The 72089-nt window shown below is 38.1% G+C and overlaps 1 protein-coding gene, 1 non-coding gene and 1 pseudogene across 5 annotated transcripts; 2 read left to right on the top strand and 1 right to left on the bottom strand.

Annotated features, from left to right (window-relative positions):
• Positions 1-7011: 7011 nt before the first annotated feature.
• On the bottom strand, positions 7012-37307 carry BTBD3 (BTB domain containing 3). 4 transcript variants are annotated; one of them, XM_039874477.1, is made up of 6 exons: positions 37145-37307; positions 28016-28126; positions 15676-15964; positions 15098-15188; positions 14410-14528; positions 7012-10929 (listed from the first exon to the last, which is right to left on the bottom strand). In XM_039874477.1, exons 2-6 carry the CDS (start codon positions 28056-28058, stop codon positions 9897-9899), a joined length of 1575 nt encoding a protein of 524 aa, XP_039730411.1. In that variant the 5' UTR covers positions 28059-28126; positions 37145-37307; the 3' UTR covers positions 7012-9896. The 4 variants fall into 4 exon arrangements, with proteins under 4 accessions (XP_039730411.1, XP_039730412.1, XP_039730410.1 ...); XM_039874478.1 differs by lacking the exon at positions 28016-28126; XM_039874476.1 differs by lacking the exons at positions 28016-28126; positions 37145-37307 and having other exon boundaries at positions 15676-17691.
• Positions 37308-47402: 10095 nt separating this feature from the next.
• Positions 47403-56828, top strand: LOC120611970 (crk-like protein; annotated as a pseudogene).
• A 273-nt stretch (positions 56829-57101) lies between these two features.
• LOC120612124 (5S ribosomal RNA) lies at positions 57102-57220 on the top strand. The gene has a single exon (XR_005655356.1). It is a non-coding gene; the product is annotated as a 5S ribosomal RNA (ribosomal RNA).
• The last annotated feature ends 14869 nt before the right edge of the window (positions 57221-72089 follow it).

The following is a 72089-nucleotide window of genomic DNA, read 5'->3' on the forward strand; positions in this document are numbered from 1 at the left end:
ATTTATAGGGAGGTGCCTTCCTCCAGACTGCAGTGGGAGGTGGGGGAAAGGGGAATGAGAAGCTTTAACATTTTGCAGCTGATAAGAAGTTTGGCCTGGGAGATACTTACATTCAACCCCGGTTTTCTGATTGGGGTGGATGACAGAGCCAATATCTGGAAAGTCACCATGTCACATGGCTCCCATTCACCCTGGATGTTACCTCCAACCCAAACTATATTTACCATCATGGAATTTTTCTAAGGGGTAACAACACTAATTGGTGAATATGGAAATATTTAAAGTATATCACAGTTGTTCTATTTTGGAATTTCTTTACTTAAGGAAAATAAATTTGGGAAGCCTAAACATATGAAATGGCTTGAACTGCTTCTCTCTTGATTTCTCATAAACCCATGTGGCAAATAAACTTGAAATTTGGGGAAGGAATGGAGTGATTAAGCAACTCTTTCAGCAGTCAGGATCCTGGCTGGTTACTAACTGGAAGCAAGTATGATTCCTCAGTAAGGAATTCAGGAATTTGGGACACTTCACCCATTAAAACTTTCTGTACTGTGGGAGAGGGACAGAGAGAAATCGGGATCAAGGGGATTGTCATATTTCCCAAAAGACCAGAAGGTAAAGAGCCGACTTACAAATGCATGTGAGAGGTGACAAAGCCGTGCTGGAAAGGCCACGTGAGAAACCTGTTCTGTTAATGCAGCCTTGGTGACGTGGTCACAAAATATAGAGCAGATGAAGCACGTCCTTGCCAAGTGGACCTTAGGAGTGCAGCTGATGTGCCTGGGCCACCAGCTGGTGGACTCACCCTAAAGTTTTCCACCTGCTGAGCTTCCTCAAGTCAAGGGGTAACAACACTAATTGGCAGGTCCCAGGTTAGGAATTCCTGAAGAGATGAAAACATGGGAGGGAAGCTCCCAATAGAGCAGCTGTGTGAGGTTTCCTGCTAACCTGAGACCCCATCGTTTCTCACTGCTTCGGCCATTTCTTCAGTTCCCTCTGGCTTCAAAGGCTGGCTGAGCGGTTACATCGAAGTCCAATTGTCTTTTTCCCTCCTGATGTTCTGAGGGCCAACACTTATTCTCTCCCTACTTTCCTTACCTGGAAGAAGCTCGTGAACCACCTTAGGTTTCCTAGGACTGTTGCCTTTAATGATGATGAAGAAAAACAGAGGAGAAAGGCTCCTTTCTATCCACATCCACAATCTTTTCTTGCTTAACTAGGGCCTAGTTTCCTGAGTAAAACTGTACAGCAATGCTAACACGTACACAAGAATGAAAGTGATGTAAATAACAAGACAAATACTACACTAACAAGGTATTTACTAACTGCAGGTGAAGGCTCCAGTTTGAGGAGCTGGAGCTAAGGGATAATACGTGGTCTTTTCAGAAGATAAACCCCCCTGTGCCTGGGGGTTTGGGGCCAAAAAGCAACTCTTGTTAGCAGAACCAACTACTTACGTGGGGAGGAGACCCACCTAAAGGATATTTGAGTAGTTAATGCTCTTGAGTATGAGATTCCTCCTCCTCTCCCCATAAAATCTTCAGTAAAATTTTCATGCTCACTGTGCTTTTGGGGCAAGTAGATCCCTGTGGGGAACTTGAGTCTGGGGTCCAGGTTTGGAAGGAGCACAGTGTCTATATGTAGATGCCTCCAAACTCAGGTTAAACGCTGTGGCCCAGTACGACAACCCTATCCACAGCCCTTGCCATGTGGCTTTGCAGTACTTCTCAGTAAAGAGGCTGAGTCTAATTCCTGATTCCTTGCATCTGGGTGGCTTCTGTTTTGGCCAACAGAACACAGCATGAGTGGTAGTGTGTAACTTCTAAGCCCAAACCTCAGGACTTACTTATTTCTTCCCGTTCCAGGTGATTTTCTTATGTCTTGGTCATCACCATGACACCATGCCCAGGCTAGCTTGGTGGAGATTGAGAGACCATCAGAGCAGTCACCCCAGCTGAAAGCAACCAACCCCCATGCAAGTGAGCTCAGTCAAGTTCACAGAGCTGCCAAGACAACCCATAGCTTGAGAGCTTAAATGTACTGCTGTGTGCTACTGATGTTTATGTGTTTGTTATGTGTTATTTGAGCTTCATGTGAAGGCGACAGGTCCCTGAATGAGAATCTATGGGGGACAAGGCTTCTGAAAGCTTATTTTGCAAAATAGAAATTAACTTCCAGGAAATCAGGGCCCTCCTCAAAGGAGGCCCCAGCACTGGCTCAGGACCTCAGGATAAGGTAGGTCTGCAGATGGAGGACAGTTGAGGGGAGGTGAAGTGCCAAAAAGAGTGGGGGCACACGAACTCACAGAGTTGCCACACTTTTGGCACACCTGTGTTTACCTGAATAAAAAAAATTAGCTATTCAAATATTTTCCGTAATAATCAAATCACTTGTAATAAAGGTCAAACTTACTTTTCATTCCCAAACTGATTTTAAACTCTAAATGTTTTGGAGAGAGGGTTATATTCAAAATAGTCCAAGACCATAGGCTGGGAAAAAGTTTATTTTGACACCAGCAGAACTAGTAGACTCTTCTTAGAAAATGTCTTCAAAATGTCTCTCAAACACTTAGGTGCTTTCTTGGTCAGCTTTTACAGAGTAATTTTCTAAGGAATTCTAGATCGGTAGTTGCCATCCTTTTTTGGCACTAGGGACCCAGGCTCCTATGAGAATCTAAAGCCTGATGATCTGAGGTGGAGCTGAGGCAGCGATGCTAGCTAGCGCTGGGGAGAGGCTGCAAATGCTAATGAAGATGAAGCTTGCTCTGTGGCTTGCTGCTCTTCACCTCCTGCTATGCGGCCCAGTTCCTAATGGGCCACAGACAGGTATTGGTCAGTGGCCCGGACATTGGGGACCCCTGTTCTAGATTAATTTCCTGGCATAGAAGGCACTGATATGCTAGACTCCATTTACATCATTTGTCTCTCATTAACATGACAGCATTGAATACTTCCTAGAAATTTGTTTAAAATATGAGAATTTCTCAACAATACAGCTTAGTAGCTTTATATACTCCCTAGCTATCAACCATAGTGATTTAAAATAGCAACAAAACGCCTCTTTAATTGTCCGCATTAACAACTTGTTAAAAGTATGTGTAAACTAAAAGTAAACTGGTTTTCCATGAGGACAGATATGAGGAAAGTGCATTTAATTTGTGGCCTTTCATATTTTGTTTCATTTAATCAACACTTATATGACACTTCCTGTTTGTCAGGTACTGAGACGAGTGCTTTAGAAATATTAATTCATTGAATTGTCATAATAGCCCTGTGAAGAAGGCAGTTATTACTGCTTTCTTGAGGGAACTGAGGCTCTGAGATTAAGTAACTTGCCTGAAGTCACTGTAGCTACGCTGAGCTTCAAAGAGCAGTCTTGCTCCAGAGTCTGTTATTAACCAGTACACTATGTCAACTCTCACTTTTCCTTCTTCCTGAAAGAATCTTGGAATCAAGGGTGGATACCTCTAAACCAATAATAATCTGTAGAGAAATGTAGAGTAAAAACTGTTTCTTTCCCTCTCTATAAGGATAAATGTAAGGCAAGAGGCTTCATTCCAACTTTAGCAAGCCCCCTTTTAACTGGATGCTACAGCCATTGCACCCTGGGTATCTCTCCTCCTTGTTTCTAGAATCATTCTCCATTCCCTGGTCCCTTTGGTCTTTGCATTACTCACAGCCCTAACCTCTCCCCTCCTGCCTCTAGTCTGATCTAGTCTATCCTTCTCGGAGTTTGGAAAGATAATTCGAATACATGAAACTGTTGTCTTGTCTATCTCAAATCTCTTTAATGTCACTGTTTTATTCTATGGATAAAAGCCAGATAATTTAGCCTAACAGATGAAGCACTTCATGTTCCTGTCCAGTTCATTATCTCACTCCATACCTGGCACACAGTAGATGGCCTTGTTCTTCCACATTTACCTTTTATTTGAGCCATATCAAGCTGTTTGCCATTCTATCTCCACTGCTCTCTCCTCTGGAACTCCCTTCATCCCTGCCCCCTCCCTCCAACTTGCATTACCAATCTTCACTCAATAATTCCAATGCATCCTTCGAAACCCAGCTCAAGACTTCCACCCCAAGACTGATCTAGAAGTCCCTTATCCGAGCTCCTGTAGTAGCCAAGGCATTTCTTATTATCCCTTAGCAATACTGACCTATTTCTGTACAGGCTCCTCCCCTACACACCACTCAGATCGGCGCTACTCAAAGTACAATCTGTGGATGGCAGCATCAGCATCACGTGGAAGCTCATATGGTAGATAATTTCTCAGGCATCATCCAAGACCTACCAAATCAGAATTTCTGGGGGTGGAGGCTAGAAATCCATAACCCTGTATGCTAAAAGCAGAGCAGCACTGCACTGAACCCGAAGCTTCTGGAAGCGCACACCATGTCTTATTGGTCTGACTCCCTGGAGCATGTCTCTTATGACCTGGATGAAGCAAAGATCAATAAGTGATCAATGAATAAACATTAGGTTAAGCCTTTGAATGATTCAGTAGACCACTTTTTTTTTCCCCCTTTCTGGGGAGCTAAATTATTCAAAAAACAATTAAATATTCTTTAGCTTATTAATGCCTCCAAATATTCTCAGAACTGGAATTTTTATTTTGAATTGGTTAAGACGCAGGTATACTGTTTGTTTCAGTGCTATTACAAGGAATGCTGGAATAAAGTTTAGATATATTTATAAGACAAGCACAAATATGAACATTCCGTTAAGATACACAGAATGTCTCTCGAAAGTACATTTTTATGTATTCTACTATACAGAAAAAAGTGATACCTTTGCTTCAGGCTTTGAAAGATTATTTAGTTTCTTTAAAATAGTCATTTTCTTTTGACTATATTTTGAATAGTTTATGGAGGAAAATGCAAATTGTATAGCCACAGTAAAGACTGCTACATATCAAAATATTATCTCAAAGACTTTCCTGGTTTCTCACGTAAGTCTTTATGCTATATGCTGCTCATAAAAATTTTTTGTAGCACTTCAAGTTAAAATTAACCAGGCCACTAGTATGGCCTATTTAAATTTTTCTTCAGGTATTTCACTCCTCTAAAACAAACTAATATAAGAGATAGTCTGTAAAACTAGTCACCAAAGTCATAAAAACAAAAAAAAAAGTATGCCTTAATTCTGAAGTAAAAAAGGACATCATCCTTGGAGGTCTAACACACACTTTCCTCCGTTATCACTTAGGCTGGTTATTACCAAGAACAAGAACAGCTTAAGGAGAAGGCAGTAGGAATAAACTAATGTTTAAGTACTAGTAGTCTAATAGGTAACTTTAATTACATCCTGTACACAGATTCAAGTACAGATTTGACAAAGTCAAGAGTGGGTGTTTTGTTGAAGTATGTATCTTGAGGTTAGGAATTTTTTAGATCTCAGAATATGAAATGTCATCATCTCCTAGTGAAATTGCTGGCCAATGGACATTCAAGTAAACAGGCAAATAGAAAATGATGGTTTTAAGTATAGCTAAGGTCTGCATAAATAGAATTATACCGTCCCCGCCGCCCTCCCTCAAAAAAAAGGTTCAGAAGATACAATAGAGATGCTATGCCCAAGTTGGGAAAATGTGCCCAAAGATTCTTCAGAGATGGGTCTGCAGTTGCTAGTGACTTACATTGACTGCTTGGTATATGACGGGGTCAACCATTATATTTATCTCTTCCTCACAAATATTTTCATCTCATTGACCTGACAATGTCTTGGTTGTAAAAAGTTGTTTTGCTTATGTTGGTTATGGTTAAATGAGAAAATTCGATTTTTGAAAGTTTGCCCGTTTTAGTTTTGTGAAAAAATATATTCTAAAAAAGAAGTGTTGAGCAAAGGTCAATAAATATAAATGACTCCGAAAAATGTTGAAGTGTATTAATTAGAAATCCAAAGTGTAGTCATCTTCTACTGAAGCATTTCAAAGTCAGACAAGGGCCTACTCTAACAGACACTCACAACCATAGGACTTCAGGGCTACTTGCTTGTTTCAGCCTTTGGGTTTCTTAACTGTTTAGTTCCCCAGGAATACCTTTCCTCCTTTGATTTTTTTTCCCCAAGTTTAAGTCCACAGCTTTTGTAGGTTAGCCATAGAGTCAACTGGGAAGAAAGTGTTATTTCAATGACAGGTTGACCCTAAGTGCCAAAAAAGAGAAAGAGAATTTCTAATTGTCTTGGGATTTTGAAAACAAATATATGTGGATTTAATTTAAACAGCAACATTAAAGAAAGAATGGCTAAGACTTTCCTGGATTAAAGATTTTTGCAATTCGGGTTGTATCTGTAATTAAGCTGATGAGAATGTGAACCTCCAGTTGCCTTACTCTTTGGAAAAATTCCAAAGATCTTTTGAAATATACTATAAAATAAATCCTGAGTAGATGAAATGGTTAAGCATTTATACAGGATTTCATAATAAACTCTACCACAAAAGCAACAGAGAGCTGCAGAGAAATACATGTTTGTGTGTATATATCGTGTATAAATGTGTGTATATATATGTACTTGATATAGGGAAATATAATGGGAAACTAGTTGAGCGCATTAACGATTATACTGAAAATCCTCATATGACATTTATTTTTTATTCCTAGACTTAGACTATTATAACCCAGCAGGAACAAGCAGCTCTGGTTACATCTAAAGCTAGAAGTGATTCACTATTACCTCGCCTTAGTATAGCCAGATTCAGACATTTGAGAAACTATAGCATCAGAATGCCAGCCAATTACAAATTCCATAAAGGGAATATCAATGCATCTATTCATTCCCTCTCATTAACTTAACAGTCGGGTTTTGAACAATGCAATTGATTAACATATTCATTGTTCTCTTATGCTTCTGCCTCAAATTTTTATTTCTTTAGGGATCAGAGATATCTGAATACTTAGCAAACAAATGCTCCTGCAAAACCATCTCTAAAATGTGTGGCACCAAAAGTGCCAGAATGAGTTTCTTACTATTTCAAGGACCTACGGAAAATGCTAAGGAAAACAAATCTATGAATCAATTTTCTTTTTATTGGCATTTAACATGATTATACACATTCATGTGTCTAACAAGATCTGCACTGTTACATTAAAAATACAGTACAATAACATTCAACATGAGGTACTTCATATTTATATATTTTTCCTTCATAAATAATGCTGTAAGCTACTAAATTCAAGCACTCTGATGCACAAGTGGCTAGTGTCTTGAATTAGCTGGACTTATTTCAACACCTTAAAGAACAAAAAAGACAGTTCAGTGCAATAATTATATAGAAATTAGATCATTTAAATACTATATTAAGATATGCTTAAAGAATGTAACATTAGGACTGCTAGCCTAGTTCCAGTATGAATGGTGACAAAGACTGCCAGCTACATTGGGAAAAGCATCTACAGAGTATTGTTTAATAAAGTTGTGTTTATACACTAGTTACCTGCCTTGTCAGAACAGTAGTTTCTAGTTTTAAAAGCTATAAAATTTGAGATTACCAAAGAAAATAAAGCAAGCACATTAGCCTTTATTCCATGTTGAAAATACAGAAGGGAGAATAGGATTTAAAATCCAAAATTTCTTATTCTAAGTACAATTTCAAATTTAACCCACAGCTCTTGGCACCAGCCAATCAGGTGGTAGATGTCTTTTTTTTTTTTTTTTAAGTAATAGTAATTAACATAAAATTGAGTTCTTCTACACCAGGGCACAAGATCTCATGCAGTTTTCACCCAGCAGGTCCCTGGCCACATGGAGGGCAGCTGGCTAACAGAAGCACACTAAAGTTTCTTCTCCTCTGGCTTAAAAATGAGTGCCTTCTAATCAGGTATATAGTCTACCAATTTGTATGGTAGCTATGAATTACTGAAATGCTTAACCATAATTTAAAAACAAAACCCTTTGTTGAAATTTTTAAATTGAAATGTATTTTTATTTTACAGATGCTTTGCCAAAACTACTATCTGTCATCTCCCTAATAAATAAATGTGAGATAATTTTGGAAAGTTGTCCTGGGAGTAGTCATTTATAATCACCAGTAACAGCTTTTGATCATCTATGCTAACAGACATAGGTAATGGCAAAGATGATTAAAACATTTCCCATAATCCAGTGTTCTCCTCTATCAAGGACGCCAGCCAAAAGCAACAAGCCCTTGTCTCCAGGGAAGAAGTGGCCCAGAAGCACAGCGAACATGATTAAGGGCAGTCACTCATGGGGCCTTACTGGGGCCAGTGGGGGATACATTTCTGTCCCACATCTCACTGGCCAGGCAGGGAGGAGACAATTCCTGAGTCGGCAAACACACCTGTGTGCACATGGGTGCCCACATACACACACCCACCCCAGGACTAACCCCTGGCTCCAGACAAGCCAGCTTCAGGCTTGCAGAGCAGGAGAAGGAGGCGGCCAGGGACCACACTCTGGGTGGCAAGGAAAGCCATCTCAGGATCACACTGAGCAGAAAAGCTGCCCAGAAACACATGGATACTTCAACTGGAAGTGAATACACTCGACACTACCAGGGTCACAGGCACTAAACCATCACCAGCCATCAGTGAAGGAGAATTTTTTGATGAGCTTTTCCCTCCTTTGTTTATATTATCCATGGACAAATTAATAAGAGAGCTGGATGTGCTGATGCAATAAATATTAGGTATAATGAGGTGTATATCACTTCAGATCATTTTTTAAAAAACCCTGCAGGCATATGTTGGCACTTTAAGATAGCCAGAGGCCAGATTCTAGCAGCCCAGGAAAAAGAATTATAAATAACTAAGAAAATAGTATGTGATCAAGGTAGAACAGGTAAAGTATTTTTCAGATTAAAAAAGAAATCAATGAATAAAAGTATATTACATTAACATGTAGTGCTAAAAAACTATTTTTCCATTCATCTAAAGAACTGTTTGGTCCTCTTTTCATAGGAAAAAGGGCATAGAAATTCTATACAACATGACTAATGAAAACAAGCAAATGGTGGGGATCAGAAGCTAAGTGAGGAGAAAAAGACTTGGGCTTTTTCAAACTGTGCATTCTATTGTGCCATCAATTAACCCATTTGTAGTATAGGACTTTTTTCAGTTTTCTTTTTAAAATTGTTTTAGTTTGAATAATAGGCCTAAACTTTTTTCTAATGACAATAAAATTTTTAAATTTAGTTACTTCTAAAAGAAGTGTCTGTACTGTAATATTTTGTCTCCTAAACTAAAATATAAATCTGCTTGTAGCAGAAGTCATGGCCTAAACCAACATCCAATTTCTTATTTTCCCGTTTTACACTGATACTTTGCAGTGTTCGATATTTAACAATCTTATGAATTGAGGATTTAAGAAAAAGCAATGCCCAGAAGAAAATATTTAAAAGGAAATAAGAGCTAAACATGACTACTGCCTACTTTCTAAATTATTACTTATTATGAAGCAAAACTTCTTTCAAAATTGTACACTGAGATTTATCTGTTATTTTTTTGGGGGGGGAGGGAAGGTTCTGTTTAAAAATAACTCGTCATTATTCTTTTAAATTATTTATTTCTATTTGTCAAAATAAAGCCCTAAAAGAAATGTGAGGTGATCCAAAAATTTTCTTAAGAGGGACAAAACTGAGAAGTCAATGGGGCAGTTGGAAAAGAACACAAATCCTCCCCAGCTGTATAGATAGACGCAATTCTAAAAACCACAAAGCCCTAATAAGAAATTGGCTCTTTTAAGCATATAGTTAAAAGCGGAATGCTGCGTTTTTGCCTGTACATAATTAAAAGGTTGAAAGAAATTAGAAACTGCCTACAGCTTCGTTCATTACAAATTACCTGCGCTGATCACATATCTGCAGATGAGCTAAGCATCAAGCAAGTAGGAACCAGATGTGCATCTGAGAGCTCACACTGCTTCAGGAAATGTTTTCAAGCATAGAATATAAGTTCAGGGATCTGCCCTCCCTGTACCCCAGTGCCATTGGTGCTATCTGAGGAGCACTGAAACTGGACGGTCACTTTGCCACACTGAACCTCTGTCATGCCTTCCTGTCCAAAGTAACTGAGTTCATTGCCGTCCAGGATCACGCTGGCTGTGTAGAAGGTATCTGGCTCAATCTGCACTGGGTACTCAAACCACACAGGAAAGGTATTGCTGGAACCATCTGAGAAGTATTTGCTCAAGTTCTGCCCCAGGACAACGCCCTGCCGCTTGAGTTCAATCTTGGCACTGTACTCCGCAGAGCCACAGCTGGAGCCATACAGCCCAAAGCCAGCAATGAACACTCTTTTATCCACTGCAAACTGGATGCTGTCACAGCGGCCCCGATAGCGCCACTGGTTGCTCCGATAGGCACACGACTGGAAACGGTGACAGCGCTGGGGGACAAGGCCCTTGCGGGCTTTACTCACAAACTGCAGCTCAGGCTTTTTGGCCGCAGTGTACCAGAGGAAGATGTCGTTGGTCTCATTGAGAGTTAGAACTCCGGACTGTGCAGCACCATTTGCAAAATCATCCAGGGCCATTGTAGGTATGCGGATCAAGTAAAGTGCCTTTCCGAGGACCTTGCGTTTATTTTCAATGCTCAGAGCTAAATCTTGTCGCTGGCATTCTACTTCAGCCCAGTTGAGAGCTGCCTCAAAAACCACAATTTCTTTGGCATTCAGAGTTTCCCTGCGGAGGATACTTTCTAGTGTCTGGAAGTCGATATCGCAGAATCCCTCAGACTTGAGAGCTAACTCAGCCTGGGCATCGATCACCTCCCAGCAACGCTGGGTCAGGTCTGGCTCCTCAAACAGGCAGCTCTGGGAGAGGAGCACACAGGCGTTCTTGGCACTCAAGCTGGTCTCCAGGAAATTAACACAGGCTCTAGCGAGGTGAGGGACAATGTACTTTTTGGCAGCATAAAGAGTAGCCAGCACTGTGTCAGCAGCCAAGTCAATTTCATCACAATAGATATATCTGAAAGAAAGTACACAGCATGTAAAAGGAATTTTCACGAAACGAAAAATAAGTGTGTTCAGCAAGATGCAACTACTTTTCAAGTTAGTTCCAAGAAAAGCATCTTAGGTGACACTTATTACAAAAATGATTGGAGATTAAAGAAACATCTGAAATATGATCATAAATTAATATTTCAACTCAGCAGTGAGTTTGTATAATTAAAGACATTAACTTTGTGTTACCATTGTAGCCTCTACAAGGGGCATAATGCCTTCTCAAAAGAAAAAAGATACTAGAACTCTTTAAGAACTACATATCAGAATTCTATCACATGTACTATTTTACATTTAATGAAAAAATAACTCCCCTGTGTTTTAGATGCAATATATGTACAGATGTGTTACTTTAAAATTTTTCCATACAGTTAGAAACAAATGTCTTTAATACTACAATGTTAGCAATAATTGCATCTTCATACTTTTAACTAAGTAGGATTTAAATTTCTCCTAAACACAGAATAAAATCTGAAACTGAATAAGATATTTTTCAAGTACTTCCAAGTTTAATGGGTTATCAAAAATGGACTAGAATGCTACCTTCCAGTTACCTTTACATAGAATCCAATATTGGCTTTGTGTCTGGTTTTAAAAAAACTCTAAACTCTCTCTTCTCCTTCACACATTTTTTCCATTTCAGAATTGAAGAATATATTGTTTTCAGGTTTATTTAATTAAATGACAAAATAAGAAAGCCTAAATATGCATTATTTCTACGATTCTATAAAACAACCCTTTGTCAGGAGATAAAACACTTCTTGGTGTTTTGGGGGACGCTGGCAGTCTTTCAGAATGATATGTAAATGTAGCAATCATCTGCTTCTTTTATGGTTCACTCTATGGTTCACCAAGAGTCAGTGAGAACTACATATAGTGAAAAATACATGCTGATAACATTTAATTTTTTAATCTTTCTAGCTAAGGTGTTTGGCTACTTGGGTGAAACTTTAGTTATTAAATTTCAACTTAGTGAAGTACACATAAGAAGAAATTAGTAATGGCTTCTGTAAGAAAGTAAAAATTTTAAAAAACTCACAATGATGGCAGTAGGAAAGTGTCCACAATCACAATGGAACTTGCATTTTTGCTCCCAGGAAGCCCTTTCTCTTCTCTAAGCCATCTACTAGTGGGGCAAGACTGCTTGACAAAACATTTGCAGCTTAGTGATGCTCTAACCAGAGAACCAGGACTGTGGGGAGGATTCTGAAGCACAGTCAGCACTCTAGCTCTTACTCTGGAACTGTCAAATGAGCAGTCTTTCCTTTTTCTTGACAACTCCCTTTCCAGAATACTGGCTACTCACACACAATGCAGGTGTGAGGAAAACCTGGCCTATCCCTGGCTATAACAAGGTACTGATCAACTGTAGCATGACAGCAAATGGCACTTTAATACGTTTTTGATTCTTACCACTTTACATAGATGACACGTCTAATTTGCTGTACCAATATATATTCTAGGCAATACATTTGAGAGAAAAGATGGTTGTCAAATGACCAATCAAATGACTCAGGTGAATGTAACTCTGTGACTCTTAAATAATATCTGGAATGACACAATATTCTACTCGACTGCAGTGAAGTCAAAATGCTGAACTAGGGTTAGCATTCTCCTCCTCAATAGATAATGTGAAATATACAAAGCTGGCTTGACTGGGATTAAAAAAAAAAAAAAAGCCTTGCCATTATATTGGTTCCTAAAAGATGACAAAGGTCATGACGTATTGGTTGGTTAAAAAGTGGTGGATTAGTTGACATCTTGGTACTTCACATGCTCACTTGCCTTTAATTTCTCTATTTTCCACTGTGAAAGTTTAATTCAGCAGCAATTAGATTTCAAAATTGTAATGCAAGCAAAGAATCATATACTTTTAAGTTCTAGAATTATAACAGTGAAATGCTCAGCCTCTCTGACTCCATCTTGTTCAAGCTTGCTTTATTCCCATTACTTTTAGGTTAATAGCTTCTGCTTAGTCTTGCATATGGACAGGCTAATCAGTAGAGGAATTCTGCTTGCAACTTGAGTTTTACAAAAACAGCCCCTTACTAGAAACTACCTCATCTGAGGAGATAAAGAGCACGTACAAAATAACGATTGTTTATTACAGATTTACGGGAACCCTGTGACTGGACTCACACCAACTGGAGTCAACCAAGAATAAAAAAGTTTCACAATCTTCCTCCAACCCCTGCTGGTGCCCAGATGTCTGTAGTCATCAATCACCTCTTGGCCCTCCCGTTTCCCTCTTCCCTTGACATAAAAGAAGCCTGAGCTCCAAACTTTAAGATGGTTCTTTAAGACACTAGTCCACCATCTTCTCGGCTTGCTGGCTTTCCTTGCCTCAATACCTTGTCACTCAACTCATTGGCCATTGTGTAGTGAGTGGTACGAGCTTAGACCTGGTTACAGAACTAACCATACCACCTATTTTTCATTAGGCAGCAGACAATATATAGCAACACATTACCCATTTGTGGGATTATTGTACAACTTACTGGCCCAATGAATGATTTTTTTCAACAAACATCGTATTTATTATAGCGAACCAAAATTCTTACAGCAGCAGATAACCCTGAACTCTGATAGACGCGGTGTGCTAGAATAAGGATTTAACAAAAATTACATAAATGATTTGGAATAATCATCGGATTTTAACCACATGGTAAACTATCACTGTCTAGCACTAGTACATGTCAAATAAATAGGTTATATTTACCTTGTTAACATGTATTAATTCTGGAAGAACCATGAGATAGAAAATATTTTTTGATAAATATGTATCTTACAGCTTTACATTTCTATATTACCAAAGTTTTTCTGTATAAATCCATATAAAGTTATAGGAAACTTCACAGCTCTCAAAAATTTCTCCTCTACTATCAAATGCAAATGCTTCTTATTCTTGAGTGACGGTTTCTAATTAATTATGTGTATGCGTGGGTACACAAAAATCAGATTATTTCAACAGATAATAAGTTTTATATTTGCTGACAGGAAACAAAACAACTCCTAGAAAACTTAGAAATCTCCTAACTGGTGGTACTTAAACAAGGTATATAATTTCCAGAACTGTGAAGCAAAAATATAACATGTCTTTAAAGACTCCTTCCCACACAACGCTTTCAGAAAGAACATCCTCTATTAGCTATGCCTACACCAGAAAGTTATTTTTCTTTAATTCTAAGTTGTTAAAAATCAAGTCACTATATATACCACTTGCCCCCAAAATCCCATGTCAAGGTATGATTATAAATGCCTGCATCATTCCATATGCTTTCCACTGAAAGACGGTTTTCTCCAAAAACATTTCCAAGGTAAGCAGCACTCTCTTTCTTCATCAGTCTCCCTTTTCTGTTACACAGAACTTATACTTAACTGTGAAACCAGCAGAGTAAAAATACAGCATAAACAAACTCTTTCCAAACATACGAATGATGCTTACTTCAGCATAGCGAGAAAAGCAGCAGGTTCGACATCTGGTATACGGATTTCATCTTTGTCCTCGGCAAGTTCTCCGTAAAACATTGCATGGAACACAGAGCTCCCAACAGCTAAAACATACTGTGGAGAAAGAGAAATCTTATTTCATGCTCTAAATTGAAGCATTTTTTAGCAAAACAATCCAGAGAAACAACTCTAAACAATAAGCTTTAGTGGACACAGAGCACCTATACCAGCTTTTTTGTCAAAGCCAGAGTACAATGTATCTTGCTGTGAAAGCATAAAATAGATGTTCATGCAAATCAATCTCTATGCTGCCAATTATCTAAAGGATTTAACGGAATAACACTCAAGTTTCCTCATTATGAAATAAATCAACAAAAAAGCTTATCTACTTGATTTCTAGGAGAAAAGTAAACATTATGACTTTCCCAACCAGTCACAACAACTTCCCATGACTGGAGAGTTAAGAGGGCATGTTTTTGTGCGGGATATAAAGCAGGGCAGAAGGAACAAAGAAAAAAATTAAGCGTGGCCAAAGCCCTTTGGAGAGGCTACGCCTTCTTCGTGACTGGGTGAAACATGCACTGTCTGCCATCAGCAAGCTGCCCACCCAAAGTTCCAGGCTTATGGAGAGGGTCCCTCTTTGTAAACCTCAGGACTAAAACAGTATTGCAGCTGTTGCTTACTTTGTGTCCTGGCAACCGCTGAGTCCCACCTGGTGGCCCAACCACAAAATGTACATCTGCCATCAAATCATTATTGAACATCACCGCATTTCTATAAACAGAGGCAATTCATTAATTCACATCAGCTAGCGTTTTTAATACGCACCCCCACCAACATATAAAATCCACAAAAGATTCTCAAGCTAAGCAACAGTTTAATAACTTCAGTGTAAAACTACAAATAAAGGTTCCAACTAAACAACTGTGTGTAATCATTACAAACACATGAGAAGTAATTAAAGTTAAAAAAAGTTATCCAAACTTTTCATAAGACTAAGGACAAATAAAAGGTTTCTATCTTCTATGGCCCATAGACACACCCCTGTCACTTAAATGTTACAGCTTGCAAAAACATTTTTATCTAAGAGGAAAACAGCTGTACTGTTTTGGAAAAGGTACAAGGCAGTTTTCCATTACCAATAAAGCTGCTGGGAAAAGAGGAAACACAGATTTATGTTCAAATACAGTATGGATTTTATAAAAGCAGAAACTTCAACACAGGAAAACTTTTAAAGTAAATATGCTGGCTGGGCACTTACCTTTCTCTGATGGTAGGATAAAGACCCTGCCAATTCGGGGCCGGAATAAGGTTGTTGTTGCTGAGGTTCTGCTGGTGGTACTGCTGGACAGTGGTGCTGCTGGAGTTGGCTGGTTTTTTGCGGGGGAATATATCAGCAGCCATCTTCTTCTTCTTTTTAGTTTTCAAGGTAATTATTTCATAACAAACTGGGGGCAACTTGCTGCTGTTGCTGCTGCTGCTGCTGCTGCTGCTGCTACTGCTGGTATTTGTTTTCTTCGAGTTTTTCTTGGACCTGTTCTTTACTGTCTCTGGAAGCATCAAGAAGAAGGTGAGACATTTCATGTTCTTTTCCTTGTCATCTACCATGAGTACAGTATGTCTCTCTTTAGAGCTAGATATTGCTCCCAAATTGATACAAACATCAAAGAAAAGACGCTAGCACGAGCTAAGATGTTAACAGAAATGAACAAGCTGATATTTTGCTTCTTTTCTCAGTCAGGCAAGGTGACCTTTTCACTATATTGAATAGAAACTGGCTTTAAGTTTTATCCAGTACTGGGTCTGTTAAATACATCCCCATCATGATTCCTGTTTCTCTGACGTGCTCGTAAAAATAACCCAGTTTCCTAGATCACCTGAAAATGCTACAGTGAGCAAAGATGACAGGCAGAGAGTCGCAGCACTTGTTTTCTGAATTAGGTTAGCAAGATGTGCTGGAGCCGCGCGAGTCTGTTCAGCCGGCTGAAGTTGTGTGTGGTGAATGGATCGGAGGAGAGTAGGTATTACAGCCCTGCAGATGGAGTCAGACAGCCAGTGCTCAGAGCCAATAGCTGAAGTCACCAATCATGATTGGACCAAGCAAAACAGTGACACCTATTGTAACGTGCACAGTTCTCATATTAAAGGAACAGCAGTTGCATTCTGTCTACTGTATTATTGTATATTTAAATAAGATAAACGACCTATGAAATACGTTTGAAAACAGGAAGAAAAGAATTTATGCCCACAAATTTCTCTTCAGTAGATGTACATTTTTTATTCCTCTGGTTAAACAAGCAAGATCAAATAACAAAGGGTAGAAACTGGTCTCTACTCTATATTTCTAGTGAAATCTTTATCCTGGCAGCATTTAGTTTTAGAAACTTCAAACAAAATCCTCCATTCTAACAGCTAAGAAGAATTAATAGCAAAAGCATACTAAATGCATTTATCACAGCTTAATGGGAAAAAAAATGTTCTTTTTCTTTTTTCAGTCTCCTTGAATGCAAGTTATAGTCTAGTGCAAAATAAGAGATGAGGTCATGTACTCATTTTACCTCCCAGTGTTTTCTAGCTCCTATAATGATTTTTGACAGGAGTCCCAGATCACAAAATACTGTTTAATTTAACTAAGATTATACCAGTAGGCTGAGATGCACTGAAACATAAGACAAATTCTAAATGTAAAAATAAGATTTAAATGAGACAAATCTAAACCTGGTAATTAGTGTTTAAAGGTTGTTAATTCCCTAAAAATACGTCAGATGGGGCCTTGTTTAGGATCAAAATCCAACCTAAAAATTAGGGCTACATTTACCCTTGTCATAATTTTAAAGAATATAATCCACAACTTCTAACACAAAACCAATAATAATGCTATCTAAAATGATAAATGTTCTTATGCTACCTAATTAAAATGCAAACAGGTTCCCTCTGCTTTGAATCAGAATATAAACCTCTATATGGTTTTTATAGATGTGAATCCTCTAACAAATTCTAGCTTTAGTAAGAAAAAAATAAAAAAAAAACACCTGCTGAAGGTTTCCACACTTGCTTTTTTTTCTTCTAAAGAGGGACTAATGAGGACATTTAATTTCACCCCCATTTGGATTACTCTATTTGTTCCCAGTGCAGCAGCCAATTGCTACTCCCAAGCTAATGCACCCTTCATGACCACAACCCTGCTTGTTGTACAACATTCATCTGAATAACGAGTGCACAGCGGAGTGTGGGCTCAAAAAACATGAGCTTGTTTTCTGTTCCTACACCTCCTGAAATTTTTTTCCCTCTTTAATCCCTCCGCCCCCCTGCTCCCACCCCTGACCTATGGATGCCGCCATTTCACCTTAAGAACTGGATCTCTGAAGGGGGGGCATCTCCTCCCACACGCTCAGGCATTCATCCCCGGGCCTGCCGCCCTCCCTCTCCCTGCGCACTCAGGGGGCCTGGCGCACCTGGGGTATGGTCTGTGGCTCCAGCTGGGGCGCAAACCCAGGACCTTCCGCGTGTAAAGCAGATGAGCTAACCACTACACTATAGAGCCACTCCCACCTCCTGAATTTTAAAGTTGTTATGAGACATGGTTAATCTGCCCTAATGAACTAAATAGGTCAAGAAGCCCATCAATGTTTTATGAAAGTATTCTCAAAATACAGCATGCTGATCATGCGGTGTATTCAGTGTTGGGCATACAATGGTGAGCAAAACTAGGAACAAGCTTAAAAGGTTATTAGCTAATAAGAGTGGGTTTCAGATGACTTTTATAATTGTCAGAAAATTTAATCGCCTTTACCTCTTTTCATTCGATTCCCAATAATAACAAAATTATCAACAGAATTTAAGCTTAGATCATCCTCTTCACCACTGGAAGCTTTACCAGATATCCTACCTTTATCCAGAATCTTTTATGTTCAGTTTGGGAACTTGAATGAGGTTTGGAACTAAAAGGGACTCTAGAAATCATTTAATCCAACTCTGCCCCACAGATAAGGTAAGTAGGTGTCCAAATGATTAAAAGATTTGTGAAAAGTCCACAGTTAAGTAATGGGGCAATGTCTGGACTAGAATGCAGATTTCCTGACTGCTTGCCTAATTTTATCCATTCCACTCATTCTAATGTTCACTAACAATAATTACTCTACTTCTTTATATAATGCTTTATCTTTAGAAGAAAAATATATGTGCAAAATCTACAGACATGAAAACCATGAACATACATATCCATACCCTGCGGGAGGCATACCATGGGAAGAATTCTAGAAAGACATTTTCTGTAAAGAAATGGAGAACTATGACAAGAAGGAACATAAAGGCATATGAGGAAGCTGCCCCAAAACAGAAGGGGCTCTCTAGGTACAAATGAAAGTTAAAAACCCAGCCATTCATGGTTGACACCAACAAATGCTATGTCAACAAGTAACAATGCTGGCAACTCTTGTTTAAACTGCTTTAATTTGGGACTCCTTGTCTGGACTTGTATTTGGTTTAGTACAAGACACCTACACAGCTACAGCAGTGTCATTAACTGAGATTTAAACAAAATAAGGTAGACTGAAGAAATGAGTAGCCACAAATTATTAACAGAACATAACAGAGGAAAGTAATTTAACCTAAGTCATGATAGAATCATGTTTTGTTTTTGCTTATTTTGCCCTTCAGTACTGAGTGAAAGTTATGCCTGTGACTTGGGAAATAAAAAAGATAAGCGACGAAATGTTGGCAGCCCCTAAAGATAGCAGCAGCTGCTGGAAAACAGACTATATGCTTTCTAAATTTGGAAATAAACATGGAGTTAAGTACTGGCAGCATAGTAAGTATAGTGAAAAAAAGCAAGAACCAATAACAAGAGACCTTAAGGTTAGTTACTTAATATCTGTGAGCCTCATTTTCCTCATCTGCCAAATGGGGTAACTGTACCCAGTTCATTCCTCTCAGGTTTACTGTGAAAGCAAGATTACATGTCTGTGAAAACACTTTGATAAAGTTGAAAACACTCTACAAAGGTAATCATTCACTATTAGTAACAATTGTACTCACAGCAGGAAACATTTGTGATACAATCTTCCAAAACACAAAAACCCAAAGATTAATCTGGCTCCCTGCCCTTGTAATCTTTCCAAGCTTCACAGCTACTGACATTTCATCCCATTTGCAGGCTTGTTCCAGCCCTACCCACGGGCCAAGTAGGTCCCAGGTTGCTAGGATTTTGCAGGTGAGGCTCAATAATCAAGATTCGTGTTGTACATAATCAAGTCTCCACCCAATGCCCGAATCTGCACCTGAACTCACACTCTAGAGGCTGGGTGACCACTGGACTTCAAACCTCCATGAGATCACCTGTTGGCAGATGCTCTGCTGTACCTGTACCCAACTCCTCAGGGAACTCCAAGCTCTGAGTAGTTGATCTAGCCACCCAGCAATGTCTACACTAGCAACTCAATTTGGTCTCTCTCAACGATGAACCAGTTTGAATTTTAGCACCAAGACTGATAACTAAGAAGCATTTGGCCAAAGCATACCCCAGTGCTGGCTGGCTGGATGACGCTCATGACAGTTCCACTAGGTCATTTCCTTTTTACCATACAGAGCTCCAGTTAACCTTCAACTGTAATTTAAATCTGGGGGGCAGAAATGCCCAAAGGTAGAATGTGACAATTTTTTGAGAGCAGGAACAATTCTTTTTAAAATTCTATATGCTATTTAAGGTGATATTTGATTATCACAGCTGTGTGTGTACCTTGTTTAGAATACCAAGCAACTCATCTAAATCCCAAATCATTCTCTATCATATGTTAAATGAGGTAATCTTGAAAAAGAATATATAAAATTTATCAGAGAAACTCTAAAGATATCGATTTAAAGGAATGCTACTATGAATTCTTTTGTAAAGTTTAATATACACTCATAAACAAGGTAATTAATTGCAAACTTTTATATACTCTAGAGCAGGGGTCCCTAATCCCGGGTCTCAGACCAGTATCGGTCTCTGGCCTGTTAAGAACTGGGCCACATAGTAGGAGGTGAGCAGTAAGCTAGCAAGTGAAGCTTCATCTGTATTTGCAGCCACCCTCCAGCGCTAGCATGACCACCTCAGCTCCACCTCAGATCATCGGGCATTAGATTCTCATAGGAGCATTGGTCTTTGGTGCCAAAAAGGTTGGGGACCACTGTTCTAGAGGCTCTCATAGTAAATTCCCTCATATGTAAAAGAACTGACTACATAATCCCTGATATTTTCCAACTTTAGATCTCTAGGATTAATGAAGCTGTATAATGTTTGACAGAAATAACTAATAGTTTTCTTTACACTTCAATATTATGATTATGACCAATACCCAACTAAAATTCTTATATGTATATATGTGCCATATTTTATTGATTTTAAGACTCGCCACCCCCCTCACCCCCTATTTTAACATCTCTGAAATTAGGTTGTACCTTACAATTGATGGCATCTTATAACTAGTAGGCCTTTTTTCCTTTCCTGTTGGTACATAAAATAATGGCATGTCTTACAACCGATGACTCCTCACAGTCAGTTGTCAATGAAATAAAGTAAAATATATATAATCCAACAGATAGATTGGTTAATTATTCCTCTAACCAGGCAAAATGATGGCTCAGAATTCTGAATGAACTCCATTAAAATAATTGTGCTTTCATCAAGTAGTCATTTGATAAAGTATATAATCACAATTCTCAATTGAGACTGCTACTATGACAACAGATGATACGGTAGAAAATCTAGGTGGAAATTCCAAAATGAGAATTTCCATTGCCAGGACTGGTAAAGAGTTCTAGCAAAAATACAATACACACGTAGTAAAACTGATTAATGGAAGCCTATTAACTCTGTAGGTAATATTTGCTAAAGATATTTTATCAACCAATCTAAGATGTATTAACTTAAAACATTATACATAAGTTAAACCTGGAGCTAAATGACTCCTTAGAAATTATTATTTTCAAACAAACAGAATCATTACTAAAACGTTAGTTTAAAAGAGAGAAACATTATCATTATGTTACAATGATCCCGTTATAATCATCATTTTCTTCTAGATACTTAAAAACTATTCAAAGAAAAGTAAAATCAGGCCTCAGGAGGTCTGTTTTGAGAAGGCCTGAAGGGACACTGTTCTGATCCAACAAGGGACATTTTTCCTATTGGAAATGCTAGACTGGAACCTCACCCTACCACTGTGGGTTTCTCCACGTTGTTGGTTTTAGCTGACAAGAGGGAAATAATGTGTTTCAGTCAAAAAAAAAATTTTTTCATAGGTATCTTTTACTTTAGCCAGTGATATTTTTTTCTGATAATGGTAAGATCAGACCCAAAAACATCTCCATAATCAGATCATTAAAATTCAAAGCCCCTCTTGACTTACATACTTACCCAAAAAATATTTAGCTTTGGGAAAGTCACCCTTCTCCAATGAGCACACAGAATGGGAAGAAAAAATTCAGACAACCCTCAAACCACCAGATATTCTATATCAATCCTGGTTATTTATGGGATGTCAGCCCAATTCGCCCAATATCTTCAACCCTTAGTGAACGAAGCTCAACAAGATAAAAAACAATTCCTAAATATGTCATCTAAATGTGTATTGTGCCCTTAATCACTCCTTAGAAATGACTACTACTCTCTTATCATTTAATTTACTACCACCCCCTAAAACAGAGTTCCCAACTCCTGGGCCACTGACTGATACCAGTCTGCAGCATGTTAGGAACTGAGCCGCACAGCAGGAGGTGAGCAGCAGGCAAGAGAGCTAAGCTTCCTCTATATTTGTAGCCGCTCCCCAGAGCCAGAATCACCACCTCAGTTCCACCTCAGATCATCAGGCATTAGATTCTCATAGGAGCACCGGTCCCTGGTGCCAAAAAGGTTGAGGACCACTACCCTAAAACACCTGAAGAATTGATATAAATTATTTTCAATTAAAATTTTTTATCACTGTAGAAAAACAGAATAGGTTTGGAAAAGGTAAGGTCAGGAAAAAAACACTTAAATTTTTTATTTAGCAAAACCACATATTTTACAATTTGACCATCATAATACACACATGCACACAGGGCCTTAATTAATTATTATTTAATGAAAAGCCTTCCTTCATTTTTATAATGTATGTGACTAGAATAAAATATAGCTATTTTAAGCAAACAATACGAGATCTAAAAATAAAGAGCTCTGCTACATTCAGAAAAATTGTGCTATAGGAAAACACAAACACATACGAAGTTATACAAGGCACCTTTACACCCAATTTTTAACATCTTTTTCTGGAATAGAGACCACCAAATGAAAATGAAATAGGTACATGCATTTATTTCTAAACTGAGTCACAAATATATTGTCTACCAAAAAATTCAACAAGAATTGAAAGCCTGTGATAGAGGGTTATTATAGAAACCAGCTTCTGGCAAAAACTCAAAATCTGTTCTAAGTCCAAATTAAAAACTATGTTTTATGCTACTTTTAATTAGCTTTAAAGTATATAAGCCTCATGACTGTCGTGAAGGACACAATGTAAAGGCACACTGTCCCGTGTTGATATAACCTTAAATATATCAACACTAGTAACATTCAGAAACTGCCTCCATTTGCTGCAGCAAATAATTTGGCACTGATAAAGTACTCCCTTGTGGCTTCCATCTCTCCTGCTGGTGTTATCAGAATAAAAGTTGAGGGGGGGGAGGAGGATTCTATACCTAGTTTCATTCATGTGTCCAAACTAAGAAAATCAGGTATTTCAAACAAAAAGTCAATTCTAATACTATATCCAGCAAGATTTTTTAATTAAGAGCTACTATATTATAAGTAGGTCAGCAATTGAACTGCCCAGAGGTATAGAATAATTTAATTGCTTATAAAATAATGCTCAAATAAGCCTCACTTAGCAAGTCAAGATTATTCATAGAAATATGTCCTTAAATTTGGGTTTCTCCAACCTCTGCATCACATAATAGGTTTATAGTATTTACATGTATACTTTAACTATAATGAGATTAAAAACATCCAAGTCAAAATATATCTCCAAAAGGGGCAACTCAACTGTTAGTACTTTATTTTTTAATCACAGAAAAACAACCATTTCACCACAAATAAGAGCTACGTAGACTCATACAAGAAGGGGAGTCTCTCAAAACGGTGATCAAAACGTGGACCAGTCAGGTCTCCATTAGCATTTTACAAGCCAGCAATAGGGATGCCACGACCCACTAAAAAAGTTCATATAGGTGACCTGGTTGACGTCAGTATTCGTTAAGGTAACACTCTTTCATAAAATTTAAAATATCACATCAAAAAGGATATTTATAAAGTGGCATGTGGCCAAACCTTAACCAACTACTCTGTGCTGCTCTTCCTGAAGAGGTTACCATGTGAAGTGAGGATGGCATTCTCTTATTGTGTCAACAGCATGTTAGAACCGCAGATCAAGCTTCTACCCAGGAAGAAGAAATTCTGCCTCACCTTTCTCAGTAAGAGGAAGCTATGCATTTTGGATCTCCATGATCTGGCGTTGAGCTCTTTAACTAGCCCTCTTCATTCACTCACAGTGCAAACAAGACAAGAAGTGACCTTTGAACAACACAGCTTTGAATGGTGTCGGTCCACTTACCCATGGATTTTTTTCAATAAATACAGCAAATTCACTGGACAGGAGTTGGCACCCCTAACCTCAAGAGTCAACTGTATTCCCGTAGTGAAAGTGAGTCCATTGCTTTCTGCCATCCTCACTGCCCTTTCTTCCCTACAGATCCTATCAGAAGCCTATCCATCCTTCACAGTGCATCCCAAAGACACCCCACTCTTCCTGCAGCACTTTCTCACAATCCATCTTGGCTAGTTCTTAATTATTTCAGAGTTCTCTAAGGGCTGCATTTCCATATCTCCCAACTAGAGCTAACAGCACCACCCTCACCTAGCTTTCAATAATTATATAACAGAAAGGATCAACTCTGACAACTCCAAGTCCATCTAGAACCAAAGATTTCATTTGTGGAGTGCAACTGATCCTGGGCTAAAATGGTGTGCAATCAGGTCTATGATGTTTCCAGCTGTCTGAGATGCAGGTCTATACAAGGTACAGTGGTAAAGAACCCAGACATCTATTAAATGTGTCCCGAGGCTCTCCTGAACATGTTTAAACACAAATGTGGTTTTATAATATTGCACTCATTCTGCAGCTACTAGGCTAACTGAAAATACTAAAGCTCGACGTAAAGCAAGTCCCCACATGTGCTCAAAGCAAGGCTATGCTTTATTAAGTCTAAAATTTAATGTAATACATTCACATACTCAAAGAGCAGTGTGGGTTAACGAGGAGCAAGATTCAGTTACCAGGACAAAGCTGCTTTTATCAACTAGTCTCTATTCATGGTCTGGCATATTTATTTATAATACCAGTAGAGAATTTTAGTGATTTAATGAACTGGAAAGTATAATCAATTCTCAGCAATTCACATAAAAGGAGGAAAGTAGTCATATGAATAATCTTTAAAAAATGGATAATTAAAGAGACTTTTATATGTGGCTTTGAAATGTGTTTCGTCTGCACTTAATACTGAATGGATGAATTTCCACTACATTAGACACACCCAATCTTCAAACAAAGTAATAAAACAGGCTTGTGTGTACAGTGCTGAGTATATAAACAGTCTAGAAAACTCACGCCTACCCCAAAACAAACCACACTGAAGGGATGGGCAATGTCGCATTTCAGAATTACTGCAAAGAACGAGCACAAGTAGAAAAGCACACTTCCACGTGTGCGTCTCCGAGTCCCACTTTACTAAGAATCAGAGTGTCATCAAGTATGCTTTTTCCCTAAACAAGGAATTCTCAACTTCTATGTATTCTCTTCCAATATTAGAGTGAGAATAAGTGGATATGGTAACATCAATAGTGGAAGAGCTGAATACCCCTAACCATGGCTAAAAAGTCTCTTGCTGGGCTTGGCGTGCTTATGAAAGGAAACTTGTACCAGGAGCAATGACTTTAAAAATTTTTAGTACGGTTGATAATGTAAGCAAACTGTCGTAAAGTAATGGCTTCAACTGTGTGGTGGCAGAAAATAAAAGATAACTTGAACTTTCAAGTAATTTCAACTTTTTTTTTTTTTTTTTTTAATAAAAGTGTATTTTTTGGAAGGCGGGATGAGGTAAATACATTGCTTTGTGTTTTTAAAGTGTGAATGATTTTTACGTATTAGACATTTTAAGCAGTTTTGAATAGCACTGGTTAAGTATTTGAAGCTGGTACAAGCAACTAAAGTCCTCTGAAACCTCCCAGTGACATCTGGTAGTGGTAAAGCATAACCGAAAAGCCTCATGGGAGGAGCCATCCACTCCAAACAGAAAAGGATGGGTTTTCTTCAGGAGCCCCAAAATCTAAGGACTGGTCCATAGCCTGGCTATATGTCTGTGTTTTCTTTTCACTATTGATACTACTGGTTCCTAAGCCACTTGACAGTCACTCCAGTGGACCCTGAGCAGCCAAATGGAATAGGCAATGAAGGGCTGGTCAAGTTGCCTTTCCTTCCCCATACCTGAGGGGTTGGGGGTTTAGGAACAGTAGTGAAATAGCATGGGTAAATGCAGAATAGCTACTGTGCATTCCTCTGCCATAATCAATGTACTGTTTCTTGAAGAATCTCTGGGTCATGCAGCAGTAAAAACTGTGGATTTTATTAAACCTTGACCCTTGGGTACAAATCTTGTTAACATTCTGTGTGATGAAATGGTATGTATACTTAAAGCACATCTGGTGAAAGTGAAATAGAATGATTGCCTTGAGAAAATATATTTGTGCAATTGTTTGTGTTAGAGATGAACCAGTCATTTTTTTCATGGAATATCATTGTACTTGAGAAAAACATACAAAGTGTGCTTTTTCACACTCAGGTATTTAGCAGGCATTTTCTTAAAAAATGAATGAAGTAAGCCTGTCAGTTCAAGGAAAACTATTGCCAATGATAACATTCAAACCTTCAAGTAAAAATCAGAACGCTGAAAATCTTGATTATGCCACAATGAGCTTGACGGCTCCCCAATAGACTGTTTCTGGTGAGACTGGTGATGATGTGAAGTAAATGTAATTCTTTGATATTGTATAATGAAACACATCAACATTTGAAAGAGTTGCATAACTCAATGAACCAATGTTTTCTAATAACAATGCAATTACATTACAGAATCATGCATGGGTAAAAAGTCCATTCAAAGTTCAAGACAGACCAATGGATTTTAGTAAACATGAGCACCAAAAGTTCACTGATGGTTTTAGAATCCACATGGCAATTAACCTTTAAGAAACCACCTTTCAAGTTTTGATAAGGTATCAAATAATATCCACAATTAACTGAAAAAGCTACAAAATACTCCTTCCTTTTCCAGCTACATATCTGTCTGAGGCTGGATTTTCTTCATATGCTTCAACCAAAATATTTATTTATTTTTAAACAATATATAAATATTTAGAGTTTTTCTGTTTTCATTTCCAATCCAGTAAATATTAATAGATATAATCCATATAAACAAAAGCTCTCTAGGCTTCTCAAAATATTTAAGAGCCCTGAGACCAAAAAGTATGAGAACTACGGACTTAAGTTTGAACTTTATTGTGTGATTGGTGGTAAGCCATGAAAGGTTTTCGACAAAGAGCCTTTAAAAAAAGTGTGTAATCAGGGTCAAGTTTCTACACATACCTGGCTTTTTGGTTTTATTCATCTAGAAAACACTAATTCTCAAAGCATAATTCTCATAATTTTCATTCACTTCAGAAAACACTTTTTGTACACTATGTAGACAGAATGGAGAACACAAGAAAAATATGATAATCTCTGCCTCAAAAATTTAATTTTATTTGTTCTATGACATTAATATCTTAGCTTTGCCCTAACCTCAGAAAATTCACAGAATGCAAGGCATAAGATATATCAATTGATGACACCTTCTTTAAAGACCTTAAAAGAAAAATTTAAATGGGCTTTTTGAGTAGACAATTGTTCCTAGAAACTTCAAAAAACCAGCAAAAAAGAAGTAAATCTCTCTCTGATAGTTTACTTTTTCTTGTATCACATTCCCATAGCAACTTCTGCTATTCCTCCAAACATGGCTGCCAACATCTAAGAGAATTTGTTGTTCACTTTTTTCCTTCATTTAAGAGATACATTAGGTAGAGCCTGCCTTCCTCTGCACCATTTTAATACCTCCTTATATACTATTTCTATACAGTACAGCATCTGATATTAAATCTTACTAGTAGAAAACAGTTTGGTGGAAATAAAGTTCAGATTAGGACTTTGCTGAAGTCCAGACAAAATAAATATTTAATTTACCAGCAGTAACTTTTTAAAAATAGCCTGTTACTAAAGAGCTGGTGTCCAAACACATTCCGTTTCATTTTAAAAAAGAATTTAGAGGCTGTGCATGTTAGTAGGATCATCATCCTCAACATTACTTTACACTCGATAATTGTAAATTATAGAAAGACTGTAAAATAAAAATATAGGTAGTTCTGATCTCGAGCATGTGATTTTCCTATAACCCAACCCAAACACCATTATATACTGACATCCCTAACCAACACCCACCTGGTAAGAGTATATCACTTCCTGATGATGATTCTGAATACATGCCAGGAGCTATGTGCTAGCCAAGAGTTCAGGATTAATTTTGGCACCTTGAGGAGTCTTTCATAGGCACTGACAAGAGAAAGTAAATAGTAAAGTAACCCAGAATTTCAGGTAAGCATACACTAATCCCATAGGTCCCCCAAGAATACTCGTTAATAGTATTAAAACTACTATTATACTATTAAATCTACTAATTCACATAAAGAAGTTCTACAATATTATTAAAATGTGCTTAAAGCATTTGGAGGAGGGGTGGGAAGTCTGCCATGAGAGACTATGCAGACATCAGAACTGACTGTACTTGAAACACTCTGTCTCCACTGCTGCTGCCCCTCTTCAACAGATGTGTGCCAGCTTACAGCACTTACTCTATCTCCTAAGCCCATAGGAGAGGGTGAGGGAGGGAGCACTATGGGATGTACCCCTGCTAGAATGGGTGTCTTACATAGAGGATGGATGGAAGACTGTGCAAGAGAAAGGGGGGTGTATGCAGCTATCAACAGCAGTTTGGAGCCTCAACTGCATCTTGAGCAGAAGGTACGTCTGAGTAGCTTCTCACCATTTTTAATGTTGATAATAAAAATATTATTTAGGAAGAGATGCCTGCTGTAATCTTAGTTAAGAATTTTATCATTTTCTAGATGTCTGAAGAATGTAGATCATTCCTGAATAAGCCTCCCAATAACATGTCTAAATGTCATTTGACTATTACACTTGACTGCTTACTACATTTCCCATGAACGAAGGTATGAAAATATGTGGCAATCTATATGTAACCCTGGTCTATCCAGAGACCTAAGGTATAATATGAAGGCCAAAATTAGTCCTTCATTATAGAGTATGTTCACTGGTGCTGGATTGGCAAGATCACCATTACCAAAAACCAAGATGAACATGAGAAAAGGTGGCAATTAAAAAAAATTAATCTACACAGAAAACAAATACACAATTTGCCAAATTAAGTGCTGTGGAAAGGTTAGGTCAGTGCTTTCCATTCAGCCTTGGCCAATAGTACTGTTTAGCATTCAAAATAAAATAGATTGTAACAGTGATATTTGCAAAAGAATTTGTCTCAACAATAACAAAACCCAGATATAATGCTCATCAGTTTCAAAGGCAAGGCAAACTCACGGTGTAAATGCATTCAGAACAGTGGTGCTTGTGAAAATTTTATTTCTAACATGTATGGTAATCATGACTAAATGAATGTGGAGACTGCTCTTGCTCATACACTATTACACAAAAATTAAGTAGATTTAAAAAATAAGGAACTAGATATGACTTGAGGAAAAAAAGTAGAAATTGAGGAAATTTTCACATTGTTGTGCTTAGGTAACAGCTGTTGGGTTTATGCATTTCTAGAGATAGATACATCAAGCTTTTGGTTTATTGTCTATTCTTTGCTTACACGATTTCTAATAATCATCTTTTCCTTACATGTGCCACCACTTATTTGCACAGCAACTGCAACAAAACAAACCATACAAATATAATAGAGAAGAAAAGAAAGTCTGATGTTTTTAAGATATTCTCAGATTTGAAGAACACAAAAGGAGACTCTAGAAACATTGTAAGCAAAACTGTAAAATGACTGCTATAAACGATTGCTATAGGGATCATGCAATGTACTCCTGTCTGTGAAACTGAAGGTAAAGGAATGGGAGCTTTTAATTTTGTGGATTTAGTATCATGTTCAATTATATGCTTCTGTGTGGCTCTGAAGGGTTTGAAAATCACTTTATAAAAAAACTTATTTCAGCTAGAACCTCAGGGAAAAAAGGTTTATAGGGGACATTAGAAATGGAGAGATGTCCTGAACATCAAGAAAGCACAAGAGAAAACAAATTATATTCTTTAACAGATTGGTTAAATAAATACAGTAACAGTACATCACTGATATTTACCAGGAAGCTCAGGCATGAATCAGAAAATTTCCCAAGGTGAGGCCACTGACCACCCTTGGTTAAAAAACTGGAATCCAAAGAGAGCAAGTTCTAGAACACAATTCACAGCATTTAGATGTGAATGAAGGCAACTGGTTAGGCTTTTTTGATAGTTAAGTACACATTGGCACAGTTTAGCACTTTATAGACAGTATCTTATTTAATCCTTATAACCACTCTATGTATTGTATTCATTATAAATTTTAAATTTTACATGTTCTGGAACTTTTCCCTTGCTGGTGGGATGATAAATAATCAATGGTGGATCCACAGATACCAAAGGCCTATGCACTGGAGGTGGGGGAAGAAGGCAGACTACATTTATTTATTCAAAAAGTACTTATTGAGAACATTCTATATACCAGACACTTGGGACACTTTAATGAGCAGACATAAAATACTTGACAACATGGAATTTACAATCTAGGAGAAGTGTGAGAAAGAGATACTTTACCAAAAGCAAACAAACAACTCATACAGTCATTAAGAAGGTAATAGATGCTATGGGAAAAGTACAGTATTGTAAGAGGGATACAGGGTAAAGCTTGCAATTTTAAACAGGATATACCTCAATGACAATGTGACATTTTAGTGAATGCTCAAAGCAGGTGAGGGAGTTGGCCATGAATGTATCTGAGGAGAAAATATTACAGGCAAAGGAAAAACACAGCACAAAGACCTAAAAGTGGGAAAGAGGTCAGTTAATGGTAACCAGATTGTGTAGGGCTTTGTGAACCTTTAGAAGGAATCTGACTTTTAGTCTGAGTGAGAGGGAAAGCCAGTAGAGGAATGTAAGTGATCTGACTTATGTAAAAAAAAAAAAAAAAAAAAAAAAAAAAAAGACCACTCTGGTTGTTATGTTGATAAGAAATTAAAGGAAAGTCAGGGAAGAAGAAAGGAGAAGCCACTGCAGTAATCCAGATAAGAGGTCCTGGAGACCTGGACAAAGGTGGTAGCAGAAGAGGTGGGAAAAGGGGTGAAACTCTTGGATTTATTTGGAAGACAGGATTCTAGATAAAGAAAGGATTTGCTGACAGCCTGGATGTAGAGTAGAAGAGAAAGCAAAGAATCAGGATGATCCTAAGGTTTTGGGCTGAATAAACTGAAAAAAATGGAGCCAGAACAGAGCAGGTTGCAGGGAGAGCAGATTTGCATAGGAAGATAAGAAATTCAGTTTTAGTCTTGTTAAAATTGAGGTATCTTTTACATACTCAAGCGCAGAAGTCGAAAATAAAAGTAGCTGGGTATGTGTGCAGTTTTTAAGAGAGCTACCCCAGCTGGAAATATACATTTGGGAGTCTTAAGCAGCTATGTGCATTTTATGAAAGTATTACAATAGTGACAAGAGCCCTACAAAAATTGAACCCCTGAAGCATTCCCAATTAATAGGCTGGTGAGAAAAAAAAACAGTACAAATTTTAAAAAACGACTAAAAAGAAGAAACCAGTGGGCCAGTGGTATAGGAAGAAAAGCAGGAGTATGGTGTCCTCAAAATTAAATCAAGAAAGCCTGTCAAAAAAAGAGGGAATGATGAATTATACCCAATGCCGCTAACAGGTACCGATAAAGAACTGACTATTGGATTTAGCAACTTGGAATGTTTTCTTTTGAAGCCTGTTTCCTATCCAAAAGGAAGGATTTACTCCAGTTTAATATCTGGGATACAAATCAGCAGTTTGTTAAGAAATACCAGTGATAAACTTCAGATGCCAACAGTAATTTGCTAATATTCGATTCCTATCCCTTAAAAAAGGAAAAAGACTTCTAGGTAAATTGGAAACAAAAGGGTAGATTTCTTTTGTCCTCATGAGGAATTATGGTAAACCAAATGCCAATATCATACCACTGTTTCTCCTATAAAAATAAAGAACACAATTTTGCACATTATTGCCATTATTATTTGATAAGGTTCCAAAATGCTAACACTAGTACAGCCTGCCATAAAACCAAAACAAAAGGTATAATTAAGAGAAGTAGACACGAAGAGTCATTATCTGCAATTGATGATATAACTAGGAAACCCAAGAGAATAAACTGAAAAGCTCTTAGAATGAGAACCAGCAATATAATAAATCTACAACAATCAACAACCATCTTACACCAGCAAGAGCCAATTTGAAGAACCCATAACACCAACAACAAAAACATAAATACCTAAGAACCTTAATGAGAAATATTAGGACTTACATGAAGATTAAAAACAAACAAAAAAGACAAACCTCTGCTAGGAGAGGTCTGAAAAAACTTTTCATTTCCCTTAAACATCGACTACATGTAGATGACAATCCTTGCCAAAGAATAAAATGCAACATAATTGGATATTTCTTACTTCCAAGGATCCATCTGCAGAGTATTCCAGATGAAGATGACAAGTTTGACAAAAAATTCAAGTACAGCCCATCTCTAAACTCCACTAAAATGGCAGTAAAGAGATCTTTCTAGAAGACACAGACACAAGGACTTAAAGAACTAGAGTGGGAACTTCAACAAAATCATGTAATTAGAAAGAAGAAAGACAAGCAGAAACTTAGCAGAGCTAAAAGAGTGAGATGCTACACTGTCAGTGAGGAAAGCAGAGAGAAGCACTCCCGTTTAATAAAAACTTGGAGGTGAAAGCGTAGCGCCCTAATATAGTCAGTAAAAGCTGTTTGAGAAGCCCTACATCCCTGAATGTCCTTCCCACCTCCTCACGTAGAGCTCTGGCTGACAATCCCCAGAGCCCAGCAAGATTGGAGACTGATTCTTGGGAGAGAAAGTCTTTAACTGTAAGGGCAAAGGGACCTTCACCAAGGTGACCATACAAAAGAAGATACTAAGACTCCAGCCAGATGCCTCCTCCAACACTGGCAGCTATACCTTGTGCTCTCTGGAGGGCTCTGGAAGGCCACTCTCTGACCAGCCCAAGAGGAAAGATCCTACAAATGGCCCCAGTGAAAAACTCAGAACAAACAGTAACAATCATAAGGCTGCCACTGGGGAGGGAGACTAAGAGGACTGGGGTGGGTGGAGGACGGGGAGAGTAGGGGACCACATATTTTACAATAAGCTTTTCAGTACTATTAAATTATGTGCATGTATTAAAGATAATCTTTATCTGAAAGGACAGATGTATGTAATTACGATTTTTTAAGAGAACAGTGTGACTTGCTCTACCAGGTTATTTCTATTTTCTCTAAATCTACAATTAAAAAGATATGGCATTGATTAAGATTAGAGATCAATTCATAGATGAGTGAGACCTAAAATAGAACCAAAACTAGTTAATAGACCCCAAAACTAGTTAAGATCTTAAAATACAATAAAGGAAAAACCACTAACCAATGAGGACAGGATGGACTATTTAACAAATGGGGCTAGCAGAATTGGCTAGTTGGGAAGGAGAAGGTAGTGTAAGACAATTCATATCTATACACTAATATATAATTAAATGTAAAAATCTAACATATTTTCAGTTTTTGTTTCATTTACTTCACCTCTAGGCTTTCTAAATATAAATGCTTACAAGGAAAAATCATAAATAACAAGAGATAGAGAGAGCTGACTATATAAAAGTGAAAATATTTTGTTTGGAAAACATCATAAAGTAAATTAAAAGACAAATAATGAGCTGTGGCAGGAATATCACTACAGGCACAATATTCTTTATATAACACAAGTATTTAAAATCATTCTTTTTAAACTATCAATTAAGAGTAAAGTGAGCAAAATACCTGAATAAACTAACAAAAGGTAAACAAAAAGCTGGTTACTAATTTCGCTAGCTACCAAAAAAACAAAACAAAACAAATTAAGGACACATTTTTATAGTTTAGGAAAGATTAAACATTGAAGTGCTGACACCATGCAGAGACCATTCAGTGCTTAAAGGAATGTCTTGGTATAAGCAATCTGACAATATGCCTCAAGAGTCATAAAAGAGTTCACCTCTGCTCCAGGAATTCTTCTATAAAGCTAGCCCAAGTCAGTCAGATACTGCGACTTTCGGACAAGGGCATTCACCCCAGCTCTGCCTGCATGCCCATTACTTTCTGACTTTTTTGACATACTCTGTTGAGGACCTTCCTTTACTTGGTCCATTCTATATCTCCAAAACTCTACCTTGCAGCCACCATTATTATCCTTATTCTACACTATCATAAGGAAACACACTGAAAAAATTAAGATTACTTAGATGGAGAAGTTGCGAAACCAGGATTTCCAACCAGCATTTAAAACCATATTCTCAACCACTAAAAACAGAAATATGTCAAATAGAAAACTATTAAACTTGGGCATATCCAACATTAAAGATCTTATTTCCAAGGAATATTTAAGGGCATAGGAAATGTCCGTGATATATTAAGTGAAAAGGCAGTATTTAAAACTACAAATGAAAATGCCAATTTTGTTTAAAAACAAGTCTATGCAGACAAAAAGGGACAAATGGAAGAACTTCATTACATGAACAGTTGTTTATTTCTGGATGATTGATGTGACTGTGATTTTTCTTTCTTTTTTCTTTTTTTGGGGGGGTAATTTTGAAAATGCCTACAATAGTAATAATTGCTTTTTATTTTAAAATGTTTAAAAACCATAGAAACAATAGGAATTCTTCTAAGCTGTAGTCACTTAGAAGGCCTCAATTTTTATACAACAAAACAGGAAAGATTAGGTGAGAGGTTACTATTTTAGCAACATGGCATTACTGCTGAACTACTAGAGGGTCTATCAAATTAGAGGGTTTCCCATTATTATTCTTTTCACAGAGTGAAATGGGTAAAATTAGCAAGAGAAAACCTTTAACACGCAATACATGCTCTTAATCACTGGACTACTAAAAAGCATTTTGGAATTAACTGATTGAATTCCTATTATTATTTACCCAGCAAAGTTTGAAAGGTTTCAAAAAACAAGTCTGAGACAGACAATTTATTTCTGTACTATTTTGTTCAGAACAGTTTTAACAATTCCTTGCAAGGCAAACTGGAATTAGATAGCCACTGAATGTTTTGAGCATAAAAGAATTAACATTTTAAAAAAGTATCTTTGTTTGAATGTGTGTGTTGGGGAAGGGAAGGAGTGGGCGAATTTGTAGACAAACTGTGCCCTTCCTTTTGTTACTTTAAAATGGAACATTACAACCGGTTTAATTTTTTGTGAAGAATCATGGCAAAGTACTTTCTAGGAACAAAACAACTTGAAAGCTGATGACTTTATTTTTTTTCTTTTTGGCCACGAGTTATCAAAGGCTTTTTGCATGGCTATAGGATTATATTTCACTTTTAAAATTTCTTAAATATAAGGTCTTAGGACTTTAGAGAAATAATGCATATAATCTTAAGTTTGTGTGCCCGGAAGGAAAAGTGCTCTTAAAGAAAAATTGCTTCCACATTTTGGAACTTTGTTAAACAAGTTTTCAGAGCAAAGAATGAGAAAGAATAAATATTTAGGGAACAACACAGCCGCTAGCAGTATCATCCCCATACAACAGTAGTAATAAATAGTTTTGTAATTACTTAGCACTAAACTAGAATTGTATGGTAAGAGCTCACCCTTACCTGCGCTGAAGCCAAGAACTGAAAAGTACGATTCAAAATCTTCAGAAAGGAACGTACTATTCAGAAACTCAAACGTACGGACCCACCCACTGCCCCTGGAGGGCCGGTTGCTATGGGAACCGATAGTAACCCTTTAACCAGTACTATCAGGGCGAGGAGGATCCACCCAGAGGCTGGGGGACGGTTAAGAGGGGAGTGAGGGGAATGTGAAGAGACAAAGAGGTTGGGGAGCGGGTTAAAATAGGATGCAATCCCTGGGCTTTGGTAGGGGTCAGAGGAAGTGGGTTTAGTAACTCCAAGAGAAATTCAAAACACCAGTTAGAACAATGTTCGGGACTCTGGGGTCACGTTATAGTTCCGCTAAAGTTTGAATCATTAGGGACTCTTCCCTCTGTCCCTGGTAGGAAACAAACCACCCTTTGTGAGTTCCTGTGTATGGAAAAATGAAGCTACAGTTTCATCTCATCAATTATAAACTGAATGATAATTCGAAAAACTATAATTTTGACTTTCTTATATTAAACCAGTGGTTCCCAAATTCTACAGCACATTGGAATCACTTTGGACTGTTCAAAATACACATTGAGTTTTAAATCCGGGGTGTGATTTGAGCAGTGTTTTAAAACTCCCTAGTGATTCTCCTGTGCAGCCAGTATTGGAACTACTGTATTCCACGACTTGGAGAGGTGTCGGAGAGTATTTTAAAAAAGAAAAAAAATGCACAATTACCCCGTTGTCTTTTTAAGGCTAATAATAGAATTAACTAGCTTTTTCCAAGCACACACAGGACAATAGGTTGATTCATAAATAGGAATCCCCAGCATACCCTAACAATACTTTCTTTGAGATTAAAAGAACAGGCACTTAAGTCTTTTCTTCTCAAGACAGCAAACGTCCTTCTTACCAAAATGTCAAACTTATATATCTATTTCAACAGCTACTGGGCAACGAATGCCACTGAGAACCTGGCAGACGAGCTCCAAAACCAGAAGGAAACTGAAGCCCCCAGGAGCCCACCATTCGCTGGGGTCTTGAAGCAACCAGGGATGAGCAAGGCCAGCTTGTCAGTCTCTGGAGCCTCCTCAATAAAGTTACTTGAGGGAAGTTTGCTCCGGTTTCCAACCGTGCGCCTCCCCAGGGGAGGAGAGCGCCCCCCGCCCCCCCACCTGCTCTGCGCCAAGGCTCCCCGGCCGCGCCCCCTCGCTGGACCTCCGCCATCTCCGGAGATCGTGCACTCCGCGGGTCCCGGTACGGCCGGCTGGACGGCGGGGCGGGGGGCGGGGGGCTCGCCTCTTCCCTCCCCGGGGTCCCTCGGCTGAGCTGGCGCGGCCCCTGGGGTTGGGCACCAGGACTCTCGCGCGGGCCCGGTACTGTCCCGCCTGGAAGCCCTCGGGATCCCGCCCGCGCGGCCAGCACCTATCAAGCTCGGGCCAGGGTCCCGAGAACCCTCTGCATCCTTGGACCCGATGCCCGCCCGCGGCCCCGTGCCGGCCCAGTAACGCTCGATCCCTTCGACCCGCGGCCGGGAGCGCGCCCCTGGCCAGGGCGGTCTGGCGCTGCGCACGCGCGGAGGTGCTCGCTCTCTCGCTCGCGGCGCCCTCACTCACCGCCCGCGCTCCTCGTCGCCTCCGGCGCCGCCGCCGCCGCCTGCTCTGCTCGCTGCTCACCACACGGCCCGGTGCCCACTCCTGAGGCCCCAGCCCGGGCACTCCGGGATCTTGTGCCCGGCGGGCTCGGCGGGCACCCGCACGCAGGGCACGCTCCACGGGGCCGCGCGCGCGCGGCCGGGCGCCGGGGGGCGGGGCCAAGCGGGCGGTGCGCCCGAGGCGGCTCCGATACAGGGCATGCGCACTGCCGGCCCTTTCTAGAGTCTGCTTGCAGAGTGGGCGGTGACCCTGGACGGGTGAGAGGGAGGAAGGTGGAAGAGAGCCAGGAGTTTCCCTCGCTGAGAGGCAAGTTTGCCCTTATCCAACAAACTGAAGTTTTCTAGTATGGTTCATTTATAAATTAACATGTTAAACATTTACTGAGCACCTACTTTGGCAGTGCCTCTGTGCAAGATACAGGACATCCTCTGATAATAGGAAACAGATATTTGGGTTTGGGATCCCATTTCTGGAATTGATTCCAGCCCTCTCTGAACCGATAAGGAGAGTGTATAAATAGAGATTGCCTATTACCTAAAACTACAAACCGTAACTACACTCTTAATTTAGAGAAGGGGCGTTGCTGCTGGCGGGGGTGAAGAAAAAAACTTTGAGAAGTCTGGAAGAATAAGAGTTACAGTCAGAAAATGAGTTAACCCGACGAGAAAGGTGCATACAAAAGCATAAGTGGCAGAAAAATCAAATAATATGTGAGCTTATGAACCCTATTGGGGACAAGTTTAATCTGAGTATATTGTTCATAGTGAAGGGCAAAACGACGGCTAGCAGTGTAGTTGAAGCTCATCTGGAAATTATTTTTTATTGTTTAACCTACAAATTTTAGAAATACTAAAGTTGAGTGGAGAGGGGCTGGTGACGGTATGATTAAATGCAGAATTTATGAATATAAAGACTAGAGACATGAAATGTGTAGTATATACTCTAGATCAGAAGTAGAAGGGTCCTAAATTCAAGTGTTGGCACTAGGAATGGAAAGCATGGAAAATTTTTCAGTAGTTGTGAAGGACAGAATTTCTTAGCTTTATAACAGACACCTACTTCATTAGATTAGATCATCATCCTTGGAAAATATTTATTAGTGGATAAATTAGACCTCTAAAATATACAACTATAGTCACTAAATGATCCTTTTAACATGAATTTGGACCTGGAGGAACTTATTTCTTCTCAATAAAAAAACTTAATTTGAAAGGCAGTATATATAGTAAAAGACACATGGGCTTTGGAAAACCCCTTTTATAAAGTCCAGATGCTCCAAAACAAACTTTGATATTGTGCAAATTACTTAATATCTCTGAATCTTACTGTGTTCATCTGTAACATGGACTCATATTTACCTTGCTGATGGTTAATTTTATAAGTCAATTTGGCCAGCCATAGTACTCAAGATATTTGGTCAAATATATTTTGGATGTTACTGTGAAGGTATTTTTTAAAGGTGAAATTAACATTTAAATTAGTAGACTTTGAGTGAAGCAGATTGCCCTCCATAATGTAGGTGAGTCTCATCCAGTCATTTGAAGGCCCTAATATAAAAAGTCTGACTAACTGTGAGTAAAAAGGAATTCTTTGCACTTGAACTGCAACTCTTCCCAGAGTTTCCAGCCTGTCTGCCCATCTTGCATATTTTGGATTTGCCAGCTTCCATAATCATGTGAGTCAATTCCTTAAAATAAGTGTCTCTCTCTATATACCGATGGTTGGATAAATGGATGGATGGATAGGTGGCTGAATGCTGGTTCCATTTCTGTGGAGAACCCAGACTAATATACCTTGCAAGGTTATGAAGATTATATAAGTTAATTATCATCTGAATCTGAAAATGGGGATTATAATCTTTAATATGGGAGGTTATGAAAAATTAAATAGAAGTGGGTAAAGAACCCAGCATGTACTAGGGTGTGAATAAATGACAACTACTATTATGTGCGAATGAATACCAGAGGCAAAAACAGAAGAGGAGAGAAAGTAGACATTAGCACTGTGAGAGCATTTTCTCAGTTCAGTGGGTAATAGTATTAAATTTGAGAAGACAGATTTAAGAGATAACAGAAAATTTTGGTATCCCTAGGTCTGATATGCTAAAAAGGTGATATGTGTTAACATTTTAAGTATTTACAAATCAATGCCAAATGAGCTAGCTATTAAGTAAAGAAAGACAGGCTGTAGCTGTATTCTTAAAACAACAAACATGCAAAGCAGAGATATGTATTCACACCTGAGCATTTTACTCCAATTCAGATTCCAATTCAATTCACTCTACTTGTTACTAAGAAAAACCTAAGAAGAGCTTACTTTTGTAATAATTCCCACTTTCAGAGTAGGTACATGTATAGCCCTCAGTATGTTTATTGAATTCCTTCTGGGGCACGCATATAGCTATTGGGAGCATGTAAAAATGGGTAAAATATTCCATTTAATGTTCAAATATTGCCATTTATTATGTCCTAGGCAAAATCCCTGACCTCTGGGAATTTATCAAATGGCTTGGAAAAAAATGAATAACCATAACTATAATTTAAGGCAGAATGTGGCAAGTGCCTTAGGAGGCACATAAATGATTGGACCAGTTGTACGTTGTTCAGGAAGTTGATGCTGGGGGCTCGTTCTCCTAATTCGGCCTCCATTGTGACTCCAGCTTTGCACAGTTTCATATAGTACAAGACAGCGAGGCTGAGCAGCATCTTTTAAAAATGTTTTGAGCAGAGTTGATAAATATCAAAGAAAATAACATTTTCATTCCACTGACTCACTTGCTGCAGAGGTTATAGTGAGATGGGCAGGAGAGGCATTTACAACCTATTTAGATGTAAAAGCTCTTTTTCTTTGTTTTCTCTTTCTTTATTATCCTGGCTGTTTTTTGTTTTTTGTTTTTGTTTTTGTTTTTATTTTTGTTTTTTAATGAAAATTTAACTTGAGAGTTAAAGAAAAATTTCCTGACCTAATGGAGGTTTATGAGGAAAATACATAAAAACTAACATGAAAATAACAAAAGGTGGGAGTTAGGTGTATAAAAGGACAAGGAATGATTGCGTAGGAAACCATTAACCAGGCGAACAAAGATGACCATCATGTTTGCTCTATAACCATCTGTGTCATAAGGTAACTTCCTTTTATCTTTTGGCCGAGAACGAAATATTTTACCGTGATTGGGAGTATATTTCCAGCATTGACAAAAGCAAGTGATTTGGGAAAATACACAGCTCTTTAGTAATCTTTAAATAATCAGGATATTTTTTTATTATGAGAATTTTTGAAGATATTCATTTCAGGAGCTTTGCCACAGTGAATAGGAAATAAATTAATCTGGGGTTAAAGGAAACCCTATAGTAGAAAAGGAAGAGTTTTAATAAAATCGAAAGGAATGGCCTCCAGCCATGGATGTTAATTATCATCTGATGAATAATAATGATAATAGGAGATGAGAAATAAGTTAAAATACATCTTAAACCAGGTTTGTTTTTTTTTAAATTACAAACCTTGGAATGGTGCCTTGTAAATTTAACCAATGTGCTAGCATTAAATAGTTTAAAATAAGATTTACAACACAATTACTCTACACTATTCATATACAGCACTCTCCTTTCCATTGTTTTTATTATTAATGCTATTTTGAAGAATTCAACACGATCAGTATCACAAGTAGAATGTTGCCTACTCAGTAAAGAGAATGGCAATATAAGTATTTCTTACTATAAGACTATTTGATAATGAAAAATGAAAATTTAATAAAATGGTTAGCAGGCACAATATTGGTTATTCTTTACAGGTTCTACTTCTCTCTTCTCTTTAATATTTAATCCCACTGATAAAATGTGATTGATTGACACAACTTTTCAATAAGCTGACTTTTGTACATTTTAATTATACCTGTATTTTTGAATCCGAAATGAACTTTACATCGGTATGACATTTAAAATAGTAAATAGAGTATAATAATAAAAAAGAAATGCATATAAATTATTTTGCATAAACAATGGTGAAAATAGTACAAGAAACCCAATGTTGGGTCACAGAGAGTTTTTTCTTTTAAAATGAACCTCCTACAGAGCATGACATCCAGTTTTCTAGAATGTAAACACATACTTCATTAAGCATGGTTTTGTAAAGTCATATAATTATTATAATGGATTTTATTTAATCCAAATATCCAAAATATTATCATTGCAACATATAGTAAATACAAAAAATTAATGACATATTTTACAATTGTTTTAATACTATATCTTCTGGTGTGTGTTTTTCAGCTCATCTGAATTTGAACTAGCCAAATTTCAAATACAGTTAGTGGTCACATGTGACTAATGGCTATCATATTGGCCAGTAGAGATCTCGGACTTGGTCATTGGTTTTTAAACTTGGCTGCACACTGGAATCATCTAAAAAACTTGAAAAAATTTTGATGCCTGGGTCATGGTCTATGATTCTTGTGTATTTGCTTCAGGGTGTCACCTGGGCATTGAGATTAAACAAACAAACAAACAAAAAACTCTTTAGGTGATTCAAATATGCAACAAAGTTTGAGAATCATTAGTCTCACTGTTTTACATTTTTTTAGAAAAACATTCTCAAAACTTTAATATTATGAAATCAGTGTCAATTGTTTTTTACTCGAAACCAATAGCATTTAAAAATCATGCTGAAACATACTAATGTTGTAGCATATATAGCATAACATGGCATATTATGTTACTAGTATTTTTGATATAATCAGTCATTGCTAATAAAATTCTAAAGCTTCAGTTAATCTGGCCATGAGTTCAAATGTAACTTGGACAATTCTAGATGACGATTTAATCTTGATATGTGGTTGAATAGTGGCATTTCTGTATATGGTCTCTGGATTTTTTACTTTATATTTGTTTAGCAAATCTGCTAATAGAGAAATCACCTCTAACAATGGGGTCATGAAACCTTTCTGTGATATATACAATTATTTGGTATGTTTAATTCTAATGTCCAGTATCTTACATTCATGACAGATAGTTCCCATCTCGTTTCTACTCCAGCGATCATTGATTATCTGTACCTAATATATTGGGTATATCTAATATTGCTCAGTAACAAACTACTCTAAGATTTAGTGGCTTTAAAAGTAATAACCTTTATTACTTCCATCAAATCTATGAGTCTGCTGTGTAGTTTTGCTTCTGGGCCAGACTTGGATAATCTTGCCTGAACTCTGTCAAGCATCCACATCTAGCTGGTGGGGCGTCTGGAGGCTGGTTGGTTTAGGATGGTTTCAACAAGAACAACTCAGCTCTGCTCTTTGTGGTCTTTTAACCTTTAGCAGGCTAGCCCAGGTTTGTTCTCAGAACAGCAGTGGCATCCCAGAAACAGTGTAAAAATACAAAAGCACATTTTCAAGTCTCTAGAGTGCGTCATGTTGACACTGTTTCATTGGCCAAAGCAAGCCACTTAGGCAAGCCCAGAGTCAGGGCAGGAGGGCATGGATGTAGGCATGAGTGCATTCAGTCTGTCATGCACAGTGTTTTATTTGACTGGTCCTATCATGTTTTATTCTGTTCATTTCCAGTTGTTTTAACTTTGCCATGAATTTTATATATCTTAACTATTAGCGTTGAATATTTCTTCCTGTTATAAATGGGAATCTAAGTTTTATTAGTATCCTGTTTTCTTCGTGGTTTAGTCATTTTATACTTTTAAAACCTCTTTTTAGCTTTGATTTTATGGATAAATAATAAAAATATAATCTGTGATCAACTAAATGATCAGGAAACAGATACAATGTGTTTAAAAGACAGCATTGTCTTGAGTTCCAAAAAGATTTTAAATGCTATACGTTTTGTCAAAATTCTAAATTTTGATTTCAAAAAAATTAAGTAAGTGCTTATATGCATACAATATCAATAAATACTCATTTCCTGCTTGTCCATTGTCCATTTAACATTTGTAGTTCATAGGTGTACTTTTCACTGCATTCCTTCACATTACATTGATGGCTCAATTCATCATGTAAAACCATTCCCAGCTGAATTTTGAGGAAGACATACAAAAAGTTACATATAGAGAGATTATTAAATCTAGACAGACATTAAAGTAAATGGCATTATATTTTATCAGCTGGATATATGACTAAGCTATGTTTTAAGAAATAAAACAAGTACATTTCTTTCTCTGAGATTACTTATTTAGCGTCTATAGAGGCTCAGAGTCCTATAGAAACCTTTTTTCCCCCCCTTTAAACAGGCATGGTAAATTGTTTGTTACTAGATTATAACCTTATAAGAGTAAATTACAGTTCATAGAACTTTGAATTACCATGCAACATTTTGTGCCTACATGAGTAAATGACAAAAAATAGACTAAGAAACACTACCTACTTATGTTATGCTGTTTGCTCTTTTAAAAAGGATTATTACTGTAATAATCCCAAGAAAGCTGGAGAAGATATTCTTTCTGATCAAATAACTTGAACCAGGAGAGGCCCTGGGGGTTCTCATTCTCCCAAGGTGAGCTTCGTGAGTTTGAAACATTCTGGAACCTAATGCGACAGCATAAAGCCAGATCTGCCCAGACCCTCCTGCTTTGATTTGATCAAATCTCCAAAAAGAATTCAAGTGCAAGTAGTTTATTTGGAAGTGATCCGAGAAAACACTGATGGTGAAGTGGGGAAATGAAACAATGAAGGAGAGGCAGCCAAGTTACTAGCTGGAGCTCAACCTTGCAGGGGCCTCTGGGAATGTGTGGAACACACACTTCAGGGATATCCCAGTGGAGTGTCCAAGAAGCTGGGGTCATTATCCATGTATTCCCGTTCATCAAGGGGAAAGAGAGCTGGAATCATCCACCAATTCCTGTCTAGTCTATCAAAGACTGTTGGCTGCTCCTAAGGAAAACTAATTTCCCTTCACATGCATTTAGTCCTAGCTCCTGAGCTGCATGTAGTTCTGTGTACAAAAAAAAAAAAAAAAAAAGCAAAGAATCTCAATTTCTGGCAATTGGAAGTCAGACATCTTATACTAGTAAGTATAAGGGAATATGGACAGGGCAGCACAACTATGTACTACGTACATAGGGACACAACAAGTCCCTTCTCAGACCTAAATATTACCTTCATTCCCCTCAATGCTTGCCTCTTTTCTCATGTTTTCTTTTCTCGTTCTCTCTGATCCTCTCAAAATTTCATACTCCTAATAGAGATATGCTCTAAAGATGTATGCAGTCGACAGTGACCTGCTATGCCCAGAGGAAAACATGGCCTTGTGAAACTACCAGGCTACTTGCATACCCTCTGAGCAGAACACCTTACATCCAGACTGTTTCCAGAAAGTTTGGAAGAACTTATACCAAGGTGTACGTCTTGGAGAAGATCTGACACAAAGGTTTTAGCAGATTTCCATTAGAGCAGTTGTTCTCTACTGGAGGAAATTTTAACCCTCTCTCTCCTCTTCAGAGATATTTGGCAATGGCTAGAGACATTTTTGGGTGTCACACCTTGGAGAGAGGGAGCTATTGGTATTAGGTGGTTAGACATCAGGGATGTTGTTAAATCTCTTATAATGCACAGAGCATCATCTTCTCACACCCTGAAAAATTAGCCATCATAAAAGTTCAGTTGTCACACTGTTCGGGCATACTGATCTGAAGAAACAACATCACTGAGAAAGAAAGAAGCTACAGTGGTGCATTCCAATTTCCTCTCTTCATCTTTATTCTCAATTTTTACTCTAACAAAGTTTCCATTGATTTCTAAAGGTGTTTCTAAGCATGTGGGGAAGCACAAAAAGGAAGCTCAATATGTTTTGTGAAACTTTACTAAATTGAATAAGGGAGTAGCAATCTGACCTTTTAAAATGTTTCCAGATACTGAACACTGGATTGAAATGCTAAATCCAAAGAACCAACTATCACTGATTAGTAGTGCTGTGGCAAAAAGGGCAGTTTTCTTTTGACAAACTAAGTCATGAAGGACAGTGGGATACTGACACTTGATGATTAATTTCTGGAAATGTGGTTGAACGAATCAAATTATGTGTCATTTGATGCCATTAAATTCGAGTTCCTGCATTATATGTGGACCTGCTTTTCAAGCATTTCTCTGTGTGTGAAATTGAATGTGCCATTTACAAGCTATCATGTAATTTTCTGTTTTCTGAAACAAAAGCAACAATCTGGGTACATTAAAGACCATTATATAATTGACAAACCTGCTTTTTAAAAGTTGATTCAAAACACAATTACTATCATTTGCCAAATGGAGATACTCTTTAACATTGCAAAATCATTTAAAAATTAAAATTAAAACCCCTGTTTGCTTTGTTTCAGAAAGACTACTTTCCATGTGTACAAATTTTTATGGTTTGCAAAGTTTTTTTCATACCCATTAACTCACTTGATTTTCAAATCAACCCTATGAATAGACAGAGCAGATATCATTTTCCTCATTTTTAAAATGAGGACGCTAAAACGCCGAGATCATAATTCCCTGATTGAGCTATGAAGACAGAGTATCTACTATTTATGAGATAACCAAATTTTTATCACTCCATGGTGCTACAGACTTCCTTATACATGCTTTTGGTGAACATAGGTTTATATTTCTATTGGATTTATACCTAGAAGTAGGATTGCTGGGTCAGAGGATTTGCATTTGTGTAGCTTTAGTGACATTGCCCAACAGTGGTTATACAGATTTGCACTCTCACCCATATAGTGTGAGAGTTCTTGTTTCTTCCTTGCCAACATTTACATTCTCTGTCTTGTTTTCATCTTATTCATTCTGTTAGTTGTTGTATCACATCATGGAGATTAATTTTTAATTTTAATTGTAATAGTTGGAAACAGTCTCTTGGCATTACTAGCCTGTAGGTTAAGCATTGATTTTAACACTAAAATTTATTTTGTTGTCCCTAGTCCCCACCTATGTAAATACTGGGCCTTATCACCCACTTCAGAGCCACCCATTTATTTCTGATTGTCCATTGAGCCCAGAGGAACCTTCTGGATTTTGACTTTGACCGCTTGTTAGTGTTCGGTGTCTGCAAGGCATGTGGCAAATGGTTTAATCAGAACTATGGATGGCAAGCCCCCTAAGTAAGTACTGTGTCTCCACCAGCAGAGATTTTGCCCTGTACTCCAAATGCTGCTAAAGTTCAGGGCTACTGAAGAGCATATGCTATGTTGCATTCTATTCTCTCTAAACGAGACTTATATTCTGTGTTCCACTATAAAAGTCTTTGTTATCTGGACCCCAAAGCATTGTCTCTGCCTCTACCTCCATCCCCTGTCCTTGATCCAACTGGCCAAATCCCATCCAAATCCCACATTCCAGGTCTCATGATCTTCCTCTCTCTTTCACTGGGTCATTTATATGCTTAATTGCTAGAGGAGGCTTGAAAGAATCATCCTCCACTGACCTCTCTATTCATCTCTTCAGTCCTCCCATTTCTGACCCAGGGACTTATATATACAACTTCCATCTAATATACCCTCTGCCTCTCATGAATGGGTAACCTTATCTAACAGTTCACTGGTCACAACTGGTCTACAAATCATGATTTAGCCTACCCTGGGATAATGTGTTATAAAAATATTTTTTCTCATAAGAGGGATACTTTGGAAGTTAGAAAATCATGAGCTGTCCATGATATAAAGAAATATCTCTGCCCTCTCTCACTGAAAAGTGTCAGAACTACTCAAGATGGATAAGCCCCAAGAAATGAAGAGGAATTTGGACTCTTTAAACTGGACGAGTTCAGCCTTCAATACTGAGCTTACTAAGTCCTACAGGGTTGGCAATATCCATAAAGAGTGACTACAGTAAAAATATTTTCCTATTATCTTTTCTAGTCCTAGTTTTTATCTTATTAACTGTGTGGATTGTCACAATGAATGCTTTCTAAAAAAAAAAAAAAAAAAAACCCCAAAATTCAGTGGCTTAAGACAACAAGCTTATAATTAGTTCATATGTTTGAGGCTTGCAGTTCAGTCCAGGCAAGGCTGAGCAGTTCTTCTAGCCTTGACTGAGTTCTTCACTCACGTGTCGAGATTCTTACTTAGCTGTCAGTATAACCATAGTTTGGATGGTGGAAGTGACTGGTCTCTGCTATAAGTGTTTTTCCTCCTTCTTCTGGAACTAACAGGCTAGCCTGGCAGGTGCTTCCCATGGTGATGGCAGAAGGCAAGAGCGAGAAAGTCCAGTTGTACAAGAGCTTTTCAAGCCTCTTCTGGCATTATGCTTGCTGATATCTCATTGGCCAAAGCAAGTCATGTGGCTAGAGCCAGAGCCAGAGTGGAAGGTACAGCCAAGTTTGATGGCTAAAGGCATGAGTGCACGAAAGTGTGAGCAACTGCACTATTTTTGCAGTCTATCACACAAAGTAAACTTAGACAACTCACTCAATCTTCCTAAGCCTAAGCTGTGTTATTAGTAAATTGGAGATGATTACTCCTTCCCAAACATTGCTAATGATTTAAAGTATAATAAATAGGTTGCAAACACCTAAGTGTTTTATAAACTGTTAAGTGGTATATACATGCAAAGTGCCATTACAATTACAATTATTATTATTTCCATTATTCTCTTTATTATATTTACATAATGGACTCTAATAATTGGCATACGTTGGCCCTAAGCAAGAATCTAAGGTGGGTTAGCTTGGCTTTCGATGCCTTGGCTTTGACAAGTGAAGTGGCCTTAATGTGGAAATTTAGGGAATTTTATTAAAAACTAAACAGCTTTCTGTTTTTGTAAATGTGCTTGCTTTCTACAACTATATTTGCAGCATGCAAGAGCTCCTACAAGAGCTCCTTTGCACCTTGCTCGACTTATAAATGTAACTGTTTGTACTCCAGCAGCTCCTGCTTCTTGTAACAATTTGTATTTACTGGTTACCCATAGCAACCCCTGCCCTTCTCTGTGTTACTATTTGAAATCTGCATAGCAACTCCTGCTGTATGTAACAGTTTATGTTCAAACTGACCAATCAGGGTATAGAAAATTTTTCCTATATAAAGAGATGTTTCAACTGAGCCCACTGCCCAGATCTTCAGAGCACTAGTTCCTCAACGTAATAAAACTGAGTTCTCTTTTTCTCTGAGTTGCAACTTGGGTTTTCCTGGTCTGATTTTTGGAGCTTTTGGGGTTTTTCTACAAGATTTTTGGAGGCCCCAGCGAGATTCCAACCACGCCGGCCCCTTGAGCCGCAGGGCTGGTGGCTTGGCCTGGCCAGGGTGGAAGGGAGCCGAGATGACTTAGGAGGTGCACCACCTGACGTGTATTCCGGGCTCTCTTTCAGATTGGCACCCCGACTCCACGGAACAGCTGAGCTACCAGCTGGACTTACAGGAGGGAAAGACCAACTCATCAGGAATGGCCGCAAAAAGAAGAAAAGTTACCAAGGTAAGATTTGAGATTAAGGGGAATAATCTAGCTGAGGAAAGGGAAGGAGAGTAAGGTCAGAGGGCTAAGTCAGTCTGACGTCCTGGGACAGCCCCCAAATCAGACCCCTCTGTCAGAGGGAAGAAGGATAGGAACACCTCCTTATTTTCAGGGAACCTGTATCATAATAGCCAGGTTCAGAACCTGAGGGATAATATCCAGGTTCGTCAGGAGTCTCTACGGTGGCAGAGGCTAGAAGTCTCCTTATTGAGAGAGGCCTTAGGTTAAGGCATAGACGCATTAGCCTAGGGTAAAACCTGCGTGTATACTGGTGGGGGAGGAGTGATGTTTTAACCTGATACGTGGTTGGGTGGGTGAGTGAGAGGCTTGACCAGTTTGCCAGTCAGGTGTGAGTTTGTAGCCCCACAACTAGGCACCCTTCAGGTCCCCTGAAGGCCACAGGGTTCGTTTGGGCTCATTCCGCAGGTCCGTGGTGAAACAGCACATGGTCTGTGGCGGCATCGGACTAGCAACTGATCATGAGTCACAAAGCTGAGTCCGCTATGGCTAAGTGTCCTAAGCTTCCCGAGAGGAGACACGGCCAGATGAGTACTTGAATGATCTCCTTTTCGGAGGAGGCTTCCCACCCTTGTTTGTCTTTGCATCACCGTTACAGGGCAAAATAAGTGGATCAACACTAAGTAAAAGGGGGAATTCTATCATTCTCCAGAGGGCAACCAGTCACTCTCTACGAATTAAGGAGAAGCGGCTGCTTTTTCACTAACACACATGTTAAGGAATCGTGGGAGGTGTGCAAAAGAGAGTGAGTGTGGATTGACTGAGATGTGACCTATCAACAAAGCAAGAGCCGAGCCCCAATCCTTGGTTCCGTGGCATTCTCACATGGCTTACGGTGGCCCCACTGGATCTCCATGAGGAGTCTACTCCAGTGGTCTGGGTCAGGGTTTTATACCGACCCACCAGTGCTAAGAGGCTCCTTAAATTCCCACGAAGAAAGGGGCCGGAGATGGGGTGAAGCAAGTGGCGTCCCCTCCATTTTCCCGGACCCTGTACCCCTTTTCCATCATATGGCGTGATTGTTCTCTATCGTGAGACGAGCAGGAGGAACATCAGATCTCTATGAAGGAATAAGGCATGACGACGAAGGTTTGAGTAAGAAAGAAGAGTATCGGTAATAGAAGGTATAAAGAGTGGAAGCTTAACTCGAAGGTAAAAGAAAAATATTTGCCTCAGAGGTGGTTGCTGAAAGTGAAAAGAGGCAAATTGAGGGAATAAAAAAGTATAAAAGAAGGTTCGTGGAAGTAGAAGATTTATGAAGGGAAACTCACAGAAATTTTCTGAGAGGAAGAGGTGTAGAGGAAGGTTTTGGAAGAAACCTTGAGGAGAAATTTTATGTAATTAAGCTAACTTAATATTTCCGAGACTGTGACTCTGCTGTAAATGTTATGAAAAGGTTTTCTGAATAGAGAACTAGAATTCTGTATGTTGTCAAATTAATTTTGGTGTTTTGTGTTGCCTTATCCAGGTCCCTGGAGCTTCAGGGAATATATTAACATTAGCCTTTGTGCCCAATTTTCAAAGGGAGCTTCCTGCAAATATTTAGGGCGGTTCCTTTAAGCTAGCTGTCTTAGACTATGTGTTGGAAAAATTTAAGGAAGGTTTTTCAGAAAAGTACAGGATCAGGCTGTATCCAGAAAAGCTTCGTACTCTTTGTGAACTCGAATAGCCCATATTCGGGGTAGGGCGGCCTCCAGAAGGGACTCTAGACCTCCCCACAGTAAAGGCAGTGTATCAGGTAGTGACAGGGACCCCTGGATATCCAGACCAGTGGCCGTACATAGACACGTGGTTGCAAACTGCTACTATGGTGCTACCATGGGTTCGGTTTGGCGCAAATAGGCAGGAACAGAATAAGAAATTTATGGCCTAATCGGCTAAGCAAAAGGACAAGAATGTGTCAGGAAAATCCATCCACCGCGGGGGCCTGAAGGAAGAAACTATCTTCCAACAGCCATACACCCCAGTAGCCCCGTCAGTCCCCACAAGGCCACTTTATTATCCATTGCCAGGCAAACTTCTACCATCAGTGCCTTTGCTGCCCCTTCCCGCCCTAGAGACCCGGTCCGGTGCCCTATCCTCCACCAGGTTCAAATTCAACTCCTTAGATCTATCCACTTGGTATGTAGGGCCAGTGTCTCGCAAGGAGGTGCAAACCTGACTCCAGGGCCGACTCCACGGCATGTTCCTAGTCCGTGACTTCCCCACCTGTCCTGAGGACTCTGTAGTGTCCGTGCCCGAGAATGCACAAGTCTCCCAGTGCATCATCAATTCGCTACCCAACCGCAGTTTTAAAATTAGGGACCTAGGATTTGACTACTTGCCAGCCCTGTTGGAGTTTTATAAAACTCACTGCCTGAATGGAGTCGCGCCCAGATTTCTAAGTGCATTAGAACACGCGCAGACTCTGCGATTTTTCTGGGATCAATGCTAATGACCTGTTTTTTGAGAAGGGCGAAATTCCGATGATAATAAAGAAGCCTAATGAACAGTGGTGGAGTGCCCGGAACAAGAACGGCCAGGCTGGGATGGTTCCCGTTCCCTTCATTAAAGGCTAGCCATGGGAGTCGCCCATAGAGTTGTATGAGAGACTATGCAAGGCGTTCCAGAAGTATACTGCTTTTGAGCCCAAAGCACAAGACAGCCAGCGCACAGTCAACGCAGCATTCGTGGCCCAGTCCTCCACTGACATCCGCCACCAACTTCAACAATGAGAGGACTTTACCCAGTTACTTAGGGTCACGAACGAGGTGCTCGAGAACTGCAACTAGAAGGCCAAGGGGAAGTGGGCTAATTTATACAGATTCAAGGTATGTTTTTGCCACCTTGCATATACGTGGGGCCATCTATAAAGAGATAGGATTACTGACTGCAGGAGGACAAGAAATAATAAAGAAGAAATAATCCAACTGCTAGAGGCAGTATGGATGCCTCCTAAATAGCAGTCATATACTGCAAGGGTCACCAGTGTAGAACCGACCGTGTTAGTAGAGGAAAACTCCTAGCAGATCAGGCAGCTAGACAGACTGCCAACCAATCGAGCGCTGTGACAGGTCCTAAACCAATCTCCAAGTTTCTCCTAGCACCAGAATTGCCTTTCACCCCGAGATATACTAAGGAGGAGGATCAATGGGCTTCCAGTGAATGGGGAAATAAGAGGAAGAAAGTCTTGTGGGAGCTTTTAGATTGGAGACTCTTTGTTTCAGCCACACTGGCTTTGCAACTGGTAAAGCAACGCCATGAATTAACTCCCTCTGGGAATACTTCTCTAGAGAGTTTGTTAAGCTGCTACTACTTCATATCTAAGCTCCCACATCTGTGCGCCCAAATCAACGCCAGGTATGTGACTTGTGCGCGAAACGACGCTGGCCAGAGACCAAGGCCTCGTCCAGGGGTGCAGTCAATTGGAATTATGCTGTCCAAAGACCTGGAAGTAGTCTTTACTGAGGTCAAGCCCTGTAGAAGCCACCATTGTTTGCTTGTGTTAGTTTGCACTTACTCTGGATGGGATGAACGGACACGAACAGTAGTCAGAGCCTTACTGAAGGAAATTGTTCCAAGATACAGGCTACCACTCTTTATAGGATCAGACAATGGACCTGCCTTTGTGTCTGAAATAGTCCAGGCTTTGTCCAAAGCTCTAAGAATCAAATGGAAGCTCCACAGGGCCTACAGGCCGCAGAGTTCAGGGAAAGTTGAATGCATGAAATGGACCCATGGAACCAGTATAGCTAGCTTTATCAGACCCCACCCTAGTCAAGGCAGAAAAGGGAGAGAGCTCCGTGAAACCCCAGTAGGCAGAGACTACAACCATTCTCAGCAGGAAGCAGATATGGAAGAAGAGATCTCCAGTCCCTCAACATCCATATGAGTAATAACAAGGGGTTCATAGCTCGTAGAAAAGAATTAGGCAGGAGAATTACTTAAAGGGGTGTTTCTAGGTCTATCTGTAAAGACATCAAGGTCATCCTATCTTAGAAGGGCCCACGAAAACTTCCAATAGTAAAGAAGTTAGGAGAAAGTCCTAGATTAATAGTAAGCCTTGAAAATGCCCTGCCACATCACTAGAGAAACTTTAGGAAGAGCCCCTACCCTCTTGAGGAATTAGGTACACCCCTGTCAGCCAAAAGAAAAGGTACAGGTTAAAGATTGAAAGAAGAAGCCGCTCCAACCAAGCTATACAGGTAATCCTATGCTGTAAAATATTGGAACCAAGAAAGAGTACTGTAAATTTTAATTCAATGTATTACCCTAAATTAAAACAAACTAATAGAGTCAGGAACTGAAAATACTGTGTGAAATACCTGCTAAAGTGTGTTTCATAATTTGGTTTAGCCGAAGTGTTCAGTGATCTATCATAATAGGTGTCATTAGAATAAGATTGTCGAATTTTATAAAGGATTTAGCCCAATATGACACAGATTCTATAAGGTAATTGTCATCGAATTATGTACTGCTGTATCAGTTCAGGTACATTTGTAAAATCAACTAAAATACTACTAATTCATTTAGAATCTCTGTTTTGCCTGGTTTGTCAGTGTAGTTAAACATAAAGATCAGCCGTCTGGACTGTCCAGATGTTCATCAACCACTGACTCCTGTGGAAACACCCTTTATAGACAGCACGGATGGATTTCACTGGCTCCTGTAAGGGCACATGCCCTGTTCCAGCCATAAACGAAGCTGGCTGGTCTACGCATGGCCAAAGCCTGAGGAATTTCATCGTGGGACTCCTTATAATTGGACACTGGGGAGGGAGAGAAATTACAGCAGAAAACTGTAAGTTGTGTATCCATGTCACTAGAAGTGGGGAGGGGTCAGAATTTTCTATAGCCACTGTAAATGTCAAAGAACTCAAAAAGGGACCTGTACCTATAACTAGACTCAATAGATAATCAGCCTTATGTATGTTACAACTCACATGAACCTTCCTCACTAAAACAGTTCTGAAATGAGAGAAGCCTTGAGGGAACACAGGGGAGAATAGACAGGCAGGACTGTATTAGCCCAGAATAGAGTAAAATCCAAATTAGATACGAATTCTTATCTAGGAAAAATGTAAGGGCAATTCTTGATTCATCTGCTTGATAAAATAGATAACTTCTAGAGTTTTAATTAAATCATAGTGCAGCTCAATGATGTCTTTTCCTCTTTCCAAAGAGCTGAGACAGAAGTACAATGTTCAATCCCTACCCATTGGGAAAGGTGATGAAGTTCAGGGCAGCAAATTAGCAAGGTAGTTTGGGTTTACAGGAAGAAATACATCATCTACATTGAGCCAGTGCAGCGGGAGAAGGCTAATGACGTAACTGTTCATGTGGGCATTCACCCCAGCAAGGTAGTTATTACTAGACTAAAGCTGGACATAGACCATGAAAGGATCCTTAGACACAAAGCCAAATCTTGCCAAGTAGGAAAGGAAAAGGGCAAATAAAAGAAACAATCAAGCAGATACAGGAATAAAATATTGAATGGTCTATAAATAGAAATGAAAATTTTCAGGTAATCTTTTGAAGTGTATTTGGAAATATTTAAACTCAGGTACTGTCAGAATTCAGTTTCACATAATTTGCTTGGCCAAACTTCAGATTGTAAGGCACATTATAATACATAGGTTCTTTCTTTAAAAAAAAAAAAAAAAAGTCAAAGTTTTGAGAGTGTAAGGTGGGGGGGCATAGGAAAGGAATTAGTATATTAAAACATTTAATAAGAACATTATCAAAAATCGACTAACTGAATTAGTATCTGGCACCTCATTTTGCAAACATTCAGATAACCTTAAAATTTGATGCTTGTGATACTATAAGCCAGGGCCAAAGGCAAGAAGGGAGATCTTGTGGATCCCGCAGCTGGGAAGAAAGCTATATGACAGAAGTATATACGTCCCCATAGCACTTCTTGCGAAACAAGTGGTGCCTATTGGTCATGTATTGTATGGGCTATTTGGGAGGACAACACTAATAAGAAAGGGGTGTATCTAGGAAAAAGTAGCCTTATCAAATTGCACCAAACATATGTGCAACCCAGTAGAGTTCAGAATAACTGACCTCTATAATCCCCTTTGGAGTTTTGGGGAAGTATTAATGCTTGGTATTGATGGGACAAGATCAGGTCCCTATGTTCAAATTCATATTCTCAGGAGAAGTCTACTGTGGGAGGGTATAACTCAAGTTTACCAGGTTCATAAGTCCTTTTCAAAGAAATAACCGGCCCGGGCCCCCAGTGTTGCAACCAAACAAAAACTCGTTTCTTAGAATAGTTGAAGAAATAGCTCACTCCCTAAATGTCACTTCTTGCTATATATATGAGGGAAGTCTAATAAGGAGCAGGTAGCCTTAGGAAACTATAAAACTGGTTCCCACCCAGGCAATGCCAGAGATAACAGTCCCACGTACCTTTAATAATGATCAATAGGTTTTAATACATATAGAACAGTGCGGCCGGGCTAGAGGTAGAACTCACAAGGTTGGTTGAAACTTAAATGAAGCATGCAGTAAAAGGTAAAGGTAAAAGAGAAGAGTAAGAAATTCGTTAGCCAGGTTTTTCAGAGCTAATTAGGGTATAGCAGAACCCAGGCAGAGTCTGAGACTGAACAGTCCCACATAAGTTTTACTAGATTTGTAGAAGCATAGCCTATATCTACCTCCCCAGGAATTAAAAAGGAAAAATATGTAAATAGCATGACAAAATCTTCCTCATCCTCTTACCTCTGAAAACGGGAACAGCTTAATCACCTGGTCCCACAACTCTTACAATAGGTAACAGAAATTCAAATAGGGGAAACTATAATGAAGTAGTCTGAAAAAGTGTCGAAGGCCAAATATAATTATTAGGCTCAGAGTGATAAATAAATGCAAAAATAACAAATTAAGCCAGGAAGTTTGTGCTCTGGAAGTAATGCCAAAGATAAAAGGCAAGATAAAGATTTAGGTAAAAAGACAAGTTAAAGAAATACCACCAGATAGGATATAATAAATAGCCCCCAGAACAAATAATCCACTACTGTGGGCCTGCCACTTAGGCAGAAGATAGGTATTGAAGATACCCCCATTTGTTTGTTAAATTGAATTATCCAACTATAAACAGTTTTAAGATGAAACCAGGAAAGCCCTGACCCTCCTTGCACATCAGCAGACTCAGATGAGAAATGTCACCTATCAGAATAGATTAGCACTAGAGTATCTATTAGCAGCAGAGGGAGGCATATATGAGAAAGTCAGTCTCATTAACTGTCGTACACAGGTAGATGACTAGGGCCAGGCAGTTAGGGACCTTGCTGAACAGATAATAGAACTAGCACATATGCCCATACAGATATAGCATGGATAGGATCCCGATAACCTCTTCAAAGGTTAGAGCTTTACTTTTGGAGGTGATGCACTAGCTTAGAGGTAGTAAGGGTATATTTTACAGAGCCACGCTGGACATGACAGGATTTACCACTTGCTGGGCACAGCAAGTGGCACCCGAATGGGAACCTAGGTATGGGAAAACATATAAATAAGTTAGAGAAAACTCTCTCGGAAAGGTGTACACAAAAGAGAAAAAGGGAGAAAATACAGATCACGGCCTAGAAGAATTTGAGAAAACACGTGTTAAATTTAAGGAATAGGCTGTCATCAGGAGTAAAGTATAAGACAGCAAGAGTCAAAGATGATCTTTTATGTACAAATGTTTAAGGCCATAGGGGGAAAAAAAAAGTAAAGACCTTTATGTAATTATCAGTTTCTAGTCTAGGGAAATCAAGAAGGAGATCGGAAAGGTAATACCCTAAAAAGAATTTAAAGGGACATCAAAAGGGGGGGATGATGAGGAAATTTGGGGGCTTTCATTAAAAACTAATCAGCCTTCTGCTTTTGTAAGTATGCTTGCTTTCTGTAACTGTTTGCAGCATGCAAGAGCTCCCTTGCACCTTGCTCGACTTATAAATGTAACTGTTTGTACTCCAGCAGCTCCCACTTCCTCTAACAATTTGTGTTTACTGGTTACCCATAGCAACTCCCACCCTTCTGTTTGTTACTACTTAAAATCTGCATAGCAACTCCTGCTGTATGTAACAGTTTATGTTCAAACTGACCAATCAGGTTATATAAAATTTTTCCTGTATAAAGAGATGTTTCAATTGAGCCTACTGCCCAGATCTTCAGAGCACTAGCTCCTCTGGGACCGTGTGTAATAAAACTGAGTTCTGTTTTTTTCTGAGTTGCTGCTTGGTTTTTCACTGGTCTGATTTTTGGAGCGATGTTAAAGAGATAAGGAAAGAGAAGAATGAATGAGAGAAAGGAATATGGTTAGCCCTTGCTTTACATGCTAGTGTGGAACTGTAAAACTGACTGCAAATTGTTTCTTACTGTTGATTATAAGTGTGTACAGCAATGAAAAAAATAGTAAATTAATATTTATTTAGTGCACTCTAAAATAAAACATTAGAAGCATTGGGAATTAAAGTGTTTTGTTTCTCAAAAATTATCAACAGTCTATGGCCACGCTACCCTGAACAAGCCCGATCCCATCTGATCTTGGAAGCTAAGCAGGGTCAGGCCTGGTTAGTACTTGGATGGGAGACCACCTAGGAAGACCAGGTGCTATAGGCGTAAAAATAAACAAACAAACAAATAAATAAAATAAGGGATTGTAAGCTGACAAGGTCTTTTTAGTCTGTGAGGTCAACCAAGGGTTGCCTCGCTTTAAAAAAAAAATTATCAACAGTAGTTTGAATAGTGCTTGCCTTCTTCTTGTCATATAACTTATAGAACAAATCTTTTCTATGCTTTAGCAAACTATCATACTCCTTTTTAAGTTTAGATTATCTTCTAACATTTTATCCTTTGCACCACCAAAGTCATAAAATACCTCTGAGAGTTACTTTAATGGGAAGATTTTTGCTGGCATCACTTTCTCTTCATCCTTTCATCACAACTACATCCCTCATTTATATCTACAAGTTAGCCTTCACTAAAATCCTCTCCAATGGTAGCAGTGTCAACATTGCAAAAGTCAGCTCTTTCTTCTGTAAACTTATTTACATTCTATTTAATTTTACTTCTCACATTACTTTTTTGTTTGCTGAACTTTCATTTTGTTGGCTAATTTCCTCTTTCAATTTTTCATTTTTCTAAAATGTCACTTGGTTTTATCACTGGGGAACAAGGAGGCAACACAGCTACAAGCTTTGCAGCCTGTGTGTGAATGGAATAACGAATGTGCAGTGACCAAATCACTGACAGACTTTGTAATACCATTGGTTGCTGATCATGATGTATAGCTGTTTTTTGTGAAGTGATTGGTGGACCAAAGAGCTAGAAGCAAAGTTGGTACATTATGCAATTACTATATATACTATGTTGATATAATATAGACAGTGAAATATGAATCATTTTATTGGGGGCCTGAGTTATAAATGATACATAGTAACTGAGAGTTTTGCATTTAAGTACCATGCAGATCAAGAACTGCAAACAGAAAAAGCTTTGAAGAGCATACAATAAAATATTAAGAGTGAGTGGCTATCTCTGGGTCTTACATTTGCAGATGGTTTTATTTTATTAAAAAGTATGTCCTTGTGTGTATTCTGAATATTTCTGCAATTACTATACAGTTGACCCTTAAACAACATGGGTGTGAACTGCATGGGTCCACTTATACACAGATCTTTTTCGATAAACACCTGTACTGCTTTTGATCTGAGGTTGGGAGTCCGTGGATGCAGAGGGCCTACTGTATGCATTGATCGACACCATTTTATATAGGGGACTTGAGCATCTGTACATTTTTGTGTCCAGTGGAGGTGCTGGAACCAACCCCCATGAGGGTACTGAGGGACAACTTAAGTTTTAGGGAATCAAAAGTTATATGCAGATTTTCAATTGTATGGGGTTCAGTGCCCCTAACCCCCATGTTGTTCAAGGATCTGCTATATATTATTTGTGTAATGTAAAAGTAAACATTATTAAGAAAAATGTAGTACTTAATTTTTACTTCAATAAAATCCAATTAGATTTTGACATGTATCAAAATTAACTTGATTCAGATAACTTGAGAATAATTCAGTTAATAAAAAGTTTTAAAATTATTCTTTTAAATTCCTTCCCTCTGAAATTGGTTTTGATTTGAGTGGATAAATTTGATTAAGTTGAGGAGAAAATATACTATTATAGTATTTAGTCTTTCTTTCCAAGAACATTGATATGTCTCTCCAGTTCTTATTATCTATTTTTATGCCCTTAAGTAACATTTTATAGTGTATTTCAAAAAGTCCTTCATATATTGTGTCTATTTCTATCTAGATGTATTTTTCCTATTAGTACTGAGAATGACGGCTTTCTTTATTAAATTTCCAAAATAGGACAGCTATTGATTTTGTATATTTAATTATGTAAGTTGTCATCATACTGAACTCTCTTGTTAATAAAATTTATAATTAAGACAGACATATTTATTATGTCAATCAACAAAAATAATCATATGATGGGTGAACTTCCCATCTTCCATTATAAGGCTTATGTTTCAATTCTGTACTGAATCCCATTCTTTTTCACACTTAAGTATCCCTTCCTCTTCTGCATCATTAAATTTTCTCTCTTTATCATTCCCTTTAGTATATCATTCAAACATCCAGTAATCTCACCTATTAAAGATAAAATAAAAACCTTTGATATCCTATATTCCTTCTAGCTGCCATCTGATTTCTCTTATCCTCTTTTCAACAGAATCATGGAAATAATAGTCTCTACTTGCTTACTCTTTCTCCTTGTGAAGAAAAGTGTTAAAATCACAGGCCTCATTTTAAAAGCCCTGTTTACAAGGGAGCTTGGTTTTAGGAGGGTTACTGTGGCTGACTGTCTAAACTTTGCATAAACAATATGGTTTATGCTGAACATCTTCTTTTACTCTGGGAATCTGGAATTTTGGGCCATGCCAGGTAGAGACTGCTACGTGACCAGCCTCTAATAAAAACCTTGGGTTTTGAGTCTCTAATGAGTTGCTCTGGTTGGTATAATTTTACACATGTCACAACTTGTTGCTGGGGGAGTTAAGTATGTTCTTTGAGACTCCACTGGAAGAGGACTCTTGGAAGCTCATGCCTGGTTTCACCCAGACTTCACCACTTGCACCTTTCCTTCGTTGAGTTTTGGTATCTTTTCACTTCAATAAATAATAGATGTGAGTACAATTGTGCTGAGTTCTGTGAGTACTCTCAGCAAATTGTTGAACCCGGGGGTGGTCTTGGGACTCTTTATCACTCTCCTAACTTCCCGTTCTCTTTTGCGCCATCTCCATTAAGGTTGTCATTCCAGTCTCTATGGAATCCACTCTTGTCAAGGTCTCCATGACTTTAAAGTTGCACAATCCAAAGGTCATTTCTCCCTCTCACTAACTGTTGAATCGCCATTGTCTTCTTCCTTTTGTTTTGCTTTATTTCTTTGGTTTTTAGGACATAACATGGTCCTGGGTTTTCTCCTCCTTCATTGGCATGTCCTTTTCATTTTCCTTTGCTAGATGTTGTTCTGCTTCCTAAACTTTACATTAGAGGTGACTTTTATAATACCAGTGTCCAGTTCTGATGGCGAGTGTCTAATTCCGATGGTTCAAGAAAGAAAGGAGAAACTGGAAACAATATGAAGGAAGAATAGACAATTTCTTCACAAAGTTTTGCTATAAAGGAGAACAAAACTGAAAGGCTACCTGAAGGGAGAAATGGGACCAAGAAAACGTATTTAAGGTGGAGAAATTACAACATATTTGACTACTCAGGAGAACAATTCAATAGAGGAAAGGAAAGGTAGGATACAGGAGAGAGAGTGAAAATTATGGGCACCCAGTGAACAAGCAGAGAGTTTCCCATAGATAGGAGCAGGAGAAACATCATCCATGAGCAACAGAAAGGAATGCAGGAATCATGGATTTCTTTGCTTCTAGATTTGTTAGTATGGTGGGAACTTGAAGAGTGATTCAGGGTCCTTCAATTTTTTGTCACTGAGAGAAGTGAGTTATATACAGTAGTTTTGAGGAACAAGGAGCTGGTGGAAGTAGAATAAGCTATTGAACTTGGCAATGGTAAAACATAGGGAGGGTTGCATAGATTTCCACGGACTTTTCCATGCTCCTGAAGGAGATACTTCCAAAACTTGATGTCAGTGGCATCTTCCTTGTTACCAAGAAATCTGTTAACATTAATTTAGCAATCCTGCTGATATCAGTTCAATTTTCCATAATTACTGATGTGCAATCTGCCTGAAAGCATATGCAATATTTTGTAGGCAAATTTTAGTGTACTCTGAGAAGGATTAGGTTCTTCTACTTTTACTATATATTATTTGATTTAACTGACTTGGCTAAGACAAAATTCTCAAAGATTTTAGAATTTGAGGAGATTTGGAGATATTCAGGGAGGCAGACAAAGAGGGATGAAGATACTTGGATATTCAGATTTGGGGTCAGAGAGGTGACCTGAGGTAGGGCTAAAACTCTGTGAGTCATTTGCTTGTAGGTAGTTATTGAAACTGTGAGTGTAAAGCTTGAGTAAGACTAAAGTGAAATAGGCTAGAGCCTTGTGGACCACTGTATTTACTGATTCACAAAAAGAGAATGAACCTGCAATGAAGTCAGAAAAGGAGAATCTGAAGAAGTAGGTGGAAACCCAGAAAAGTATAAGGAGGATAGTATTTGAAGAAGGAGGTAATAGTCAACAGCATTAAATAGGTGCAGCATTATATAGATTCAGCATTATATTTTTTGAGGTATTAAAATTATTGGATATATGCTAAAGTAGGCCATTCCTGACACAAGAACAATTTCAGTGAAGTTGTGAAGAAACCCAAATTAGAATGAGTAAGTCTGTGATCTTCAAAACAGGATGCTAGTACCACTTGAATATTTGGAGACTCTCCAAGGTCTATGGAGGCAAATGTAAATAATTCTATGAAACAGACAGGAGGGAGAGATGGAAGTTGGAGGGGAGATTAGTTTAAGGAGAATTATATTTTGAATGGGACAGACTTGAGCACTGTTAAAAGCTGTTGAGAAGAAAATGGTTTAGAGTATAAATAAGAGAAAAAGAGTAACCAATAATGTAAGACTCCTGAGAAGCTGGCAGGGGATAGGAATTCAAGCATGGATTGAAGCCTTGGTCTTGGGAAGAGGGACACTGCTTCCATTTGAACAGGAAGAGGAGGAGAGAGAATAAGTGCAGATGGGTATAGCTGTGGACAGTAGTCACCTCTTACCCGTGTGGGTGATGTGTTCCGAGACCCCAGTGGATGCCTGAAACTGAGGATAATACTGACCCCTATATCTGCCATGTCTTTTCCTATACATATATATCTAATTTATAAATTAAGGACAGTAAGAAATTAACAATAATAATAGAACAATTATAACAATATACTATAATAAAAATTATGTGAATGTAGCATTCATGATTAAGTAAAATATGGGCTACTTGAACACAAGTACTGCAATACCATGACAGCTGACCTGACAACTGAGATGACTACTAAGTGGCAAATGGGCAGGTAGTGTATACCGTGTGGTGACACTGTTCATAAGGACAGTTCCTGTCCCAGACAGAACATGGTAAGATGACATGAGATTTCATCACGTTAGTCAGAATAGCATGGAATTTAAAACTTATGAATTGTTTTTTCTGGAATTTTCCATTTAATATTTTTGGACCACAGTTGACCTCTGATAACTGAAAAGTAAAACCATAGATAAGGGAGGACTCCTGTATATCTAACATACATTTGCTTCTCAAGTGTATTTGAGCAACAGCTTTGAGCCAGAAACTGTCTTAGGTGCTTGAGATGCATCAGTGAATGACACACACTAAGATCTTATGGAGTTTACATGTTAATACAGCTGTAGTTTTCTCTGAGAAGTCAAAAGTCAGGTTGTCGATACGAGGAATCTGGCAGGGAGTTGGGGAGGAAAACAAACAATCTTAGAGAGTTCAAAAAATTCAATTAGATTTAATTTAATTAAATATAGAGAATCTGATACTATATACAATAAGCTTGTCATTGATGACAGGACAGAGAAACTTGCCCTGTTTTGGGGGGGCATTGTTGAGGCTCTTTTGAAGTTGACACCTATGCCTCTATGGGAAACCATTGTATGAACTGTTGTGCAGCTCTCTCCTACTGAACTTGGCTCCTAGGCATAGGTCTAGAGAAAGCAAAGAGGAAGAAGTTTCAGCTAAAAGAAGATTCTTACAATTAATTTTTTTTTCTCCTCGTGTAATGTGCTCAATTTTATTTCTAATACTTGCTTACATTTTCTCCTTTTTCTTAGATCACTTGACAAAAGGTTATGTCTTTTATAGATATGTTCAAATCGTGTTTTTTATTTCCCTTTTATCTCATTATATTTTTTAATTTATTACATTATAGTGAAAGAATATGGGTGGTATAGTTTCTACATTATAGAATTAATTCAGGTTATATTTGTGTCCTTACATGTGATTAAATTTCATAATGATTCCACAGATAGACAATTGAAAATAATATATATTGTTTATAGGGTAGGAAACTTATACATATTAGAAATTCAATAAGTACTTGGCGTACAAAAGATCCCATTAGGTACTGGGAATATAGGAGAACAAGATAGTTAGGATCTCTATCTTGATGGAATTTATGTTCTAGTGGAAGAAATGGAGGTGGGGGAGAAGTACATATCAAGGAAAAATATTTATGAGTTGCTGTAAGTGTTATGAAAGAAGCACGGTATTGAGATAGAGATACCAGACTATACTCAGTTCAGATACAGAGGTCAAGAAAGGCTACCCAGAGGAACTAACACTCAGGCAGAGTCCTAAAGGATTACAAGTCCCATAGGACTATAGCCCTTTGCTGGCCAAATAAAGTTTTGGAGGAAGAATATTCCCTGGAGAGAGAATGGGAGAGAAAAAGGGAGAGGGGGGTGCTCACAAAGGAGTGATTATAATGAGAAGTTGTAGACATAGGTTTGGACAGGGAAGAGAGAAATAAATAGGCAATGTGAAAGTTATGGTGCCGGTATTTTGGCAGTCTCCAAACAGCCGTGGAGGTTTGTGAGTTAGTGGGCCAGGTAGAACAAAGGTGGCAGACAGAGACTGGGAATTTTTTAAATCCAAGATTGTAGAACTAGTGCAGTTTTTGCCGATGACAGTATCTAAGATGTGACCAGGGAAGTGACTACGTTGGCCTGGAAAAGAAGACATTGGCAATGAAGAGGTAAAGATCCTGGGTCTGCAGTATTGAAAAGTTTATTTACGTGGACGTTGTAGGACTTTGGGCACAGAGGAAAACTAAAGGCCAAACAAAGCTTATCATACATATAATCAAATTCTCTACATTTTAATGAAATTTAATCTAATTGAGTAATTTTTAGAGACCTGCTCTGTTCTCCTACTGTGATTGTGATTTTGTGCTTTATGCAGTCGATTCTCATTATTTGTGGTAGTTACATTCTAACAGTTACCTCAAAGACTGAATTAGCAAATACTGAGTTAATGCTCCTAGGAGAAATGATAAGTTAGGTTCCTGCAAGCTTTCAGTCACAACATTTTCATTAACCAAATATATAATCTTACTGTATTACTGTATGTGTGCTTCTATTTAGACACCTTATTTAGTGAACAATGTTGATCTATTAAAATTGAACTTATGGCCAACAGCGTGATAACTCATGTCTGGATGAACCTCACTTAACACTTGTTTTCTCCACCAGGCATATTCAGCCTTCTTGCATGAGCATTAGTGCCACTTCAGCACTGTACTGGGGGCCATTTTAAACAGTGAACTTACCAACAAAAAGCACAAAAATGTGGAAACTGTAGCACTAACTAGATCATAAAAAGGAAACTTGTTTACAGGATGAGAACCAAAGTGAGAAGGCAGGGCAGAGCCATGTTTGACCTTAGCTGATAATTGCACATCCAAAGACTCAAATTGTGGAGAGCAGATTGTAAACTGACACGGTCCTTGCAGTCTGCAAGGACAACCAAGGGTTGCCTCGCCTCAGCAAATTCTTCCTGAGCACAAGATGGTACAAATGTAGTCTCAGGCAGATAAACAAGCTTAAGGTCATGATAAGATGTGACTTCAGAGAAGTAGAAGAAATAGTGTTGCTATGCTTAAGGGAAACTGCTTATGCCAGCAATTGTATGTTCTTGTATAAAAGCAGTTGCAAAAATAAAACTGTGCCACTGCTCCACCATCCACGGACAGTGGACCTCCTGATTCCAACTTTCTGTCTTCTGTCTTTTCTCAGTCCCCTACCCTTCCCACTCAGGTACATTCTCCACTGCTGCACTGGTCGTGGCATCAAATTTTTTGCTACTCTACATGTCGGTGAATGACTGTAGAAGTGCCACAGGTATTGACTTTGGGATTACAAATAAATTTTAACAAGTAGTCAAATTTACAAATATTAACTTTGAATAATAAGGAATAATTATGTTTCGTGAGATTATTAATTTCTTGATTCATGATTGTACTATTTTCAATGAGGTTTTTATAATTTTGGAAAGTATAATTTTGCCCAAATTAAAACTGTCTCAAATTTTATTTTTGCTAATGCTTATATTACTATGTTTTATTTGTTTTGTTCTATTTGTTTGCTTGTTTATAGTTTGTGTTTTCCTGGAACATACTTCTCCCTATTTGGCTGAATTTTGTTTTATTTTGTTTCTTGAAACAATCTGAGAATCATTGTCATAAAATAAACAAATTTAACTAACATTAGTTGTTACAATTGTTTTGGCTAATTTTATTTGTGCCACCTTCTATTTTGACTTTAAAACTCCTAGGCTTTTTTTTTTTTTTTTTTGAGATTTCTCTATTTTCTTTTTTTGCCCTTTACCATGTTGATCAAAATGTATTTGTTTTTTTGTCTGTAGTCCTGTAGTCACTTGAAAGTTGTACATCATAATTCCCTACTATTAGTGATGGCTTTAGCATTTGATTGCTGTTGTTTTTATCTAACATTGAGTAGATGAAACAAATAATATAAAACATGAAGAGATGAAAGAATAATAGAAGAATAATGCGATGAACACCCTACTACCAGTCACCCAATTTGAGAGCTAGAACATTTCTATTAAAATTGAAGTGCCCTGTGCCCCCATTGTAATCCTATCCCTACCAGTTTCCTCAGAGGTAATTAGCTTGAATATTGTGTTATATATCATTCTTCTGTTTTTCATTTTACCATGTATATTTATGTGCCTAAACAACATGTTGTTTCATATTGTATGTTTTTAAATTTACATCAATGGAATCAAAATGCATGTATTTTTCTGTGACTTGCTTTTTTTGACTTACTATTATGTTTTTGAGATTCATCCAGGTTGATATATTTAACTGTTCATTTTTACTAAAACTTGAATTACACAACTGATTTATCTAATCTACTACTGGTGGAAATTTGTCTTTTTTGTTTTTTGTTTTGTTTTATTTTGTTTGGCAATGCTATAACTTTCTTGTATAAATCTCCCAAAGTGCAGGTATGATGGTTCCTCCAGGGTATATTCCTAAGAGCGAAGTTACTGGGTTATAAATTATGAGTATATTCAACTTTCCTAAACAACGACGAATTGTCCTCAATGTCTTTGTTTCCTTCTGTTCGAAGTGCCTGTTATATCTCTTGCTCAGTGCCTTTTAATTTTGAGTTGTAGAAAGAGGATGGATGGATAGATAGAGGTCGATAGAAAGACAGACAGAGACAGACAGACATTCTAACACTATGAGTCAGTGTTGTAGTATCTTTGAGTTTTCATCTTGACTTTTCATTCATTGATGTCTTTAAAAAAATTTATTTTATCAACATTAACGTAATTACATAACATTGAGAATCTTAATGTAATTCCCTTAATCATCATATTAACTCTATGATATAGGTACTATTATCAACTTCACCTTTTTTTGAGGAAAGAGAGGCAGAGAGTGTAAGTAATTTGCTCAAATTCACATTGGTAACAAGTGGCAGAACCAGGATTAAAACCCAGGGCATCAGTGTCTAGAGTATGAGAGCTCATCCTTTTTCTATGATGCTTCTTTATGATCAGCAAAAGAAAATTAATTTTAATGTGTCCAAATTTACAAACCTTTTTCTTTATCAATTAAAAATCTTATACCTTGTTTAAGAACTCCTTTCTTATCCCGATATCATAAATATGGTTTTCCGAACTGTCTCCTGAGACCTTTATAGTTTAACCTCCCACATTCAAGTTTTTAATCCACTGAGAATTGTGTGTGTTAGTGTATGGGTGCATGTGCGTAGTAAAGGATTTAATTTTATTTTATTTTTTCATAAAGATAACCAATCGTTAAAATATTAATTATCCTCTCTAATGTATAATATCATCTCTTTAATAAACATAGAATAAAAGCTACTAGATAGAAGTGAATTTAGTGATGAACAACTGGAAAATGAAATGGAAAAGTCTATCATATACAATAGCATAAAAACATGAAATACATAAGGGCAACTTTAACAAAATAATACTTAATAGAATTGTGTGATGAAATCTCCAAACACTGCTGAGAGAAATTAGAGAAGACCTAAATAAAAGAAGAGATATATCATTTTTAAGGATCAGAGGATTTGATATTGTTAAGATTTCAATTCTTGCCAAATATATCTACAGATTAAAAATAAATTCAATTGAAATTGCAGTTATCAGTTTTGTGAAAAGTTACAACCCAGTACTAAATTTTATTTTCAATGCTTTTTGTCTAATCATGATTTCTATCTACTTTTGATGGTTTATAAAAGTACAATTAAATTCCCTATGTTGATTTTGTTTTCAGAAAACTTACTAAACTCTCATATTCATTCTTATAATATACATATAGATTTGGGAGGATTTTCTATAGACAATCATATCAGCTCTAAATTATGATTATTTTATTTTTTTCCTTCCAATCCTTATGCTTTATAGTTCTCTTTCTGGTCTCGCTTCATTGGATAATATTGAATAGAAATAATGATAACAGGCTTTTTTTTCTTTTTCCTCTTCTTAAACTTTAAAATTTTCACATAAAATTGGGTTTGTTATATAAGCCCGCTCCTTCTTCCTTCTTCTATTATTTCTTCTTCTATTCCTTCCTGGCCTTCCTTCCCTTCCTTCCTTCCTTCCTTCCTTTTCCTTTTTCCTTTTTTCCCTTTTTTTCCTTTTTCCTTTTTCCTTTCCTTAAGATTCTATTTATCAGGTTAACACAATTTTTATTCCTAATGTGTCCAGAAGTTTTTTAAAACAAATATAATAAATGTAAACAATTTCATGCAATATCCTTTCTATAAACCTATTGAAATTATTTTAATATTTTTCTCTTTTAATTTTTTTCTTTACTTATTTCTGCTTTAATGCTCTTTTTTCTTTATATAAATCTGAGTTTCTGATATTATTTTCTTTCTCTCTAAAGAACTTCTTTTAACATTTCTTGCAAGGCTGTTCCACTGACAACAAATTTCCTCATTGTTTTTGAGATTTTGCAGAACACAGAATTCTAGGTTGGTGGGAATTTTTTCAACACTTTAAATATTTCACTCCCCTCTTTACTTGCTTACATGGCTTCTCAGAAGTCAAGTATTATTCTTATTTTTCCTCCTTATAGATAAGGTGCTTTTTCCTTCCTCTGGCTTCTGTCAAGTTTTTTTCTTTATCTTGGATTTTCTACAGTTTCAGTATATGTCCAGGTGTAGTGATTTTTGTTTTTTTGGGGGGGTGTCGGGTAGGGGAGTTGTTTTGTTTTGTTTTTGCATAATTCCTGTTTGATGTTCTTTTCTGAGCTTCCTGAACCTGTGTGGGGTGGTATCTGACATGAATTTTTAGGAAATTCTCAATCTTTTTTGTTTTAAAATATTTCTTCCATTCCTTTTTCTCTTCTCTTTCTGGTATTTCCATCAAGGGTGTGTTATACCTTTTGTAATTGTCCCCCAGTTCTTGGATATTCTGGTTTTTTTGTTTTTTTGTTTTTTTCCAGTCTTCTTTCTCTTTGCTTTTCCATCTCTATTCACATATTCTCAAGTTCAGAGATTCTTCCCTCAGCCATATCCAGTCTACTAATGAGCCTATCAAAAGCATTCTTCATTTCTGTTAGAGTGTTTTGATCTCTAGCTTTTCTTTTTGATTCTTTCTTAGAATTTCCATCTCCTTACATATATCACCCATCTGATTTTGCACATTGTCTACTTTTTCCATTAAAATCCTTAGTATATTAATCATAGTTATTTTAAATTGCTATTCTGGTAATTCCAGCATTCCTGCCACATCTGACTCTAATTCTGAGGCTTGCCCTGTCTCTTCAAACTGTGCTTCTCCCCCTGCCCCCTCTTTAGTATGCCTTGTTATTGTTTGTTGAAAACTGGACGTGATGTACTAGGTAAAAGGAACTGGAGTAAATAGGCCTTTGTAACGTGGTGGTGAGGTTTGGGGGGAGAGGAAATGTTCTATAGACCTACGAGAGGTCTCAGTCCTTTAATGAGCCTGTGCCCCTGGACTATGAACTTCACAGATGCTTCGTAGCTTTTTCCCCACTTAGATAGGACAGGATGACCAGCGGGGACTGCAGATAGATGTTTCCCTTCCTCCTGGTCAGTTAGGCTCTGATAAAACTCTAGCAGGTGAAGCTCTGGTTAAATAGTTTCTCCTCAGGTCAGGACTTGTTAAGAAACACAGAATGTTCCGATATGTTTCAAAATAGCTACTTTTTCTCTTCCTGTGCTAGAAGTACAAGGGGATTTTTCTCTTATTTTCACTTTGAGAACTAGTAGAGTTCTAGGAGGTAAAACTCACAAAAGTATGATTCCTGGGGACCAAGACTGCATCCCTCTGGAGTTTTTAACTCCTAGTCTTATCCACACTTAGCCTCCAATAATTCATCAGTTTTAGTTGAGGTTTTCCTACCCGTAAACTGATTCCCGTAGAAGTTTCTGCTCCTGTAAGTTGTGACTCTCTCTACCTGCCTGTATGTCTCTCTGATATTTAGGGTAGCATTTTGCCCTGTGACCTCAATTCTCTGTTGGGTTATGAAGAATTGTTGATTTTTAGTTTGTTTAACTTTTTACTTACTGTTAGGACAGAGTAATTATTTCCAAGCTCTTTCATGCCAGACCAGAAACCAGACTCTTTTTATTTGTCAATACGGACAATTTTATTAATATAATTTAATATATTACATAATTAATATACATTTATATAATTGATATATTTATATAATCTAATATATAATTAATATAATGTATTAAATTAATATTATATAACCTAATATAATTAAATTATATAATATATAGAAAATTATCTACATATTTAAACCAACCTCACATTCCTAGGATAAACCAACTTGCTCATGATGCGTTACCTTTTCCATACTCTGCTTAATTGCTAAAAATATTTTTCGAATTTTTATACCTATGTTCATGAGTGAGACTATTTGGTAAATTTCCATTCCCTCAATGTCTTGTTTGGTTTTGTGACGTGATTATACTCACCTCATAAAATGTTAAAAGATATTTTTTCTTTTGCTGTACTTTAGAAGAATATGAGTAATGTTTAAATTCTCTTCAAAGCGTTGTTAGAACTTGTCCACAAATCTGTCAGGATCTGGAATTTTCTTTGTGGAGAAGCTTTTAAGTGCCGATTCCTTATCTTTATGATTATAGAGCCACTCAGATTTCCTAGTACTCTTGAGTCAGCATGGATGCGTCATATTTTGGGAAATTGGTTTATTCTCTTTTATTTAATTTTTTTGCATAACATTCTTTTATAGTCTATTAAAATAGCTGTAATAGCCAAAGTTATGCCTCATTCTTCATCCATAGGCTTATTTAGAACTTTTTTCTAATTCTTTGAAGTCTAAAGTAAAGGTAAATTCCTTCAGCCACTATCTATTTCTGCCTATTCTAAGTGCTTGAGAACTATGGAAGAGGGACCATTTCTGTGGTAGAAACAGGCTAGTTGTTCACCAAAACATTTTATTCCTCATCTTGAGTACTTAGCTAGACTCTACTGCCCAGCCATCCTTTGACTTGGGTGTGGCCTTGAACCTGAGTTCTTACCAATAAAATATGAATAATGTACCATTTACAAACCTAGCCCATAAAAACCTTGCCACTGAATGAACACCCATTTCAGTAACCTATTGTGTCACAAACAACTGTTGAGTTCTGGTGCCTTAAAACAACAACTATTTAATGCTTCTTATGAAACTGTAAGTTGTCTGGGCCGTATTTTGCTAGTCTTGCCTGGGTTCAGTTATGTGACTACATTAAGCTTTAAGCTGGCTTAAGCTGAACAGCTCAAGATGGTCTCTCACATATCAGGTGCCTTGTTAGTCACTATAAGCTGAATGCCATGATTCCCCCTATGATAGCCTGTTTGTCCATGTAACATCTCATCCTTCATACCCTCTGTGTTGCCTGTCTCTTCAGCAGGATTGCCTGGACATCCTTACAAGGTGGTGGTTGGGCTCCAAAAGGATGCTGCCAGTCCTCCTAAGGCTTGAGCTCAGAAGCCTCAGAAGGTTGCTTTCATCCCATTCTATCAGCTAGTTCAATCTGAAGTCCAACTGAGGTTCCAGAGGTCAGGAAATAGATTCTACCTCTTCATGGGATGAGCTTCAAAGTCACAGTACGAAGGGGCGCGGGCACAGAGAGACAGAATTCATTGAGGGCCATTTTTAGTATTCTGCCATGTCACCCCTGAACCTCTTCACACAGAATCCTCTCCCTGTTCCCCTGGCAGGTAGCTACAGATGCTCAGGGAGACTTTAAGAGCCATGTAATAAAGACAGAGGCACCTCTATTAGAGAGTTCTTCACTCCCAGTCTCTGCCCTCTGGTAATTGCATGAGGTGTAAGCAAGAAATAAATATGAGTTGTATTAAGCCACTAATATTTCAGGATTTACTGTTAAAGCAGCTAATCTTACCCTAAAAATATAACTTTAAATTCTCAGCTTGAAGTTATTCAGATCGTACAAATAATATAAATTGGATTGCAAACCTGTGAGAGGAACATCTTGTTACTGTAGTCTCTCAGGGGATGTTTTTTCTTTTTCACCGAATGCTGAGGTCTGAGATGGCCAGCATGGGAGGGTTTGGTGAGGGTAGACAATGAGGACAAGTTTTCCTTCATTTATCTTTACCTTGAATGTAACCTTTTTTGGACCCCACTGTGGGTGAGCTCTGGCACTGTCTGCTGACCCCAACCAATCCTACCCCCAAAGCAGGCTGTGAAAGCCACCAACTGTCAAGTTCCCTTTGCAAATGCCCTTAGCCTGAAGCTGGCCTTGATTGTGTGCCGGCCCACATGGTTTCCTGCTTCCAATCAGTGTCTGACCTCTGAAAATTCCACTTTCTCACCCATTCATGCTTGCATGTAAAAATATGTTATTTATATTTTAGCTAGCATTTTAAATTGTTTTTGGTAACAAGGTCAGTCTGACTTTGTAAATTTTAATACTGCCAGAAAAACAAGT

This window comes from Pteropus medius, unplaced genomic scaffold (assembly GCF_902729225.1).
Source record: "Pteropus medius unplaced genomic scaffold, Ma_sr-lr_union100, whole genome shotgun sequence".
Taxonomy (NCBI): domain Eukaryota; kingdom Metazoa; phylum Chordata; class Mammalia; order Chiroptera; family Pteropodidae; genus Pteropus; species Pteropus medius.

Bases quoted from the DNA above. Each gene is read 5' to 3' on its own strand.
- BTBD3 (XM_039874476.1), bottom strand. From the start codon at position 16,022: ATGGTAGATGACAAGGAAAAGAACATGAAATGTCTCACCTTCTTCTTG. The intron at 15,189-15,675 runs GTAAGTGCCCAG...CTCTGTTTATAG, and splicing joins TATCCTACCATCAGAGAAAG to AAATGCGGTGATGTTCAATA. The intron at 14,529-15,097 runs GTAAGCAACAGC...CTTTCTCCACAG, and splicing joins AGCGGTTGCCAGGACACAAA to TATGTTTTAGCTGTTGGGAG.